The sequence below is a fragment of the Schistocerca serialis genome, chromosome 4 (genome assembly GCF_023864345.2).
Source record: "Schistocerca serialis cubense isolate TAMUIC-IGC-003099 chromosome 4, iqSchSeri2.2, whole genome shotgun sequence".
In the NCBI taxonomy this organism is placed as follows: domain Eukaryota; kingdom Metazoa; phylum Arthropoda; class Insecta; order Orthoptera; family Acrididae; genus Schistocerca; species Schistocerca serialis.
In genome coordinates this window covers 643,382,209-643,454,297 of record NC_064641.1, presented here as the reverse complement: position 1 = coordinate 643,454,297, position 72,089 = coordinate 643,382,209, and the positions used below count along the sequence as shown (strand labels likewise).

Here is a 72,089-nt window from a genome sequence, read left to right as displayed (position 1 = left end):
ACTGGGTCCTGTAACACATTCAATGCACTCACTGTGAAACTATACTGTGTTCTTAATAATTACTCTGATATGTACACCCTACATGCTATGTTCAATTTCAGGATAACCATTTCCCTTACACTATCTCACAGGAGATTAGTGTACCCTTTTAACAATATTCTCTTTTCCTCTTGTGGTCATACTTCCCCATCAGACTCATGATTGGCCTCAAACCCCTGACCTTTACATTCACCTCTACTGTTGCGTTTATGTCTTGCCCTCGTATAACATGTTAGCTCTATAGTTTAACTTAACTTTATGCTGAGTTGGAAAATCTCTACCAATCAACCCATCACATGGAATGTCTAACCCTGACCCATAAACATGAAACTTTTGCCCGACTTTTCCAGCACCTTTCACACTTAGGTGCATTTCCACTGCATCTATACTACTTAACACTCACCTTTTGGCTGAAAGCTTTCTGCTCCATTTATTCTAACATTACAACTAGCAAGAATACTTGCTTTCTTTATCAAGTATAACTGTCCCCTACATCTATCAATAATTTCAATTTTTTCCTCAATTTTGTACAATACATAACAATCACTTCATTCTCAGTGGTACAGTCTGGACTGTGGACTTCTTTAATGTGACAACACCTGGCTGTGCAGCTTTGTCCCCTTTTAGTTTCCTGGATTTTTCCTATTTCTGCTTGACACTGGACACCCTTATGTATTTCCTCTGTGTGTGCCATGCACTTTCATTTCAGTCCCTGGGGTAGCCCATGTTTGCTTACATTTAAAGCAAGTTACGTGTCTTACCCTCAGTACTGTGACCCGTTATATTATACTAGGAGCATCTTTATAAACGTCATCTCTCTCTCTCTCTCTCTCTCTCTCTCTCTCTCTCTCTCACTCACTCGCCCCCCCCCCCCCCCCTCCCGCCCATAGTTCCCTTGGAAAGTGCTAGGATCATATTAGTCACTTCTATTAATCACACTTTACATTCTGCACCTGTGTTAGCACAATGATACCAAAAATTAGTGAACTCTTGGCTGTCAGAACGTAGACTTGACCCTCTGGCTTACTCATTCAATATTTAGTGGCAACTTGCTCTCAGATTACACACACATAACACTTAACAGTCGTACCGTCTTGTTTCACACACCCAAGTTTCATTTGTGGGGCTATTCCCCTTTCGCTCACACAGAATACCACACTCTCTTCTTATGGTGAAATTTCTACTGCAACTGACCATTCGACTTCTCACAAATGCGTGTGCTCTATCTTTATAAAATCATTGTATGGAACACACACTATCTAGAAAGTCAATTAACTCAACTGCTCTTTTTAAACTGAGGTTTTGTACAAATTTATTTTGAAGAATTCAAAAGGGTATTGCAAACAATACTTTCATTCAAATAGGCTCAAGAGTTTCTGATATGCAGAAGTGCTCAATACATTATCGATCTTGCTTGAACAATCATGTGACATTTGAAGCAAGTAAATATGATTTAGCCATTACAACAACCTAATGCTCTCCTTAAAAATTGACAATACCATTAGATTCTATCAACTTACAAACTTTTGTTTTATTTGGACAGGTGTGCAATAAAAGCTCTCATACAATATATGTATACATTTATGCTGGTTTCTAAGTAAAGGTAACGTTCAAAGGCGAAAATCTTGTTCTTCAAAGAACATCACTTGATTCTTTACCCAATGATTTACCAAGAGGATTGCAAAATGATAAATTCCATCACTGTTATACATTAGAATACCGGCGAAAATGTCACCAGCTTTTAATCAGCTTTAGAACAAGATGGTGAAATTCAGATGAAATGAGAAAGAAAATTAATCCAAAACTGAATATCTAACAGACAAAATAAATTGCATTAAATTGATCACAATTGTTATTGCAAGAATAAATTACACTGGAAAGGATAAATTACAGTAGAAAGACATGTTGCAGAGGTAGTACCAACAGACATCACCCAAACGCGGGACTGCATTGTATCTGCAACCATTTATTTATGTACCACAAGCACAGCTCTATGGAAGCGTTCGAGGGGGAAGAATGTCACCTGGTTGGCTGATGTCTACGATAAGTAGTGGGGGAGGGGGTTGAGGGGACCATGAGAGGGCAGCAAATTTCGACGTGCTGCGAACCATGTGAATCTATACTGTGTACTTTGACTTTTTATGAACATCTACCATGTGTAAGCTTCAGTCTGCTTGAATTAATTTGAACTCAGAATCAAACTGACTTCAAAATTCGACAAATAGTTAAGAAGAGCATACATTTCTGCAGCATACGCTAAAAGTCTAGATTGGGTCCAGTGGCATAGTTACATATTTCGCAGTAATGTTGTCGACGCTCACCGTGAGGTATGACAGGAATAACAGGGGGTATGTCAGGTGGCAGGTTCTAAGCAGTCAATGAGAGAGTGGCAGGCAGAGTGTATGTTTGGAAGCTTGGGACACTGCAACAGTCTCTCGTCACTACATCACTACAGAAGGGAAATCTGCTGTGTGTACAGAAAAAAACAAACTCAAAAATACCAATATAAGGGGTGTATCAAAAGAATCATCTAATTTTTAAAAAACTGTAACTATTATGTTATTTGAGATATGTGCATGACCAAAGTACTGTTGGAAAGAGCAAATTCTTGTTTTACATGGTTCCCGCTAGGTAGCAGCAATGTGCTCCCCCTTTAGCATTAGTAAAAATGGTGTCGGGACAACACAAATAATTTTGTGTTCTACATTTTGCATAGTGAGGGTCAGTAATAACTGTAAAGTGTGACTTTCATGCTAGGTATGTGTGGATCTCCCTACAGCACAGAGCATTAGACGATGGAATGAACAATTTCGAGAAACCATTTGTTTGTGTAAAGGCAAATCGTCAGGCTGTCCCCCGAGTGTCTGACACAGACACTGAATGCATCCACCATGGTTTCACAAGGAGTCTGCAGAAATCAGTTCACAGTGCAGCCACTGTACCTCTTTGACTGCACCAACCCCACTGCTTGCTGCTAAGTTCAGGTCCCCTGGCCTCAATCCAGGGACATCCAGCTGCCTCTGGAAATGCTCACCAACTGCTGCTCCCACTACAGACATACCAGCACACTGCCTGCTCAGCCAGGAAATGTCTCAGCTGCCTCCTCAGAAAGCTATCTTCATGCACTGATTTCTGCTGTCCTACCGTCCATCAATTCAGAAATCTGCAAGTCGTCACAACTTACTGCAGTACTACACCCACTGTAGCAAAATCTATCAATTTCTATGCACAGTCACCCCACATGTGGCATTAATTCTATTTATGTTGTGTACCAAGCCTGTGTTTTGCAAAGGATTGAGTGACAGCGGTTTGTGGTTAACTTCTAGACTGGCAGAACCCTGCAGCTAACTAACTTCTTTCACATGACTCCAGCCTGTAACTCCAGCTATGTCCGTCTGCAAGTGCTTCTCATGTTTAATTCTGTTAGTGACTGCCTACCCACTACTGACTTGTTATCAACTGCATCTGAAGTTTTGTATCATTTTACCCTTTGAGCACACTTGCCCCTGACATGATGTAGTATCGAAGGGCTTCACATTGCTTCACTGGCTACTCTGGTTTGTTGTTCTTCAGAGACTGAGTGGGAGTATAGGAGGCCTTTCCCTATATGGTCTTGAACAATGTCCTCAACCCTTCATTGGCTTCTCTTGACGAGGTATATTCCCCAACATGACCCTTCTTTCTTGCTATCTATTTCAACTCCGACCCCCTTTATTGTCTAAGGACCTTGCTTCATCAATTCTGTCACATAACTTATGTTAAAGGCCCCCTTGCTTTGTCACTCTGGCCCTCCTGTGGCTGTGTCTGCCAAGCCAAAGTTTCATCTTTATTTACTTCCAATACGGTTTCCAGGACTCGGCTTTTTGTTGTGCAAATGAAACATGTTCTGAGATTCTTGTCATGTCCAGTTACAATCTGCAGCAACCTTTGAAGACCACTGCTTAACACCCCCCCCCTCCCCCCCCCCTCCTTCCCTCTCCCTCCCTCTATCTATCTATCTCCCATATTGTCACCACAAACAACGTGGAAAATATGATTCAAGTAGAGCTTCGGTTGCCTGATGAGGACTGGCTTAACCAAAGTACAACAGGTGCCCTAGAGGTCATTCATTTACAACTGTGTCTTAACAGCCATCCACTCTATCAAAATGAGACTTGAGTATTTTCTTTCTAGTTTGCACATTCCTCATGATGCAGGTTGTTAAGCGAAATTCTTGATGTGCTGTTTCACACAATGTTTCCTCAACACAACCAATGGTAGTTGCTGAAGTTTTTACTGCACAGAGCTTATGATTATAGAGAGTAGGTATTTGTGTTAATGATAGCTACAACAATTTTAAGACAAAATTATTCTTGCTTTCTGGCTGATATTATGGTGCTTCTAACACAATACTTAAAGTGGTGCTAAGGAAACAAGAACTGCATGATAATATGATGAAGTCAGTAGATAATGATTAAGTCAGTAGATACCCCATTTGTTGGAACCAAAGAAATGAGAAAATTACACTAAGATCCCAATATTATTTCTGCTGAAGAGCTTCTAGAAGTTGCAATTCCTTTGAATTAGAATTTCATCTTGCAACAGTTGGTGGCAGCGATGATGACATAAAATCAAAAAGACCTATCCTAAAGAACTTTAATATTCCACACTACCGACCACGAAAGTATAATTGTTATGTAATGATACTAATTTAATTTACTGAGTGCACTCATCTCTGGCCCCAGTGCTAACTTGTACAGTCAGAACATTACACTAATACCTTTCTTACATTAAAAATAACTTCAGCCCTAAAATATTTGAAAAACATAAAACAATATTCTTGCATTTTTTCCATGAATATTGACTCCATATTTGAGTAAAATTAAAATTTGTCATATTTGGTTCAAAAATAAAAGGAAGTCCAATAAACTGGACACTGGGTCTGGTAGATACTTGAGAATATGAAATAAGCAGTCAAAAGTTACCACAAACTCAATCTTTACAGATAACTCTTTCTCAACAAACACTTTCGAGCACAAGGAAGTGTGCCTATTGCAGTAATTAATATGTAAATGACTTCCCTGGAGCATTTTGCAATGGGTCCATCATCTTCACTGTTTTCTGATGTAGTACAGCAGTCCAGCAACAGAGGTCATCAAGAACTGCGAAACTAAAAGTGACAGATGTCCAATAAATAGGCTACTGAGTGTAAAAGGTGAATGAAATCATTTGCTATTACAACATGTGTAAAAGGCCATGTCCAATATATTGCACATCAAGACTGAAAGGGGGTTATCTACTGCATTCTTTATATGAAATTGCAGAATTTTGAAGCTGAAATATTATCAAAGGACTACAGTATTATAAAAGGAAACAAATATTTGGGAAATAGGGACATCTGAATCCATGTGCAAATTCATTATTTATTTTGAAGAACATCCTGTTAAAATTTCTATTTCTTGACATAGATGTCTAAAAACACAACATTATAATCTAGTTTTTATTTATTTAACTTCCATCTTGTTTGGGGATCTGTACATTGAGAAGTAGTTTGTGTTATATGTTATACTTTCTCAATTTTGAATTTCTTGTACAGTGACTTAGAAAGTTTTGTGAACATAATAAAAAATTCATTGCTACATGAATCTCAAGAAAATTAGAGATAAATCAAATAGTTCACATGGTAATTTTCTTATATTTCATTATGTCAAGAAATATATTAGACACAACTTGCCTCACATCATTTGTACCATCTATAATATGAACATCAGCAACAGTCTGAAAAACTTCATCCCTGTGTTTTTCATACTCAGGCCAAACACACACATCAAAATAACCAGGTACATCAGGGGGATCATAGATACGAACTTTCCTTCTTTCCCAGCATTGATCCCTGGTAAGTGTTAAATAATATTTTAAGTGACAAATTTCCACAATCGGCTGATAATTTAATACCAAAAATCCTTCAATTATTAAGATATGAAATGGTAATTCACCTGCTAAAGCTTCAAAATTCATCAGTGGTAGGTCATTACTACTTTTTTCTTCGTGTATTTTGCAATGGCTAAAATGCTGCAGGAAATTAAACTGGGTAATTCTTTTAATGTCTGCCCACATTTTGTTCATATCAACACTTGACATTATCTCCCAGTTTATGTGGTTCAGTGTTGGGATCCATGTATGCTTTCTGCTATCTGGAGGCAGAAAATAGTCATCCTGGCACAATAGATATGAACCTGAAAGGCTTTCATGCAAAGAACGTGCAACTGTTGTCTTCCCACCACACGTTACACCTGAGACACCAATTACAAGCCACTTTTTCATGGCTGGTGAATTGCATATACAGTAAAAACTATTAGTCCTCCAATAAAGCCAAGTCCCATGAAAGCAGGGATCAAAAGAGCATAATGAACAGATGGAAACAGAAGCCTAAGAGGATGTCCATCATCAACAAAGGGTAGAGCTATAACCCAAACGGTGTAAAGAAAGTAAAATAAACTACTGAACAAAATGAATATTTTTCCAAGTAAAGCGTCACGCATTGTTCGACAGTTAAGCACACATGCCTATAGACTTCCAAGATATCAAACAGTTAAAAGCCATACTTTTGCTTTCCGAAAACATCCCATTAGAAAACAGTCAGTACTGTAGCTACGATTATACGATGACAATCTTTCTTTAACGATTCTAAACTGTTATTATACACAATGATCTACGTATCAATGTATTCCTCTTCAAAGTTCTTAAAATCTTCCTCTGTAAAAACAGTTGTCTCTTCAGTTTTCAGATTCTTATCTCCTTTAGAGCATTTACTTGCTCGCTCAAGGATCTGTAAAAGACAAAGCATAAATTTAGTTATATTTTACTGATACCATGTTAGTATTCTTAAGCGCAAACATATTGTTGACAATTAATATGCTCCCATTTTAGTACCAATTATTTAAAATTGATTTGACCAGAATACACATTCCATCCACAGTTAAAATAAAATACTATAAAATATTAGAGAGGGGGGAGAGGGCGAGAGAAAACACACGGTGACAGACCAGACTCCTAGCCCCTAGCTCATGGTATACATCTGGAATAAAACCAAACTTTACTAACAACTATGGAATACAACTCAGATTCACCTTAAATAAGCATACGATGATGTGACCTGTTAGTAAGTCTTTCTGTTATGGTAGGGAGAAGAACATGTGCAAGCTATACTATAAGGGATGTGGTGCAGCTCGACCAGTGGTAGGGTATTGGGTCATCAGGGCGAGAAGGTAACCAGTAATCATGCAATAGTCAAGTTACTTTCACACAACTTTATTCATAACATGATACATACATACATACAATCTAGCAGTCAATGCCCTGTCAGCCTACCACCTGATGGGGCACGTATGAACTGCGACTGTTGACAACACCACCACAGCCGACAGGCGTGGCCAGCTGTATAAGCGACTGATGACCCCCACATGTGGAAACAGCGGATGCAGGAATGATTGTACAATGCGGGGGACGGAGTGCATGTTCTTGTACTCTAATTCTACATCTATACTCTGCAAACCATTGTAAAGTGCATGGCAGAGGGTACATCCCTTTGTACTAGTTATTACGTTTTTCTCCCGTTCCATTCGCATATTGAGCGTGGGAAGAATGACTGACTGAATGCCTCTGAACACGCTGTATTTATTCTCATCTTGTCCACATGATCCCTATGTTAGCGATTTGCAGGTGGTTGTAGTCTATTACTAGGGTCATCATTTAAAGCCGGTTCTTGGAACTGTTGCAGACTTTCTCGCAATAGTTTTAAATCTTCAAGAGTCAGCCAGTGCAGTTTCTTCAGTATCTTTCCCACAGATCAAACAATCCTGTAACCATATGTTCTGCCCTTCTCTGTATACATTCAGTATCCCCTGTTAGTCTTATTTGGTAAGGATCCCACACACTTGAGCAATATTCAGAATGGGTCACACAAGTGCTTTGTACACAATTTCTTTTGTAGACTGACTGCACTTGTATTTCACCAATTAACTGACGTCTCCCACTTGTTTTACCCACAACAGAACCTATGTGATCATTCCATTTCATATCACTACTAAGTGTCACAGCCAGCTATTTGAATGAGCTGGCCAATTCCTAAGGTGACTTAATGGTGTTATAGTTATAGAACACTACGTTTTTTCATTTTATGAAGTGCACAATTTTACATTTTTGAACATTTAAAGCAAGTCTTCACACCATTTTGAAATCTTATCATGATCTGACTGAATATTTATGCAGGACAGCACTTCATTATAGACAACTGCAGCATCTGTAAAAAGTCTGAGGTTAATGTTAATACAGGGTTATTACAAATGATTGAAGCAATTTCACAGCTCTACAATAACTTTATTATTTGAGATATTTCCACAATGCTTTGCACACACACATAAAAACTCAAAGTTTTTTTAGGCATTCACAAATGTTCGATATGTGCCCCTTTAGTGATTCGGCAGACATCAAGCCGATAATCAAGTTCCTCCCACACTCGATGCAGCATGTCCCCATCAATGAGTTCGAAAGCATCGTTGATGCGAGCTCGCAGTTCTGGCACGTTTCTTGGTAGAGGAGGTTTAAACACTGAATCTTTCACATAACCCCACAGAAAGAAATCGCATGGGATTAAGTCGGGAGAGTGTGGCCATGACATGAATTGCCGATCATGATCTCCACCATGACCGATCCATCGGTTTTCCAATCTCCTGTTTAAGAAATGCCGAACATCATGATGGAAGTGCGGTGGAGCACCATCCTGTTGAAAGATGAAGTCGGCGCTGTCGGTCTCCAGTTGTGGCATGAGCCAATTTTCCAGCATGTCCAGATAAACATGTCCTGTAACGTTTTTTTCGCAGAAGAAAAAGGGGCCATAAACTTTAAACTGGGAGATTGCACAGAACACGTTAACTTTTGGTGAATTGCAAATTTGCTGCATGAATGCGTGATGATTCTCTACCGCTTGCACATTGTGTCTGTTCACTTCACCATTAAGAAAAAATGTTGCTTCATCACTGAAAACAAGTTTTGCACTGAACGCATCCTCTTCCATGAGCTGTTGCAACCGCGCCGAAAATTCAAAGCGTTTGACTTTGTCATCGGGTGTAGGGGTTGTAGCAAATGTAAACGGTAAGGCTTCTGCTTTAGCCTTTTCCGTAAGATTTTCCAAACCGTCGGCTGTGGTACGTTTAGCTCCCTGCTTGCTTTATTCGTCGACTTCCGCGGGCTATGCGTGAAACTTGCCCACACGCGTTCAACCGTTTCTTCGCTCGCTGCAGGCCGGCCCGTTGATTTCCCCTTACAGAGGCATCCAGAAGCTTTAAACTGGGCATACCATCACCGAATGGAGTTAGCAGTTGGTGGATCTTTGTTGAACTTCGTCCTGAAGTGTTGTTGCACTGTTATGACTGACTGATGTGAGTGCATTTCAAGCACGACATATGCTTTCTCAGCTCCTGTCACCATTTTGTCTCACTGCGCTCTCGAGCGCTCTGGCGGCTGAAACCTGAAGTGCGGCTTCAGCCGAACAAAACTTTATGAGTTTTTCTACGTATCTGTAGTGTGTCGTGACCATATGTCAATGAATGGAGCTACAGTGAATTTATGAAATCGCTTCAATCCCTGTACCATCTGCAAGGTCATTAATATACAACATGAACAGCAAGGGTCCCAACACACTTCCCTGGGGCACACTCGAAATTACTTCTACATCTGACGATGGCTTTCCATCCAAGATAACATGCTGTGTCCTTCCTACTGAAAGGTTCTCAATCCAACTTCACTTGATACCCCATACGATCATACTTTTGACCATAAGTGTAGATGTGGTACTGACTCAAATGCTTCTTGGAAATCAAGAAATACTGCATCTATCTGCCTGCCTTAATCCATAGCTTTCAATATGTCATGTGAGAAAAATGTGAGTTGGACTTCAGATGATTGATGTTTTCAGAATTAATGCTGGTTGCACGGAGAAGATCATTCTGTTTCAGGTATCTCATTATGTTTGAACTCAAAGAGTACATCCTAAGATTCTGCAACAAATTGATGTCAAGGATATTACATGGTAGTTTTGTTGATCACCTCTACTACCCTTACTGTAGGAAAGAGTGACCTGTGTTTTTTTTTTCTCTCCAAGAATTGGGCACGAGTTTTTGTTCAAGAGATCTACGACAGATTACAGTAAGAAGAGGGGGCTAACCCAGCTGCAAATACAGTATAGATTTTGAACAATGTCAGCTGTTTCTAAACACCACTGACACTATTATTATTTCATTCATTGTTTCAGTGGTATGAGGATTAAATTGGGGCAGTTCTCCTGCGTTTTCCTCTGTGAAGGGATATTTGAAAATGGAGTTAAGCATTTCAGCTTTGCTTTGCTACCCTCAATTTCAGTTCCTGCCTCATTCGCTAGGGATTGGACACCAACTTTAGAGCCACTAACAGCCTTTACATATGACCAGAATTTCTTTGGGTTTTGAGAAATATTACTTGACAGTACTGAGTCATAGAAGGCATCACACATTACTCTATTAGCAGCCAAATCCGTTTCTTTCATTCAGCATCTTTCTATTCACAGCCCTATGCTTTGTTTTATGCCTCTTATGCAGTAATCTCTGTTTCTTTAGAAGTTTCTTTACAGAGACTGTTATCCAATGCATGGTCAATTATTCTTTTAAACTTGAGCCACAGCTACTCTACGTGGTCCTGCCCTGTCCTGAAAGTATCAAGTTCTTCATTGAGACATAACACTACTGATTTTTTTTACCTCATTTACTGAACGTATATATCTTTCTGCTTGTTTTAGTTATGCTCTGTACTTTGGTAATCATTGTTGTCACAACTGCATGATTGTCACTAATAGCAGTTTTGACTGGACATTCTCAAAGAGATCAGGTCTATTTGGTGCCATTAGATCCAATCTACTGCCATCATGAGTGGGGTTTCGAACTACTTGTTCTGGGTAGTTTTCAGAGAAGGCATTTAGCAGTCATTTACAGGATATCTTGTTACACCGACCACTGACAAAACTGTAATTTTCCCAATTAACTGTTGGATGATTAAAGTCTCCACCAACGATTACAGTATGATTGGGGAACATACATACAAGTGAACTGAGGGTTTCTATGAAGCTTTCGGTTACATCAGGAGGTGAGTCTGGTGGGTGATAGAAGGATCCAGTTACATTTTATGCCCACACCAGATACTGAGTCTTGCCCAATGAATCTCACATGCTGCTTCAATTTCTGTTTCTGTGGATTTGAGTTTCTGGTTTACTGTGACAAATACAACACAAAAATTTCTCATTACCTATCACTTTGATATACACTTAAATTTTCCATAAAAATCTCACAGGTTTCACTTCCAGGTTTCAACCAGTTTTCTATACCTAGTATTATGTGAGCTTCAGTTTTTCAGCAGAGCTTCAAACTCTGGCACTTCACAGAGAATGCTTCGGTAGCTAACTATTAGGCCTTTAATACTCTCCCCTGTGGGAGGCATTTCTTTTGATATTCCACTTATACTTCTGGGTTTCCTACAGCTGTCGTTTTATGGATTGGATGGAGAGTCACCTAACCTAAGAGAACCCCTACCTGAGTAGCATTCACTGACGTGTAGTGCAAACCTGACCCATTTTGGAAGATCCTACAGTCCTCAACTTCCACGTCCACTTGACTAAGAACCAAAGGGCCACAATCAGTTCTGGGAACAATGCTGCAAATTGTGAGCTTCATTGAAACTCCATGCACAAGGCTGGTCTTCACAACATTCTCTGCCAGTCACTGGAATGACCCAAGTATCACCTCTGAGCCCAGATGACGGGCATCATTTGTTCCAATGTGTGCCACAATCTGCAGTTGCCTGCACCATGTTCCCTCAATGACTTCCTGAATAACCTCTTCGACTTTTTGAATGAGGACCCCAGGCATGCAACATGAGTGCATCTGGTGTCCTTTGTTGCTACTTCCCTAAGGGATACCATCATTCACTGTATATCTGAACTGCCTATGATTAATAGACCCCTACCCTTTTGTGTTTGCCTTGTCTTGACACCAGACAAAACAGGTTTTCTTAAAACAGGTGAAGTGAGTCCCATTGGTTCAATTTCAGTTTCAGTGAAACAGAGCAACAAACTCATTGGTTAGGGGGATTTTTACAACATTCTATGTCCTGCCCGATCCCCATCCACCCCGTACACGATACCTACTTCTACCACTGAAATGCCACTCTCAGTCAAGTGGACCGATAATGTAAGATTCTTTACTTCCTGCACAGGAGACAGGATCCACAGGAGCATATAGAACACGAGGTACCACCAATATTGGTACCACAGGTACATAACACTCAGGAGCTCTTCCAACACACCGATTCACTTTGGTGTTCACATACCTTACAACTGTAACGGAGTACTAGCTTGCTAAGGGGCTCAAGTTGACCAGCAACACCATTCACACCACCTTGCACAACCTCCAGTTCACCGCCCACATTGACGATCCAAACAAACTACCGCTGGTTGTAGTCACTGCAAATTGTGATGTCTTACTCGACTTCCAACCCACTTTGCAGCCAAAGATGACAGAAGATCTAAACTGACACACACACCCTGACCATCATCTACTCTCTGATGGTTTATGCACAACACGTTTGCAAATGTTATAGTAAAACAAAATAATATTAAATTCAATGGCATATTCCAACAGGAACCATCTTTCATAGTTTTAATCTGTCTGGTGAAAGTTGTTTCTTTTGTTAAGTCCCACATAAACAAAGTGCATCTGATAGTATCAAAGATTGGACATGTGGGTAATGCTGCAATGCAACAATCAGCAATACTCTCAATAATGATCACAATTTGGATTAATAAATATTACAACTCCAACAGATTTTTTGAATTGTTAACTATACAGTTTGTGTGCACTGAGTTCCCTTCATTATTTACCCACCATAATCTGTTGAAAAGGTTTCTCCATTTATAAAGACTGAAATATTGTTTACCTAAACACAGTTGAGTTCAGATGTATTACTTGTGTGAAATGTTTGTGCTATTGCTGGACACTTGGTGAATTGGGCCTCGCAACAGGTAAACACGCTGCCGTCTATACAGCCAAACGGATACCATTCTTACATTTTATATAGACCTCAACCCCTATAGATAAAGTAATAACATAATTTGATGTTAAGCATTCCCAGAAAGAAAGGTGAATCTATTTACAAAATGTTATGAGGTCAGACGATTACTCACTAACAGAAATAATGAGAAGTGGATAGCCATATGATGATGTTGCATAGACATGAAACTTTCATTCTTTACCAAGGTATGCAAAATGTGTCTTTCTTTGAGTGTGTAACTAAAGGTGAGACTGCTGAACAGGGTTATCAGATCAGTAGAATTCGGACTTCTGTAGATGTATTTATTGTATGGCAAACGTTTATTTTAGAAAAAAGTTTCCGAAACAAAAGAATAGCTATACATACATTACTAAGCTACTAAATATCAACACTTCGAACACAGGTCTCCTGCATAATACAATACAAATGATAATAGCTACACATGAATATCAACGTTTTTTTTTTATAAAGTTTGTCACCCCCACTTGTCACTGTTAGGAAATCTTCAAAAAGATCCTTGCAAGTACCTGTGTGACATGCTGATGCAACATTAGCAACTGCCTGTCATCCAACCCTAGTCACAAGATTTGCTTCACTTGTGGAAAGTGACTCGACTTCTTCCATGGCCCATTCTGATGTTTTGTTTCATTTTGTTTTGTTTTAGGGCATAAAAACAGCTATGGTAATATGCACCCATATCTCAACCATTCAACACTAAGACGAAAAAGGAGTTAAAAGTGACCACACGTTAAGGCCAATCAACAGAAGGAAAGATAGCTGAAAACAGGGACATGCGACCTATCTAAAACGGTCTATTCACAGCGAGATGACAGAGGTGGACAGCCAATCCGCTGGGAGAGGTTTAATTCCCCGGAGCTTGTTCCCATGAAGAAAAGACCAATGGTGATGTCAAAGTGATGCCATCTGCTGACAGACGGCAGCACAGAGATGATCAGAAGGAAAGGAAGAACTAGTGGATCAAGGTAGGACGACTGCAACCTTGGCAGCAACATCAGCAGCCTCATTTCCTTCAGACCAATGTGACCGGGACTCACATAAACATCACAGTGGTTCCATCAAAATAAGAAAGTGCAAGCTTTCTTTGATCCATTGCATTAAGTGATGGACTGTGTACAGCACACAGGGGCTCTGAAGAGCAATGAGAGAGTTGGAGCAAATGAAACACCTATCTTGCTGGACTTATTGCAAGGCCTCATACAGGGGAAAGAGGTCTGCTGTAAATACGGAGCAGTATTCCGGAAACTAATCCCGAAAATCGTCAGTGCTAAAGATGAAGGTACACCGGACACCATGGTCAGTCTGAGAGCGACTGGTGTACACAAAGGTACAATTGCGAAGTTCCATGCAAAGTTTGAAAAACTTACAGCGATAGATCGAGTCTGGAATAGTGTCCTTAGTGAGGGAATGAAGCCCAAGTTGGACACCGGCCACTGCACAGAGCCAAGGTGGTGAAGGGTTCACATCCACTGGGAAGCTGGCAGGTACAGTGAAGTTAAGCTGCCAAGAGTAATAGCCAAAAGAGAACCACAGGAGGTAACAGAGATGAGGAACGTGCCCCTTGCTGGCAGTCCAAGGAGTCGAAGTAGGAGGCACAGGATGGGTGGCCAGGCATGGCAAACAAACTACATATGTATCCACTGAGGAGACTATCGAGTAGGTATGACAGCAGTAGTCCTGCAGCTTCTGCATACAGACTCTCACTGGGCTAGTGTAAAAGGCACCACTGGCTAAACGGACACAATGATGGTGGATTGTATTTAGACAGTGTAATATGGGTGGAGATGCAGATGCATAAACAAAACACCCGTATTCTAGTTTCGAACAGACAAGGGATCAATGCACAAGAAGGAGGGTGGTCATATCCGCTCCCCACAAAATACAAATGAGGACACGTAGGACATTAAGGGATCAGGTACAGTGGGTGGCCAGTAAGACACGTGGGCGGACCAAGCAAGTTTCCTATCACGCATAAGTGTCAGGAATTTTGTAATTTCAGTGAACAGAAGATGAACACGCCCAAGATGTTAAGACTGTGGAAGAAACCTACTGCGCCGCCAGAAATTCATACAAAATGTTTTGTCACTGGAAAAGTGAAAGTCACTGTCGGTGCTCCAAGAGTTAAGACATTCAAGACATCACTGAAGACACTGCTCAAGGAGACAAGTCAATGGAGAGCTGCAACAGACCACAAAATTATCAACAAAAAGGGCGTCAGAGATGCCTGGCGGGAGGCAAACCATAAGAGGGTTAATGGTGATAGCAAAGAAGACAACACTCACGATGGAATCCTGAGGCACACCGTTTTCCTGGGTAAAGGCTTCTGGCAAGGCAAAAGACATGACCACAGTCTGGTACTTCCGCAGAAAACCATTTGTGACATGGTCTGACAAAGGGACAAGACAGTCAACTGCAGAATGGCACACCCAAAATCCACACTGTGCAGTGATTAGTAAATTGCAAGATTTGAGCCACCATACTAGCCGGGCACGAATCTTACATTCCATCACAGCAAACACAGCTGATGAGAGAAATGGAGCGGTAGCTACAAGAAAGGTGTTTGTCCTTAGCAGGCTTAGGTATGGTTATGGCACTGGCCTCACGCCAGTGACTGGGAAACATCCTCTTCCCAGATGCGACTGTATGTGTGAAGGAGAAGTGCCTGCCCACAAGAGAAAGATGCTGCAACATCTGGATGAACATCGTCCGGCCCTGGGGTAGAGGATCGGGATGAAGTGAGCATGATTTAGCTCCCTCATAGTAAAAGCGGCATTTTAGCACTCACGAATCTGAGAGGAGAAGGGTATTGCCCGAGCCGCCTCCACTCGTTTCCTATGGTGGAAGGCAGGGTGATAATGGGTGGAGCTCGAAATCTCTGCAAAATAACAGCCCAAGGTGTTGGAGATAGCAATAGGGTCCACTATGACACCATATGCTATGGTCAGGCCAGAAATTGGTAAATGAACCCTGGTCCCAGAGAGCCATCAGAGACTACATCATGCAACAGAAGCAGCAGCAGAACAGTTAAAAGAACTAGTATATGAAATCCAGCTAGCTTTTTTGCTATCTCAAAGAAGGCAAAGATACAGCCCACACAACTGTGTCCCAGTCTCTTGGTGGACCAAGGCGTGCCGCAATGCAATTCACATGCGAAGGTGTGCTCTCTGCATTTTTAACCGTCATCCTACGATGGCGAACTGCACTCATTATACACTGAAGCATCAAAGAAACTGGTATAAGCATGTGTATTCAAATACAGAGATATGTAAACAGGCAAAATATGGCGCAGCTGTTGGCAACAACTACATAAGACAAAGTGTCTGGCGCAGTTGTCAGATCGGTCACTGTTGCTACAATGGCAGGTTATCAAGAGTTAAGTGAATTTAAATGTGGTGTTATAGTCGGTGCACGAGCGATGGGATGTAGCATCTCTGAGGTAGAGATGAAGGAAGGTTTTCCTGTACGCCCACTTTTCGAGTGTACCATGAATATCAGGAATCCTGTAAAACACCAGATCTCCAACATCACTGCAGCTGGAAAAAGATCCTGCAAGAATGTGACTGATGACGACTGAAGAAAATCGTTCAGCATGACAGAAGTGCAATCCTCCTGCAAATTGGTGCAGATTGCAATGCTGGGCCATCAACAAGTGTCAGCGTGTGAACCAGTCAACATAACATCATTGATACGGGCTTCCGGAACTGAAGGCCCACTCATGTACCCTTTATGACTGCACAACAAAAAGTCTTACATCTCGCCTGGGCCCGTCAACATTGACATTGGACTGTTGACGACTGGAAACATATTGCCTGGTCAGACAAGTCTTGTTTCAAATTGTATTGAGTAGATGGACGTGCTCGGGTATGGAGGCAACCTAAGGCTGGAGGATCCTGCTCCATGAGATCTACTGAGGCGTTGGCATTCTCCCTCGGCCAGTCTGCAGATTACAGGGCCAAGAAACAGTTGGCGGTGCATACTAGTGACATGGAGTTCAGCCGGGTGAGGGTGTCGCTGTGTGATACCCTCACCTGGCTGAACTCCATATGGCCAGTACTGTAAGTGTCAGATGGTAAAACCCAGGACTTCCGACTACTGACACTGTTGAAGAGGATCTCCAAGTCGGTAAAGGAGAGAACTGTTTGCCTTTGTTTGGTTTTTGGAGTCTTTGTGGCTGGCAGATTAAGATTCAGATATTTGTTGGCAGGAAGGACGTGAAAAGTCTTCGCAGGGGTCTTCTTTCCATACTCTCTGACCTGCTGGTTTTGTAGCAGGTGATTTCACCATGTGAGCTGAAAATTTCTGTCTTGTTGCACAGCTGGATGAGGAGACAGGGATGCACGGTGATTTTAGAACCACAGTGCCGAATTTGAGGTTGCGAGTCTGTGTGGCAAGGTCCTTCCTTGAGTGAGATGTAGCAAGAACGTTACTGTAAGTGTCAGATGGTAAAACCCAGGACTTCCGACTTGCCAAGAACTTGTGAGTGACAGGGTAAGGTGCCTTTCCCTTCACTCAGATCTCCTGAACAGCCCACTCATCGAGATACATGGGGCATTCTCAGGAGAAGGGCACATGGTCGTCATTGCAGATGATACAGCAAGGAGGAGGAGTCAGGCAATCGTCCTCATGAGTATCCCTACCACAAGTAACACATTTGGCCAGGTTTCGACAGGATATTTGAGTGTGGTTGTAACAATGACACTGGCAGCAGCGCATCGGGTTAGGAAAGTATGGTTGGACTGTGATGATTTCATAGCCTGGTTTGCTCTTTGATGGAAGAACTACTCTATCAAATATGAAAAAAAGACATTAAGTGGGCACTAATGATACATCAACATTTTTCATCACCTGATGGACTGCAGTGACGTTCTGATCAGAGAGGTAACTTTGGATTTCTACCTCAGTTAGACCAAAGAACAGCCTAGTGCAGATGACACCACACAACTGCAAGCAATTGTTGTGCTTGCAATCATAGTCTCCAAAAGCAAAGAACCATCGCATAAATGAGAGCAGCATTTCACAAGGCCGGCAACTGCATAGACACCTTTCTGTATAATAAACATGTTAACTGTAGCAAAGGACTGACTGTTTTCAGTACGTGAAACCACAAAGAACCTAGGTGCAGCTGGGAGGGTCTTTGAATAGGGTGCCTCATACCGTTTACATTCAGCAGATGTTGATGGAGAAAAAAATGACTCGCTCATTGTGAGAAGATCCCCCTTGACCACCAGCATCTCCAATGACGCACTCCTTCCAACTGAGGGTCCCCCTCAGATGATGATGATGATGATGATGATGATGATGATTGGTTTGTGGGGCACTTAACTGTACTGTCGTCAGCACCCGTACAAAGTCCCAATTTTACACAGTTCAATCTTGCCACTGTCACAAATAATGATGATGATGATGATGAAATGATGATTGCAGTACAAACACCCAGCCCCCAACCCGGTCAGGAATCAAACCCGTGACCCCATGATCTAGAAGCAGCAACGCCAGCCACTAGAGCATGAGCTGCGAACTTGCCCATCAGAGGGAGGCTCAGCCACCTTAGGTGATTGTTCACACCTCAGGTCACACCTCCCTAACTCCTGACAGGGGGACCAATCAGCAATTTGGGAAGGTAACAGTTCTCCCTGGGCTGGCTTGTACCAGGGGGTATGTGCGAAGCCTACCTATCGACCCGGGGCTGGGACTTACATGTTACCCAGTTACTTGTTATGCATCCGACGTGTGGGCTGGCCTTCAGGAGCGTTCAGGGAGGAAAAAGAAGAAGAGGAACCTCAAACCCTCAAGCAGAGGAAGGATAGGAAAAAAAAAGAAACAAAACAATGGACTGACTGTTCTGATGTTGTTGTCTTCAGTCCTGAGACTGGTTTGATGCAGCTCTCCATGCTACTCTGTCCTGTGCAAGCTTCTTTATCTCCCAGTACTTACTGCAACCTACATCCTTCTGAATCTGCTTACTGTATTCATCTCTTGGTCTCCCTCGACGATTTTTACCCTCCACACTGCCCTCCAATGCTAAATTTGTGATCCCTTGATGCCTCAGAACATGTCCTACCAACCGGTCCCTTCTTCTTGTCAAGTTGTGCCACAAACTCCTCTTCTCCCCAATTCTATTCAATACCTCCTCATTAGTTATGTGATCTACCCATCTAATCTTCAGCATCCTTCTGTAGCACCTCATTTCAAAAGCTCCTATTCCCTTCTTGTCCAAACTATTTATCGTCCATGTTTCACTTCCATACATGGCTACACTCCATACAAATACTTTCACAAACGACTTCCTGACACTTAAATCTATACTCTATGTTAATAAATTTCTCTTCTTCAGAAACACTTTCCTTGCAATTGCCAGTCTACATTTTATATCCTCTCTACTTCGACCATCATCATCAGTTATTTTGCTCCCCAAATAGCAAAAATCCTTTACTAATTTAAGTGTCTCGTTTCCTAATCTAATTCCCTCAGCATCACCCGACTTAATTCGACTACATTCCATTATCCTCATTTTGCTTTTGTTGATGTTCATCTTATATCCTCCTTTCAAGACACTGTCCATTCCGTTCAACTGCTCTTCCAAGTCCTTTGCTGTCTCTGAACGAATTACAATGTCATCGGCGAACCTCAACGTTTTTATTTCTTCTCCATGGACTTTAATACCTACTCCGAATTTTTCTTTTGTTTCCTTTACTGCTTGCTCAACATACAAATTGAATAACATCGGGGACAGGCTACAACCATGTCTCACTCCCTTCCCAACCGCTGCTTTCCTTTGATGCCCCTCGACTCTTATAACTGCCATCTGATTTATGTACAAATTGTAAATAGCCTTTCGCTCCCTGTATTTTACCCCTGCCACCTTCAGAATTTGAAAAAGAGTATTCCAGTCAACATTGTCAAAAGCTTTCTCTAAGTCTACAAATGCTAGAAATGTCGGTTTGCTTTTCTTAATCTAGCTTCTAAGATAAGTCATAGGATCAGTATTGCCTCACGTGTTCCAACATTTCTGCGGAATCCAAACTCATCTTTGCCGAGGTCGGCTTCTACCAGTTTTGCCATTCGTCTGTAAAGAATTCACGTTAGTATTTTGCAGCTGTGACTTATTAAACTGATAGTTCGGTAATTTTCACATCTGTCAACACCTGCTTTCTGATGTTAGGGTATTGAAAAATCAGGACATATTCCCAAAAATACCACATACACGTTTCCTAAGAAAGGGAAAAAAGAATAGCAAGAGGACACACATGCAGCATGGAAGGGAAAAGCGCTGCAAAGGCTGTGGGCCCTTGGTAGCCAAGTACAAACTCACCAAAGAGTGACAGTTTCAGGCATTGTTGAGGACAGTTTTGTCACCAGCAGTGTGTCATTTACAGCAAGATTCCTGGCTATGATAAAAGTGAGAAGTCTTGATCTTTCATTTTTTTCACTCCACAGGGAATACGTTATTCAATATTGAGAGGTCGGTGTTATCAACGATTTTCTGATATTCACACAGTAGTACATATTTACATCTGATATCAGGAAGTGGGATGCGACTGAAGATAGGTAGCCAGTATGTGAGAGCAGATCATACCGACCCACTTATAATGCACATGGCATCATTAATAGTACATCTATCTTTTCCACATATGGACTATTAAGCCAGACAGAGACACAGTCCTCTACTGTTGAAAATGCCAATCCAATGAGCGTCTGCTGACAATTCCCCAACTAAGGCCACAGAGCTTATGAAGGATGTTATTTCTGTTTGAGAACTACACAGATGTTAGCATGAATAGTTCTTTGAAAGAAAATGCCTTGCTAACATGATCACAAGGTATTGTTGATGCCTGTTACGACAAAGTTTGTCTTCCTAAGGGAAGAGATCACAGACTGTGTGTGGCAGTTTACTGGACAGATGGAATCAGAATTTATGTTTTATTTGAGTTAGGCTGCAACCTCAATTTAAAGTACTGGCTTAAGAGCTCTAGATCAGGAGTTAGGATTTCTTCAATTGTTTCAAAGTTTTTGTGCTATTCCCCACAATTAGAGACATGAAAATTTTACGAAGATGATAACCCAAAAAATTATGAGAAATTTGGGGCTTTTAGTAAAATAACATGAAATTGGTGGTTTTTATGAAATATCTCACTTTTTGGCAGAAATAAACTCTGAATTATGCAAAAAATAACACAGACAAATGAGATAGTTCAACATTTAAAATGTTCCATTCCTAACAATGAAATGTACTCTTATCATGCAAAATAAAGTAAATACATTTACATCACTTAAGATAACATGAGAATAACATAAATTTAAGAAGCTTTGAAACTGTAGAAAGATGTTCAGTGTCCCTTGAAGATAATTCCTCAGAGTACTTAATGTTTATTCTACAAAAATGAGTTCCACATTGTGGTTCAACTCTTTCTGCCATCTGAGTAGAGCCTACATTCAAATATTGATACAACAAAATTCAGCTGTAAGAGGAATATGATGTAAAATTGAAACACTTGTAGTTTACTGATCCTTTCATTATGCAAATCAGTTTGCCTTGAGGTGCAGGCGAATGGTAACAGTAGGGAATGGAATAAATGTAGTGCAGTAAGGCTTAGAACATACAGAATTCATAAAGGAAATATCATTTTTGTACTGGGTAGTAGAGCTGAGTGGTTGGCCTCACACTGGATGGTGGCCTTGATTTGTCCATTAGAGTGAATTTTAGCTGTTGTGACATCATGGAACACAGAGCATTGTATGTTTGCTCTCCAATGCTTTTTCATAAACGCTGAGTCTGTAATGAACACATAACTTTTGCATCCATTTTAATATTTTTGTCCACTGAACTGTTCCAGACTGCACTGCCATTTATACCAAGATGAGAACAACAAACTGATCGACAGCTAGTTGTTTACAAAAGAGCAACCACAGCGACAACCAACCAAAGAATGCGGTTTACTTGCCTTCTGTTTCATTCGTCATTGCCATATCGCACTCGTTTTAATCAAATGTTGTCTTTCTTGTATTGATTCTTCTTCATAATATGCAAAAGAATGTTCATAGCTAATAGTGAAAGTGAGCAGCAAAGTGATAAGGCTACAATGATCCTGCAAGGTGAACTCAGTACTGCACATTAAAGGAAAACATGTGAAAGAATTCAGTAACGAAATGAACAGCTGTTGCTGCCATACTGCATGTGCATCTAACAGCTAACCGACAACATTAATCCTTCAGTGCCTGTCAATCATTTTGTTATTCTGATCCAGGCACAGAGAAGGGTCAAAAACTTCAACACACCTAGCCCCTAATGACAAAGGACCACTTACTTGTCAACACAGCCCATAAACTTGAGAACACTGAGCAAGTTAGGTTGTCTGCAATATAAGGCCCTAACCTGCTAGTTGACGTATGCTACGAGTCCAGGGATTAACAAATCAACAGTGCCACCAATTCGACACTGAGTTTAATTGTCGCCCAAACAAAATTCAACTATGTCAGCAACATACTGAAGGTAATTATGAAGCGCGTCATGTCATTTGCAAAATCATAAATAATAATAATGAAAACATGATTTTTCTTCACGTGATGAAGCCTATTTTCATTTAAATGGAATTAATAACAAACAAAACTTTAGATACTGGTATAACGGGAATTCTCAAGTGTTACAAGGAGTCCCCTCTATAGAGCCAGAAACTAAAAGTACCATGTGCAGTTGGGGAGTAGAGCATCAGTGGACTGTAGTTTTTTGATGGGCAATGAGGTGAGTATGGTTTCATGATGGTACAACTCCATACACAGCTCGTAACTCAATGGCTGTCTTATGAGATCAGTTTCCAGTTAACCTTACCTCCAGATATGGCCATCTTCACTGGCCTCCCCCCCCCCCCCCCCCCCCCATCTCTGATGTAAGTTGTAAGCCTTGTTTTGAGGCGGGAGGTACAGTCAAGTCCTAAGTATATGTTAAGAAGCCAAACTTTCTTAAAGACGACAATCAAGAGGAAATCATTCGTATTCCATGTTACATGTTAACTGACACTACTTGGAGTTTTCAAAACTGGCTACAATAATGCATACGTATAAATGGCTAACATCTGAGCGACATGCACTTCAAACATAAATTTTCAATGTATACAACTTACTGTTATAAATAAAAATATTTTAAAGGAAAACTAAGTAAATCTTATTTAAAACCATCCAATTCCTGTGATGGACCCTGTATATTAAAATGTTCTTTTCTATAAAAACTGTGACCTGTATTTCAATCATTTTAACACGACAAACTTTACAATCAGGTTTCTGTAACACTTTTTTTAGCTATACCTTATTTGCGATGGCTTGGTCTATTTGTCCGTAACGTAAAATTTGCAAACGTTTCAAGTTTTCTTCTGTGAAGTTCTTTTTCAGCTGTAGTTCTTTACGGATTTCTTCCAGATTCGCAACACCTGAAAATATAATGACAAAATGAATTATTATAATGGTTTAAGTCAGTGCCGTATAACAATCATGACTAAATAAAAAATCTGACTTTGTACTATGTTCAATGTGATCTTAGTATTTCATATTAGATGTTTATTCCTTATACTACTACAGGTAACTAATACTATTTTATCTTCTAAAATATGAAAGCAGAAACCAAAACAATTTCAGCTGTCAATTATATACACATGAGGGCAAGCCTGGTGCAGGTGTGACAAAGAAATTTTCAAATTTTATGTTTTTTCTTATAATGGCATACATGTGCAATCGTATAGGGCAAGTGGATTTTATCCCCAAAATAGTTTTTGCAATAGTTTGTGTGTGTGTGTGTGTGTGTGTGTGTGTGTGTGTGTGTGTGTGTGTGTGTGTGTCTTGAAAATCTCTGTCCTGGTCAATAGTGTCAGTGGAAATTGATTAAAAGTTTGATGAAGGATGTGCTCATATTCATGACAGAATATAGCACATCCTGGTTGCCAGCACTTCCTTTCTTCAGTGCCACAGTTCAATGTACAGTTTGCAGCAAGTACGCTGTGTATATAACATATGTAGTATTTATATTAAAGAGAATACAGTTAAGTTGTATTAGTCATGATATGAAAAATACACATATTTGTAATGTGTATGGTTTATGTTAAAAACAGTGTGTACTGTGCATTGTTGTTCATTCTGTTACATGGGTTCCAGGATCCTGGAGCAACAGTGACAGAATTGCTACACCGAAGCTGTAATGTCAATGGCAGCTTGTTACCAGTATGCACCAAGCTGGTGGCCATGCCAAGCTAGCAGACATTGTCACTGGGACAGCAGCCTTTGATCATTATTAAAACGATGTTGATATGTATTCTAAACGAAAAATGAAAATTTTGTATGATTTCAGATCTGTGTCAGCTACCTGCGTAATGATTGCCTTCACTGCATTAAGCTGAAACTAACACATTCAAGCAGTCTGTGTTACTGTTACAATGTTAATGATGTGAAAATGTATTGTGAAGACAAATAAAACTGCACAGAAGATGCTATTTACGAAAATTTAATATCTGTTTCGAGAAATTATTTGCTTCATAAGTATTTGTGCTTAGTGTCTAACATAATGTAATTAAGATCATTTTACTGAGAAGAAGAAGAATTGTTAGTTGAGGGACTGAGTAAAAGGAAGTGGAATATTTTTGTATTCAAAAATCTCCAGGAAAGTGACTAATTAATTGGCATGAATATGACTGGGGTTTTGGAAGCAGTACTGGTATTTAAGATCAATTTTAAAAGGCAGTTACATTCTCTCTAAGTGATCTCTGTTTTCTGAAGTGGAAAGATGGTACATTTTTGACATTCATGTGAAGCTAGTTCTGAGATATGATGTACACAATTGCATTCATGACTGGTTAGTTGTATGCACTAATATCACTGCTTGTCTTAGCAATGGACAGCAATAACTGCATTTTGAGCTATGAAAAATCTATTAATGTTTGAGATTATGATGAAATTTGTCCATGATAGTTCTGTAATTAGTGGCTGCTAGTCCTATTAAAAAAGAATCTATTAGAATAAATAACTTCTTCGGAGCGGCGATGGTAATACTGACCCATTCAGTACTGATGGAATAGGTTACAACATATTTGCCAAGTTACAGCCTTAGCAGAGTTATCTGATGAGTGAATTTAAGGATTAACTATCTGCTAAGGGCAATGAAAGACCAAATCGGTCAACATACAGTATCGGAGGCATGAATATCATCGCTAAGCTACTTCTATTAACTAATTGCTCAGTTGATGGACACAGTGAATTGATTAGTATGTGCTCACCACCTGTTGCAGGTGATGATCATATTGATAACACCTGGCCAGAATTATTGTTGTTCATTACCCTTGGTAGGTGACAAAAGTATGGCCAGGACAAACTAGAAAAAATGGGCATGTGTAACAAAAATACACGAATTAACCTCAAGATTTAGTAAAATTAAGAAAAAAGACAGAGAAACAACTAGGGGCAAGAAAGAAGACAAAGATAGAAGATGAAGTACACGAGTGAAGCTGAAGCCACAAGAAAAGAAGACTAGGTCTTCAGGATACAAGACAAGCTTGGTCTGTTACAGACACTAGCAGTGGCGGTCAGAGGTGATTGTGGCAGCCAGCCCACCACCAATCAACAGCAATGCGGGGTTGTCTCCAGAGTAGTTGGGGGTACAAGACGTTGCTGATTTGCCTGGAGGTGCAGGATTCTGTCAGAGCATCACTACAACTTCCAACCGTCACAGGCCTGCATGCATCACCTCACACTGACATCAACAAATACTAATAGCAGAAATAGATCCAGTGAGTTTAATGGGACAGTCTCTGATTTTTATTGATGAGTACAGGCAGTACTTGATAGTCACAATTGTTGTGGGCATACTAAAATATAAAGGGTCACACAGTATAGTTATCTACATAATTTTGGACTCAAGATAGGCTATATTGGGCTAATGTAGAAATAAGTGATTATATATAATCAGAAAATATATACAATTATTGATGTTTAGTTATTAAACCATGAGTTTACAATCGATGTTTAGTCCATTGTACAGGGTGATACAGAATAACAGGAATGTTTGAAATCAGTAGTGGCAGCCATGTGCAGGTGGCCGCACTGAGGATTCGTGACAGTGAGTAAACAGTCGACCATTTCAGTAATCATGGATCAGTGGAACTGACAACAGCCTGTGTTAGCCATAAAAATATTTTATAAAAACAATGATAGATTGGTAGCAACACAGAGTGAGTTTTGACATTTTTATAGTTTAGGACATCATAATGCCATTCCATTGAAACACAAGATAAAATGCTGGATTAATAACTCTGAAGAGACTGGATCTGCCCTCAAGAAGAAACCAACAGAACGACCAAGAAGGGTGCATTTTCCAGCGAACATTGACGTTGTATTCGAGTCTGTCTTACGGAGCCCATGGTGTTCAATTCGTAAGTAAGCAGCAGTGGTTGGAATGTCCCGAGAGAGTGTTCACAGAATTCATCGTCTTGATTTAAAATTTCATCTGTACAAACTACAGATGGTGCAACAACTGAAGAACGATTACCAGTTACGATTATGATTCTGTCAACAAATGATAACAAAAATAAACAATGAAGATGAATTTCTAAACAAGTTGTGGATGTCAGATGAGGCAATTTTCATCTTACGATATGTGAATAAACAGAACTACCATTACTGGGCAAACATAAATCCTAATGACGTTAATGAGTGCCCTTTACGCGCTAGTAAAGTGACAGTATGGTGTTGTGTTACATCACATGGGAATATCGGACTGTTTTTTTCACAAATGAACAGAGAAACAATAACTGTCACTGTTAATAGTTACATGGAGATGTTATGAACTTTTGTTACACCTGCAGTGAACAACTTCCCAAATGTTCAAGAAGACTGGTTTCAACAGGACAGAGTGACATCATAGGCTGCCCACCAATCAATGGCATATGTGTGAGAACTCTTTGGTAACTGTGTGATTTCACATTCCCTGGCCCTCTAGACTGCCAATTTATCTTTCTGAATTTTTCTCATGAGGCTACCTCAAAAGCAAAGTCTACACGACTCAACCAAGAACCCTGGATGAGATAAAACAGAGAATTCAGGATGCAATTCACAGTATCCCAACTGAGATGTTGCAGCAGTCAATGAGGAATCTCAACAGCAGATTTCACGAATGTATTCGTACAGTATGATACCACCTACAGAATATAATTTTAAAAAAATGATAAATACCATCAGTGTTTTGTAAATGTAAAACTACTGAAAATGGTTGAAATGCATGGGTCTTTGAATGAACGAACACACATTCTTAAAAGGCTCTGGCCACTCACAGTAATGAAAGTAATGTTAAGATGAAAGAACTGTTAGATGCTAATAATGTCGAGCTCAAAAATAAGGTGAGCCAAAATTTGGCAAATAATATCACAGTATTGAAGGAGGAGTTACATTAACAGTTATCCAATAATATTTCAGAACTAAAGACAGGGATCAAAGATTTGGGAACAGAAAACCATGGTATGAGTAAAGTGTTAGAGCAACATGTTAAGGAATCAAGGAATTCAAGGGATGCTACGAAAGCCCAAATAGAGCAGGTAGTTGAATAACTTTGTAGTTTTAAAGTCATTTCTAAACAAGAACTATATCAGCCAAGAAGTTTTATGAACTAGATGATTGTTAAAGATTGTTACAAATGAAGCCCAAAATAGAATTGTCGAAATAGTACATCATGTAGATGAATCAGTAAATAGGTTAAGAAATGAGATTGAAATGTATCTTAACACATTCAAGGACCAATTAGACAACTTGAAACTACAACATGACAGTGATAGATTAATTTAGAAAAAGTAAAAGGTAAGTTTAACAAATTAGCTCTTTCTCCAGAGAGGGAGAGGGGGGGGAGGGGGGGGGGAGGGGGGGGGGGGGGGAAATTATATACTATTAAGTTATCCAAAGCTAATGTATGGGGATTGTTAGGTGTTTCTCATAATGGCGATACTGATGCTACGGCACTAAAGCTGTGTAAAGATTGCGAGATCAGTAGTGGCAGTGAGGTGCGCCACAGTAATTCGAAAGTAGATTCTGGGGTATCATCACATGAAAACATGGGAAGGACTCGCCTTGTCAGATAAGAATGGTGGGAGGGGTCTTAATATGAGAGTAACAGTGGGCTTTCTACGAAGTTGTCAAAGTTTGAACTAGGAAATTTAAAGACATAGTGCCAAATTCATGGAGCAGACAAAGAAAAATCCAAAGGGCATCAGCACACTTAGAAGGGGAGGCTGTAAAATGTGATACACAATATCACAATGAATTCAGCGAGCGGTAAGAATTTTGCACAAGATTTAAAGAAAAGTATTGGCCAGTAGCTGAGCAGAACAAGTTGTCATTAGAATTTATAGGTGATGGGGAGGTTTGAAGCAATATTTAGAGTGTCATTTAGACAAAGCACAATTATTGGACAAACTTTTAAACAAAGAGTAATTAATAATACTATTAATTAGTCAGCTATCCACCTACACCAGAGTGAAAATGATAGGTAATAACTCTGCTAGAACAGATGAGATTTTACATTACCTGGGTGAATTAGATGTTATTAGCAAAGTGAAAGACAATGCACGGGCTCTGTGCAATATAAGCGGATTTACTAACCAAAATGGGAACAGCAAGGTAAAAGAGGAGGAGGCAGAAAACATAGTCGGTAGTGAGACTCATTGAGTGAGGTATAATAATAGTGATAATAAAGGTTACTGGGCATATAATTGGGCAAAATATTAATTATCAAAGATCATAACTGACAGAGCAGAATGACCTGAGATACCCAGTGGGAACAGTTTTGATACAACCGGTGGAAAACTAAGGACGTCATTTGGTAGGGGCCGCATCGTAGGACCCGTGTATAGAAATAATGGGCCCAGAAAGCTTGATGTATAAACTGTGCACCAAGATAGGTTATTAACCCTTTAACTGCTCTGGACATGTTAACGCGCATGCCTTTGTACCTGTCCCTGTCTGCTCTGAATGTGTTAACGCACACCACCTCTACGCGTAGACATGTTCAGGGTACCAGGTAGAAGGACTGGTGGTGCATGTAAACATGTTCAGAGCACACAGGGACAGGTACAAACGTGTGCACGTTAACACGTCCAGAGCAGTCAAAGGGTTAAGAGAAGAGTTGTTGGAAGAAAGAGTTTAACCAACAGGAGGAAGTGACAGAACCAGTCATATTACGAAAAGTAGACTCACTACCATTTTGGTTGGTTCTAGACACAGGTAGCGATACAAGTGTTACAAATAAAAGTACTTATGACCAGTTGAAACAAAGCACACAGTACCCAATTTTGTCTGTAGACAGAACACAAGTAATCAGTATTTGTGGAAATTGAGAGAAACAAGTTAAGGAAGAAGTGTTGTTAACAGTTTTGTTGGGGAAAGTTAAGTTCACTCACTTCTTTAATAATAAAGTATTTAAATGTTTCTACACTTTAGGAGTAGACTTGATGGGCAGAAACCAAATTATAACTGATTTCAAACATAGAAAGATGAACTTTCCAAAGTTGCAGCCAATACAAGAAGTTAATTTTATCCAGATTGGTAATGTGAAAAGGGTGGTGAGTAATTGAGACGTAGTCTGTGCAAATTCCAATATTTGTGAGGTATCACACAATAAAGAGCATAATAATAAAACAGAAATAAACCAGAATGGGATCACACATTGTATTTGTGATAAAATAAATGAAAGTGAGATACTTAATCAACACAAAGAGCAGTATCTACAGACCATGCAAGGGAAGTACAAGGAAGTACATTCTGAAAAACCAGGGATAATTAAAGGAAATAGTTGTAGATTAAAAATTTTAATTCCTTGAACATTCTTTAAGAAACCCTGCATGACACCTCTGGCTTTTAAGGAGGCCACTACTCAAGAAATTAATAAAATGATTGATCAAGGCATAATGATGATCTGCTGGTGAGAGAATCCTGTGGAATTGTTAGGATGGTCTTGAATGCAAGAGCCTTAAATCAGTATACTGAAAAGGAACAGAATCAGCCAGTGCCAATAGAAGACACTAAGTTAGAGGGTGTTATATATACAAGATCAATGGACCTGACTTCCAGACACTGGCAAGTCCCTCTCCATTCTGGTTGATGCCCTGTGACAGCTTCTGTATTTGAAGGAAAGCCATATCATTTCAGAGTACTACTTTCTGGGTTAAATGTATCAATTATTATCTTTATGAGAGCATTGGATCAAGCCCTAGGGAGTAAAGTAGTCCAGAAAATAACAACATACATAGATAATGTGAGCACGGTGACAAATCTTGGTACAAACGTATCAAATTATTACAAGAAGTGTTACGAAGATTTCTGGACTCTGGAATTACTATCAAACTAAGTTTGTTTTAGGAGCCAAGGAGTTGAAGTACTCGGGACATATCATCGACAGTAGGGGAATAAGGCCAGGCCCAAGAAGCCAGAAGCTACAGAAAAAATTTTAGGAATGGTAGGACATTATCATAGGTATTTATCTGGAATGAATATAGTACACCCTGATATTGTTACCCTACTTAAACAGAAGACTGAGTGGGAATGGGTACAGCAAGATTTGACCAGATCAAATGATATTTACTTAATCATGTTTGTTGCACCATCCCCAGATGGATGAGGACTTTAATATAGCTGCTGGACGCATCATCTTATGAGATAATTTGTGAGATTTTCCAAACGGAGATCCACAATGCAAATGGTGGACACAGGATCAACAACTAACAACATATTGAACTATGAAAAATCTAATAATGCTTGAGATTATGATGCGTTTGATCTAAGGCAGTTTAGTAACTGGTCCCCACTAGTCATATTTAACAAGAACCTGCTAGGATAAGTGATTTCTTCAAGAGCAGGGAGAGTGATTTCGATCCATTCAGCATTGGCGGAATAGTTTGCAACATTTTTGTAAAGTTATGGCCTTAGCAAAGTGATCTTATGAGTCAGTTTAACAATAAACTAGTTGCTAATGGCACTGAATGCCATATCAGTCAGCATACAGTATCATATATCTAAAAAGAAAGATGATGAAACTTACCAAACAAAAGCGCTGGCAGGTCGATAGACACACAAACAAACACAAACATACACACAAAATTCTAGCTTTCGCAACCAATGGTTGCCTCGTCAGGAAAGAGGGAAGGAGAAGGAAAGACAAAAGGATATGGGTTTTAATGGAGAGGGTAAGGAGTCATTCCAATCCCGGGAGCGGAAAGACTTACCTTAGGGGGAAAAAAGGACAGGTATACACTCGCACACACACACATATCCATCCACACATACACAGACACAAGCAGACATTTGTAAAGGCAAAGAGTTTGGGCATTTTTTGGGCAGAGATGTCAGTCGGGGCGGATGTACAGAGGCAAAGATGAAGTTGAAAGACAGGTGAGGTATGAGCGGCGGCAAATTGAAATTAGAAATTAGCGGAGATTGAGGCCTGGCGGATAGCGAGAAGAAAGGATATGCTGAAGGGCAAGTTCCCATCTCCGGAGTTCTGACAGGTTGGTGTTAGTGGGAAGTATCCAGATAACCCGGACGGTGTAACACTGTGCCAAGATGTGCTGGCCGTGCACCAAGGCATGTTTAGCCACAGGGTGATCCTCATTACCAACAAACACTGTCTGCCTGTGTCCATTCATGCGAATGGACAGTTTGTTGCTGGTCATTCCCACATAGAACGCTTCACAGTGTAGGCAGGTCAGTTGGTAAATCACGTGGGTGCTTTCACACGTGGCTCTGCCTTTGATCGTGTACACCTTCCGGGTTACAGGACTGGAATAGGTGGTGGTGGGAGGGTGCATGGGACAGGTTTTACACCGGGGGCGGTTACAGGGGTAGGAGCCAGAGGGTAGGGAAGGTGGTTTGGGGATTTCATAGGGATGAACTAAGAGGTTGCGAAGGTTAGGTGGACGGCGGAAAGACACTCTTGGTGGAGTGGGGAGGATTTCATGAAGGATGGATCTCATTTCAGGGCAGGATTTGAGGAAGTCGTATCCCTGCTGGAGAGCCACATTCAGAATCTGATCCAGTCCCGGAAAGTATCCTGTCACAAGTGGGGCACTTTTGGGGTTCTTCTGTGGAAGGTTCCGGGTTTGAGGAGATGAGGATGTGGCTCTGGTTATTTGCTTCTGTACCAGGTCGGGAGGGTAGTTACGGGATGCAAAAGCTGTTTTCAGGTTGTTGGTGTAATGGTTCAAGGATTCCGGACTGGAGCAGATTCGTTTGCCACGAAGACCTAGGCTGTAGGGAAGGGACCGTTTGATGTGGAATGGGTGGCAGCTGTCATAATGGAGGTACAGTTGCTTGTTGGTGGGTTTAATGTGGACGGACGTGTGAAGCTGGCCATTGGACAGGTGGAGGTCAACGTCAAGGAAAGTGGCATGGGATTTGGAGTAGGACCAGGTGAATCTGATGGAACCAAAGGAGTTGAGGTTGGAGAGGAAATTCTGGAGTTCTTCTTCACTGTGAGTCCAGATCACGAAAATGTCATCAATAAATCTGTACCAAACTTCGGGTTGGCAGGCCTGGGTAACCAGGAAGGCTTCCTCTAAGCAACCCATGAATAGGTTGGCATACGAGGGGGCCATCCTGGTACCCATGGCTGTTCCCTTTAATTGTTGGTATGTCTGGCCTTCAAAAGTGAAGAAGTTGTGGGTCAGGATGAAGCTGGCTAAGGTAATGAGGAAAGAGGTTTTAGGTAGGGCGGCAGGTGATCGGCATGAAAGGAAGTGCTCCATCGCAGCGAGGCCCTGGACATGCGGAATATTTGTGTATAAGGAAGTGGCATCAATGGTTACAAGGATGGTTTCCGGGGGTAACAGACTGGGTAGGGATTCCAGGCGTTTGAGAAAGTGGTTGGTGTCTTTGATGAAGGATGGGAGACTGCATGTAATGGGTTGAAGGTGTTGATCTACGTAGGCAGAGATGCGTTCGGTGGGGGCTTGGTAACCAGCTACAATGGGACGGCCGGGATGATTGGGTTTGTGAATTTTGGGAAGAAGGTAGAAGGTAGGGGTGCGGGGTGTTGGTGGGGTCAGGAGGTTTGTTATTGTTATCGTTATTGTTATTGTCACTGTTACATTTCGAAGTCTTTTCTGTCGTCTTATTTCCTCCTTCTGTTTTTGCCATCACTTTCTATTCACCTTCTCCTTTTTTACCGTAATCCAGTATACAATTTTATCCCGTCGATATACACTCAATAATACGTAATAATACGTAAATCACTTCCAAACCATAACCAAAAAAAATTTTTTTTTTCCGCTTTGCTGCTATAAAATCCACCGTTTCCAGTCCACAAACAGTTCCTTTCAGCTATTAAACAACCCTTTCGGCAGTTTTAATAACTTTTGCTTTATTTCCATTTCCGTTTTTCTCACATCACCGATCATTTTTAGCCGCTTCCCACAGGTTTTAACGTCATTATTTCTTCATCAAACAATTGTTAGCTTCATTTCCATAATCTGCCACCACCAAACCACTCCTTTTAATACATCCTCACGTAGTTTTTTCGAAATTTTCCCGAATTTCTCCACCCTTTAACGTGTTTTGGCGGCAACACAACCACCTAACCTTTATGCACATCATTATCTACCTACACAAGTTCACCACAGGATCAATATAGCCCAGCCCTAACCAACCCTTTTTCGCCTTTTTTCACACCAGATCTCCATTTGCTTTCTAATTTTACCTTTATCTCTCCCCATATATTTTTTCATATTTATTCTCATTTTCATTTCAGCCTCGTGTTCCACTTTCCACCTTCTAGTACCATGTCACCCTCACAACACCTTCACAACGACCCCATTAAGTTTTATTTACATTCCCTCCGCAAACATGCCTTCGCCCTAGCCAGATTACACTCCCATATTTTATTTTCTCAGGCTTGTCTGACATTTGGCATCACCCCCAAAGGCCTCACACTTAAAGTTCCCATCTCTGGCTGCAACCCTTCTTTCCATCAGTCCCTATACCAGTTCCAAACCAAACAATCCATTGCCCTCACCCACCTAATCCTTCACCTACACATCCACTCAGCCAATCAACACGCCCATCAACTCCTATCCTTTATAAAAATCCTCAATCTTTCCTCTCCCACATCCACACCTGTTGTTCAGAGCATCCTCCTACAGGCCAACCACAAATTAGAGCAGCATGCCACCCTCCACCTTAAAAAACTATCCAATCTCCTGGTTTCCCACCTCCGGAAAGGCAACTCACTCACCCTTCACAACCTTTCCAGCAAACCTCAACCTCCTCTCATTGCACACAAACCCAGTCTCTCCCATCTACTCAATCTCCCACTTCCAGCTCCACTCCCTCCAAAACCTCAAAATTCCAATCAACGCAATCTGGAACCACAACACCCCAATTCAGTAGTTAACCTTTCCTCCAAACCTCTCTCCCAATCCGAAACCTCTGTCCTATCCAAAGGCCTCACCTTCAGCCCCACTCCCAGATTTAACCAAACAGCCCTCGTCAAAGATTTACTGTCCTACACCCGTACTCTCTGCTGGAAATATCACTTTGCCACGAAGAAAAATGATCCTAATCCTACTCCTAAGGATCCAACTCCCCAAGACACTATCCAAATTGAACCATGCCTGGAACAGTTCCGTCCTCCGTCACAGCGGGACCCACCTCCTCTTCCTCAAAATCACCCTCTCCTAACCTTCCAGGAATTTCTGACTTCCAGCCTTGCCTCTCAATCCTTTTTAAAAAACCTTAATCCTACTCCCAACATCACCACTGCTGAAGCCCAGGCTATCCGTGATCTGAAGGCTGACCGATCCATCGTCATTCTTCCGGCGGACAAGGGTTCCACAACTGTGGTACTTGATCGTCGGGAGTATGTGGCTGAGGGACTGCGTCAGCTTTCAGACAACACTACTTACAAAGTTTGCCAAGGCAATCCCATTCCTGATGTCCAGGCGGAGCTTCAAGGAATCCTCAGAACCTTAGGCCCCCTACAAAACCTTTCACCCGACTCCATCAACCTCCTGACCCCACCAACACCCCGCACCCCTACCTTCTACCTTCTTCCCAAAATTCACAAACCCAATCATCCCGGCCGTCCCATTGTAGCTGGTTACCAAGCCCCCACCGAACGCATCTCTGCCTACGTAGATCAACACCTTCAACCCATTACATGCAGTCTCCCATCCTTCATCAAAGACACCAACCACTTTCTCAAACGCCTGGAATCCCTACCCAGTCTGTTACCCCCGGAAACCATCCTTGTAACCATTGATGCCACTTCCTTATACACAAATATTCCGCATGTCCAGGGCCTCGCTGCGATGGAGCACTTCCTTTCATGCCGATCACCTGCCGCCCTACCTAAAACCTCTTTCCTCATTACCTTAGCCAGCTTCATCCTGACCCACAACTTCTTCACTTTTGAAGGCCAGACATACCAACAATTAAAGGGAACAGCCATGGGTACCAGGATGGCCCCCTCGTATGCCAACCTATTCATGGGTTGCTTAGAGGAAGCCTTCCTGGTTACCCAGGCCTGCCAACCCGAAGTTTGGTACAGATTTATTGATGACATTTTCGTGATCTGGACTCACAGTGAAGAAGAACTCCAGAATTTCCTCTCCAACCTCAACTCCTTTGGTTCCATCAGATTCACCTGGTCCTACTCCAAATCCCATGCCACTTTCCTTGACGTTGACCTTCACCTGTCCAATGGCCAGCTTCACACGTCCGTCCACATTAAACCCACCAACAAGCAACAGTACCTCCATTATGACAGCTGCCACCCATTCCACATCAAACGGTCCCTTCCCTACAGCCTAGGTCTTCGTGGCAAACGAATCTGCTCCAGTCCGGAATCCTTGAACCATTACACCAACAACCTGAAAACAGCTTTTGCATCCCGTAACTACCCTCCCGACCTGGTACAGAAGCAAATAACCAGAGCCACATCCTCATCTCCTCAAACCCGGAACCTTCCACAGAAGAACCCCAAAAGTGCCCCACTTGTGACAGGATACTTTCCGGGACTGGATCAGATTCTGAATGTGGCTCTCCAGCAGGGATACGACTTCCTCAAATCCTGCCCTGAAATGAGATCCATCCTTCATGAAATCCTCCCCACTCCACCAAGAGTGTCTTTCCGCCGTCCACCTAACCTTCGCAACCTCTTAGTTCATCCCTATGAAATCCCCAAACCACCTTCCCTACCCTCTGGCTCCTACCCCTGTAACCGCCCCCGGTGTAAAACCTGTCCCATGCACCCTCCCACCACCACCTATTCCAGTCCTGTAACCCGGAAGGTGTACACGATCAAAGGCAGAGCCACGTGTGAAAGCACCCACGTGATTTACCAACTGACCTGCCTACACTGTGAAGCGTTCTATGTGGGAATGACCAGCAACAAACTGTCCATTCGCATGAATGGACACAGGCAGACAGTGTTTGTTGGTAATGAGGATCACCCTGTGGCTAAACATGCCTTGGTGCACGGCCAGCACATCTTGGCACAGTGTTACACCGTCCGGGTTATCTGGATACTTCCCACTAACACCAACCTGTCAGAACTCCGGAGATGGGAACTTGCCCTTCAGCATATCCTTTCTTCTCGCTATCCGCCAGGCCTCAATCTCCGCTAATTTCTAATTTCAATTTGCCGCCGCTCATACCTCACCTGTCTTTCAACTTCATCTTTGCCTCTGTACATCCGCCCCGACTGACATCTCTGCCCAAAAAATGCCCAAACTCTTTGCCTTTACAAATGTCTGCTTGTGTCTGTGTATGTGTGGATGGATATGTGTGTGTGTGCGAGTGTATACCTGTCCTTTTTTCCCCCTAAGGTAAGTCTTTCCGCTCCCGGGATTGGAATGACTCCTTACCCTCTCCCTTAAAACCCATATCCTTTTGTCTTTCCTTCTCCTTCCCTCTTTCCTGACGAGGCAACCATTGGTTGCGAAAGCTAGAATTTTGTGTGTATGTTTGTGTTTGTTTGTGTGTCTATCGACCTGCCAGCGCTTTTGTTTGGTAAGTTTCATCATCTTTCTTTTTAGATATATTTTTCCCACGTGGAATGTTTCCCTCTATTATATTTATAGCATACAGTATCAGACGTATCAGAGCTGCAAACATCATTATGAACCCCCTGCTTTTAATTAATTACATGGTCGGGGTGATCAACGGACACAGTGAATTGACTAGCACATGCTCACCACCCGTTGCAAGGTTTGTAAGGTGCTTGCTCTTCCATTTTCAACAGTTAACCAGTGGGCAGGTGAATCTATATGCAATTTGCTTCAACTGAAGCCAATTCAAAGCTCCCAATATGGAAACACAAGGTGAAAATAAAGAATGTGCACAATATCCTACTAAATGATAGTGTTTAAAGTTGTCTGAAATAGATGAAGTGGTAGGCATCTCAAAAAGATAAAGTTTAGTACATTTTTAACACAGAATTAACTACGAGAAAGTTTAGCGGAAGGTGAAAAAACTTAGAACAAGAATGCTGTGAATCACATTACCAAACATATCATTGTAAGAGACTCAAGAAGTAGTCTCAAAAGGGGGACACAGAAAGAACATTAACAAAGAAGAAGGCTATAAACTGGAATATTAGCTGATATAAAATAGTGAAATTTCCCTGAAATTAAGATGCACCAGTTCCTCAAATATCTTAGTTCTCATCAGAGCAGGAATTCATACATCAAAGTTACATGTTGTATTCACAAACAGTTGATATTTTCAGTAATGCTAAACCTTCATACTCCGACGCCACTGTAGTGAAACTTCCCTAGTTGCTCGACACTTGTCCCTGAACACATGTATCACTCAAACATCTCTTACGAGTTCCTGAGGCTGCCATCGTTAGCCTACATAAGGAGAACACAAAATGAATGCTAGTAGTAAGTAGTTGTATCTCAACAGTGATACTGGTTATAGATGCCGAAAGCTCAAGGATTCTAGAAAACTGACAAGATGAAAAGTGAGAAAGTTTTATTCATGGATGCATTGTTCTTGATCAAATGTATTATTTCTATGTAAGTGCTTATGCAAATATACAAATCATAGAGTAAAACGTATAGTAAGCACACTGCAGAACAAAACTTTTTTGATATCTTAAGCTTATACACTTTTTTTACACATAGGAAAATGTAAACATTGTAAAAACTGATGCGCATCTTCATGTTTTTGTATCACAATAACTGATTCATTAAATTTTGGGAGTGTAGCCACATAACCTCTACTTATGTGGCTGAACTCTCAAAATTTAATTGATCAATATATACCTTGTCTGAAAAGAAAACTGATTATTAAATTTCAAAGGTGAAAGTTTTAACACGGAAAGTATTTAACATGTGCATCTATTGACAATACTGCCATGTGGGTCTGCACCCGTATTACTGAGATCATGAAACATCGTATGATATATATGGTAAATCTCATGCAGATGTAAGACTTTGATTACAAAGAATGAAAATAAATTAAGTAATACTGTATTCTCTGTCCCATGCACAACATGCAAATCACTTGTATCCATTTCTGCTCTGGACTCTACTACAAGACTGAGGAAATTGAATACTGAAGACCAAAGGTTTTCTTGAGAGAGAATGGCAGGGGCTCTGGGCAATACAGGCAATTGCTACCCACATCACGTTCATCATTACAGCTGCTTTCCTTGATCACTGCTAGCCATACCCTTAGTATTTCTTATTCAAAGTAAGCTGAATGGCAATAGTATTTCACTGTGTCCACTTTCAGACTTTGGGGTGCTCCAATGTTTATTTCACACAGAAAAAACTCTTGGTACTCTACTCGCTTCAGAATTAGTAGCCTTTCCAGTCATTTTCCACTCACACCAACCTCAGACCACTTTATCTTCTGCCAGCAAGATCAAATTCTGTCTTTTACAAAAGTCAACTAATTAATACCACTTCAAGAACCACATTGTTGAACTCAAGTCTTAGAAGAGAGAACTGGTTACATTAGAAAGATAACACAGAAAATCGAAACATTAACTCAGTGAGTAAAGAAGTTAGTATATATATTTAGCTAAACTGAGTTAATGTGAAAGGTCTGAAATGAAGCCAGCAGACAGACATCTGCTAATAGCCAATAATGACATGGAACAGGATCAACATCAGGTCAGAAATTCTTGAGATTTTTTCCAGAGGTATATTACAAAACTGCATACACAATGTTCAACATAAAAATGTAAATATTAAGGCATAAAGATATAAACTGAAACCTATATACCAACACACTAATAGTCACTTAAATGTACAGAAAAAAAATAACATTGCAAATATATTCACTTTTTCCACACTATTCAACACAAAATTCATTCATATGAATGAGTAAAAATAAAGTGGTGATGAGAGGGAATAAATACTACAAACAGAAAATGAACCAAAATCACTACCTTTTTGTTTTGGATTCTTTTTCTTATTAGTTTTCCATCTTGTTATTCCTTTCTGTTCTGTGTGTTCATTTTTTCTTTGGTCTGTTTTTTGTTTCTTCTTTCCTGAATGAAAACATACAAGTAACAAGTCCTATGGAATTATGTAAAAAAAAAGGTAATAACATAGACTGAACACAAACAACAATTAATTTTCAATGGTGAATAAAGATATATTTCTCTTCTGTCTCATACAATCAGTGTTTTCATTTCCTAAATTATATGCAAAATAATGTTTTATACATCAACATGGAAAAATATATCATTTCTACAGACAATTATGACAGCTTACATTATGGTCACAGAGTAATATGTGGGTTAGGTTAAGATGGTACATGAATTTTGCTTATATCTTCATACTGAACTCCCTCCACAATTCGACCTTTCAATGGACCAGATGCCACTTCAACACTAACACAAAAATTTTTCTCGTCAAGATGTTTCAAAACTGCCTCACAACCTCTATATGCACCATTCACAACTTTCACTTTACGACCAACAGCAGGAATAACAGTTTCTAAATGTGCTTGGTCTAATTTAAGCTTGTGCCCTGTTTCAAACACAGAAACAACAGCTACATACTTGTCAATAACTTCTACAATTACTCCCTTTTTCTTGTAATATTTGTCACCTAGAGATTTTGTAATAATTTTGACTACAATGTCTTTCGTCAACCAATAATCCTTCCGGTTGAGCTTTTCCTTTTTTGCCTCTTCTTCATTAATGATAGCATCCAATGCAGATGCTTTGGCTTTTTCTTTCATTACCTTTTTTTTCTCAGATTCACTAGCAGTATCATTAAGAGATCTCTTTTTACTTTGTTCAGACCCTGCGATGTTTCCTGGTAAAAGTGGCATTTTAAATTCAGTTTTAACATCATCTTTCTTCTTCAAGTTAATGAGATTCAGATTTAATTTCAATTTCTCTTCCTCATTTTGTCGGACAAATTCTGTATAGGTACTGGATACTGGCTTTGAACAGTCTCTTCCTCTTTCAATTTGCTTCTGCAAAAATTCCATCATTTTTTCTTGATCATCTTTATCCATTTTTTCCTTTTTCATCATTGCTTCTTGCAGGGCAATAGTTTCTGGGTCTCTATCAATATACTGCACATACCAACCTTTCTCAGTTTCATCCACAACACATTTGCCTTCACGCCCTAACCACTTCACAAAATCTGTAAGTGTTTCCCACTGAGTAGAGTTCATGTGAAGATGATGACGTTCGGAAATGTAGTCCTGGTACACACGATTTGCATGAACACGCTTTGTTCCAAACTGTCGTTTCAGCAACTCTAAGTAACCATCACAGAACTCTTTCGAAAATTCATCAATGTATTTGTCAGCATTGTCAGCAAAAAGCAGCAGCTGTCGCTGGTGAGACTCTGACATCATGTGACACTTGAAACCATTCTCGTCTCTGCACTGCTTCTGACACATCTGACAGTACCAGCGGAGCTTCTGTAAGCCTTTTGCCTTAATTTTATTGGCAATGTACTTAGGTGTCCCAACTTCATGTTTTCCCATTGTCTAATCCAATGTGTCACACGATGGATGACTGAAGATAAATGGTAACTGTAAAGGAAAGTTGGATTCACTTTTCTTCATGTATAATGTTATAAGAAAAGGAAATTTACAGAGTACATAAAAGTCTGAACAAACATTTCTCACTCACAACTAAAGAATCAATGGGTCATTCCATGTCAATTCAACCAATTTGAGAAAATGTTCCAGCTAATAGTCTCAGATTTGGCTGAAATTTAGCACACCAATGTTACCAAGTGTGGAACACTCATGGACAAAATTTTAAGTTCCCCTGCCAATTAGTTCAAGAATTATGGCTTGTGAAAGAAGGTGGCTTGACCCGGAAATTGCAACCTACATCTGGCAGTCTATCTTCAGACCCAACTTCAGGTCTTAATAACTTTGGAACTATTCCACACAGTCCAGTGAAATTTTTACAACCCAGTAACATCCACTTAGAGAACACACTCTATGAATCAAAACACCAACAACATATTTCTGAGGGAAAATAAAAAAATTCCAAAATGTGATTAAAAATGTAATATGTTAAAAGGTACATATTGTAGGTGCCCTCTATGCCAAATATAATTCACTCAAAAAGGGTATAATTTTTTTGTGGTAAGTTTGACATGGCCTAAACACACACAGAACTCATCTTTCACATATCAGCCACACAAACTGAGTTACATGCACACGAAAATACAAAAACTTGAAAAATTACCGGAAAAATGTGGATTTTCTAAGTGTGTTAGCACAAAAGGGGCAAGTGATATCCAAGCCCAATTTCAAACACTGCATAAGTAGACCATAATATAATATGTGGCAAAATTTCAACTTGTTATTGCAAGGAATTTGTGTACAATAAAAGCTGACAGATGTATTTGGTTACGTTTCTTTTAACATGATTTAGTAAGTAATAGTGATGATGCAGACAGCTTGTTTCAGATAAAGCTACAGCAATTGTTGGGAACCATCAGGCAACAGAAAGTTAAACAATGGTAGTTTTCAGGGACAGAATGAGTCATTGTTAGGCAGGAACAACAAAGGAAACAAGCAACCATTACAGGTTACTCATGTTTTTAAGATTCTAGTTCAGACTGGTCAGTACTGTTGTGGAAAGTCAGTATGGAGGCAGAAGAGTGTAGTAGTGGTGCTTTTGTTCAAACAAGTTGCGGTATCGGTAGAGCACAAGCATCTGAATGTCATAAAACAACATAATGAACAAAATGTGGCATTCGCTTTGTACTGTATCATCTGGATGAATCGGACCAAGATATGTTGCTATGGAGATCCGGGATACATCCTGTGGGCAGAAGTAGTACAGTTCCAGGAAACTTTAGTGTTTATAATCATATGAAAGTGTTTCTGGATAAGTATTCTTTCCTACAAAGAAGTTGTTTTGATCCATTTCGGATTCATAAGAATACGGTGAAGTGCAGCCTCAGAGAAATTGATATAAAATCAGTATTGAAAGCGAATCAGTGCATGGGACGTAACATGAAACCATTACAAAAGTTATGTTCCAGGTGTGTTACAGTGCTAAAAAATGGAGAATATTCTGATAATTTACATGACAGTGACAAAGAGTATCAGCCACCTACAACCACAGCGGATGAGCAATTAAATGCTTCAGCGACTGCTCTTGGTTTGTCTCCCATGAAGACACACAAAGTTGGGAAAGGAGAAAGGTCCAGCTATGGTAGAAGAAAACTACAAGAAGCTCAAATGGAACTAAAAGACAAAATAACTCACACACTCATGGTGGAAGAGGAAGAACTATGTGCTCCAAAGGAACAGAAATCATGCCAGAAATGCTCTGATTTTGACAAAATTGTGCACAATTTGAAAGAAAAATTTGCCATATCCACACGCCAGAAAATTCTTAGCCTTGCACCTTCCAGCTGGTCTATTGACTACACTGCAAAGGAATTCAATGTTTCTACATATATCGTAAAGAAAGCTTGGAAAATAAAAGCAACCCAAGGAGTGCTTCCACAACTTCAGCAGGCTCAGAGTTAGCAATTGAGTTCGGAAATACAGGTGCTAGTGTCAGAGTTTTATGAAAATAATGACTACAGTCGAATAATGCCTGAAAAAAAAAAAGACTATGGAATGGTGAAAATGGGAAATGTACGTGTACAGATGCAAAAAAGAATGTTGCTATGCAACATATCAGAACTATATGTAGAATTCAAGGAAAAGTATCCCAATACCAAAGTAGGTTTATCATCTTTTTTCAATCTTCGGCCAAAATCTGTTGTGCCTGTAAGTGCAAAGGGCACACACAATGTTTGTGTATGTGAGACCCGTCAAAATGCTAAGCTGATGTTTGCTGCTATAAAGGATTCTGGTCCGGATTACAAAGGTGCAATGAAGCTGCTAGTGTGTGACATCTCTTCCTACCAGTGTATGATACACAGGTGTGAAAAGTGTCCTGGTAAGGCAAATCTTGCAGAACACATGAATAACAAACTGTATGGTGAACTCCTTAGGGATGAAGATGAACTTGTTTATAAGAAACAATGGACACACATGAATCGCACAAGTCTTGGAACAAAGCAAAGTACAGTGGAAGATTTTGTTGAAAAGTGTTTTCAAAAAATGGACAAACAGCACACACAGCTTCACAGCAACAGCACAATCGGCTTATCTCCGGTTTTGTAAGAATAATTTGAAACAAGATGAAATTATAGTAAATACTAGACTTTTCTGAAAATTATGAATTTATAGTTCAAGATGCCATCCAAGGACATCATTGGGACAACAGTCAAGCAACTCTCCAGCCATTTGCGATTTACTATAGAGGTGAATCAGGTTATGTGTCTGTCATGAACCTGTGTATTTTTAGTGACTGTTTAATTCATGATGCCATTGCAGTTCATGCCCACATTCGCACTGTCATGGCATATGTGAAAAACAGGCTGCCTCACAAACATTTTGCGAAATACTTCAGTGATGGGGCAGCTAGTCAGTACAAAAACTGTAAAAATCTAAAAATTTATGCATGCATTACCATGATTTTCAGATTCACGCAGAATGGAATTTTTTCGCAACAAGTCATCGTAAAAATATATGTGATGGTATTGGTGCTACCATTAAGTGCATGGCATCACATGCTAGTCTGCAGCACCCTACAGAAGGTCACATTCTAACACCTCTTCAATTATTTACCTGGGTACAGAAAAATATCTCTCGCATACAATCATTCTATGTTTCGAAAGATGAGGTGAAATCTGTCAAAGAGTGGCTCAAAAGCAGACTAGAACAAGTTAAAACTGTTGCAGGCACAAGGAGCCATCATCACTTCTCTCCAGAGAACTCTGACACTGTGCAGGTGAGCAGACTGTCCGGTTATAACTATAGGTTCATGCACAACATGTGTCTTCACAGTGTGTCTGACACAGGATTCAGAATCAAAAGCAGCAACATACAACCAGGTTGCTATGTTATTGCTGTTTACGATGACAAATGGTTATGTGTTGCAGAGTGCTGTGAAGCAGAAGGTGATGTATTTGTGAACTTCATGGCACCAGCAAGATCATTTCATTGGCCAAGTTTGGCAGACAGGTGTTGGATTCATTTTTAACATATTCTTATGACAGTTCCAGTTCCTACCAGTGTCAGGAAGACAGTACAATTTGCCACTCAATGTACAGAGTACAGTAGATAAAGTGTGGGAAAACTTCTGTTCAAAGCACAATTGACTGGTTTTTAGCAGTTAAGGTGCAGTAAACATTAATGATAGGTTGTGTTAATCTGTCTGTATGTTGTTGCTTAGTGCTTAAACAGTTGTGGGAGAGGATAAGAAGAGACAGAATAGTTTACGATATGTTTTTACAAAATTGTGTTGTGGAACAATGGCCACATCACCAAATACCTCTGTTAACTTCCATTGTACACAAATGTCTTTGCAATAACATGCTGAAATTTTGAGATGTATATCATTATGGTCTACTTATGCGGTGTGTGAAATTTGGCTTGGATACCACTTGTCCCTTTTGTGCTACCACACTTAGAAAATCCATATTTTTCAGGTAATTTTTCAAATTTTTGTGTGCATGTAACTCAGTTTTTGTGACTGTGTGACTGATATGGGCATGATGAGTTCTATTTGTGTTTACGCCACATTAAGCTTACTGCAAAAAAATAATAATAATAATAATAATAATAAAAAATCAATAAATTTGAGTGAATTATATTTGGCATAGAGGGCACCTACAATACGTATCTTTTAACGTATTACATTTTTTAAATCACATGGTTGTATGCGAGAGATACCTTTCTGTACCCAGGTAAATAATTGAAGAGGTGTTAGAATGTGACCTTCTGTAGGGTGCTGCAGACTAGCTCGTGATGCCATGCACTTAATGGTAGCACCAATACCATCACATACATTTTTACCATGATTTGTTGGGAAAAAATTCCATTCTGCGTGAATCTGAAAATTTTTTATTTTCCCTCAGAAACATGTTGTAGGTGTTTTCATTCGTGGAGTGTGTTCTCTAAATGAATGTTACTGGGTTGTAAAAATTTCACAGGACTGTGTGGAATAGTTCCAAAGTTATTAAGACCTGAAGTTGGGTCTGAAGATAGATTGCTAGATGCGGGTTGCAATTTCCAGGTCACGCCACCTTCTTTCACAAGTCATAATTCTGGAACTAATTGGCAGGGGAAACTAATACTTTGTACATGAGTGTTCCACACATGGTAGAATTAGTGTACTGAATTTCAGTCAAATCTGAGTCTATGAGCTGGAGCCCCTGGTTGAGCTGACATGAAATGACCCAAATGTGAAGGGTAAAATAAAAACGTAAACACAATAGCATAGCAAAAGAGTGTATAAGCCATGAATAAATATATGATTAGTTAAATAAAATAAACTGTTTTGAACAACAGCTGCACATCAGCTTACTATAAGGAGAACTATTTATTTTGGTATGTAGGTGATTTCGAGTCATGTGGTCTGGTTTTGCAGATGTTCCCCACTTTACTATCTCAGATTTTATTCAAACTGTGGATGCAGCTTTGTTAACCAAGTGAAACAAGATACAAAAAAGTCTAGCTCACAAATTTTAATACTTTAAGTAGTAGTGTGTCTTACGTGAAGGATGACAAACTTTTTTGGTCAAGTTTGGGTAATTGTGGTAAAGCAGCAACTCTTGGCAAGGCAACTGTGCACATTCTATAAGTTTCATATCAACTATTTTTGTCCCAAGTGGCTCCTTGATCCATCAATAAATTTTGTCAAGACAAAATTTCTCACAATTTTAAATAACCTAATGTTTTCATGTAGAAGTTGTCAGCAACTCATTCTACATCTATACTCTTATTTCCTATTAACGACAGTGTTTATATCATTGGCATCTGCTAATGTTATTGATAAATGCTCATTAATATACACAATAAAAAGTATGGTTTCTGAGAAGGGACATAATGGCTACTATGCATCCCTTTGTTTCATCAAAAATGAGAAAGCTAATGTAGAAGTTTTTTGCATAATTAGTGACACCTTAAGGCATGATCCAGTTGGAGACCGAACAGGTCTTTTTGATAAATCTTGTGGATTGGCAAACAAAAAGTGACAAACATCCAGAAAATGGCATATTTTAGAGATGTGTCTGCCACCCAGCATAAAAATTTCACCAAACTATGCCATCACCTCTGAAATGATGGTGTTAATTTGAGTGGATTTTTTTTTCCCCAACCAGTCATCCAAAATCTGCACAGTAAGGAGGACAGGACCGGACAAGATTTTGGCTATGGTTTTCTGAAGGGGCCATAACCGCAGTTGCCTGAAGTAATTTGAAAAAGCCTCAATCAGGAGGCTGGACAGAGCATAAACCTCCATCCTCCCAGTTCTGTGGCCAGTGTATTAACAAATGCATACCTCATTTGGTTATACTTGGCATCCAGTTTTCTTATGTTTGTACATACTTGGAACACTTAAATTTAATAAAATAAAAAAAAATAATTCTACACGGCTCATTTGAATTAACTCAACTGTTCAATACTGTTTCCCAATTCACAACTAAACTGTCATTTACCAAACTAACCTACACCTCGATCTACACGTCATATCTCACCACAACATATGTTCAAAAAAATACACACATTCAAAAAGTATTGCCACTGTTCTGCTTGCTTTGTCCATAACCACACACATTTGATGATCAATCAGAACAAGGAGTTTCAACACTGCAATCAGAGTAGCATGTTGTATTCACATATAAGAACAGATGCAGTGCTGTCAATGTTTTTATAAGGGACAGTCACATGAAAACAAGGAGGACAGGAAAAAAGTAAACTGTTCATTATTTCAAAAGTAATCAGTATAAGTGTTAGTACACTTATCCCACTGTAAGACAAAACGGTTGATGTCTTCATGGAAAAATGTTTGTTGATGCCTACAAAACCAGCATTGCACCCAGACATTCACCTCTTCGTCTGATGCAAATCAACGGCCGTGAATGTCACTCTTTAGGGGTCCAAAAATATGGAAATTGCATTGGAAAAGATCAATACTGCATGGAGGATGTGAAAGGACTTCCCAACGAAACTTCTGCAGTGTAGTCAGCACAATCTCGGTAACATATGGGCAGGCCTTGAAGAAAGACACTTGTGGCTGACGATTTGCTTCAGACAGAGATGTACGCCTGCGTACAATTATGGTTCCATAGGCAACCACAAACATTTTTCCATAAAGGCACTGACCATCTTGTCTCAGTGGGATAAATGTATTAAGAGTTATAGTGAATCGAAATAATAGTTTTACTTATTTTTTCCTCATCCATTTCATTTTCATTTGCCTCTGCCTAACAGCTTCAGAATGATGCACCAATAAATAGCACCAATAGTTGAAAAAGATACTTGTTGCATCCCTAACCTGCATATTATCAAAAATATACCCATGCCTTTTACAATATAACTGAGTCAGCAGGATGATATTCCAGATGCAATAATTACAAAAATGGTCACAGTTTAAATCACTGCAGCATGTACTTTGTCACGGAAAGCATAAAGACACCCAAAAAAGGGTGTTGGAAACCTCTAAGTCCCCAAGGCTTGGGAATTTATCTAAGAAACCGATGGGTAGGCTAAGGAGCCTGGAAAAAGTTCCCTGCTCGTGGCTGGAACTACTTGGCTATAAGCATGGTTGCTTGGTGATGTGGATACCAGTTTTTTTTTTTCTGACTGATGGTGAAAATACCAATGCAAGCTTCTAATTTCACTGTGGGAAAACTACCTAACAATTCTTTGTTTTGCGATGCTACAGCATGATTTGAAAGTGAATCTTGACTGGATAATTGCAAGCCTCAAGAGGAAAAAAACTATTGTGGAAATTTGATAGTAAATTGGAGGGGGGGGGGGGGGGAGATACACCCTTAAATCAGCCTTCCTCAATGTGGGGTGCATAGAGTAAATGGGTGGGGAGGGGGGGGGGTGGGGTACTGAGTTGGTGTATGTACCGATTAGGTGACAGTAACTACTGGTACTAAAACAGGATTCATGACAAGAGTGTGTGCTGTTTCTCTTGCCGTAAAATTCACACACAGCATGATACACAGGGAAATATTTGCTTCTAAGTAGTACAACTGGAAGTCAATGAAGAGTTGAATGATGCAGTCAGTGTTGTAAATTTGGTGAAAGCATGAGCTTTAAACAGTAGGCTATTTTCCCATTCTGCTGAGGACATTCCACTCATGATTCACTTTTACTGCACTTGCAGGTACATTGGTTGTCTCGTGGCAAAGTTCTTCATGGTGTTGTGGCGCTGATGGATGCACTTCATCTTTTCCAATTGAAAAGCAGCTGATACACACACTTGCAGCTAAGTTTCTAGATATTGCCCGGCCTAAGTACAATTAATTAATTCTAAGGAGTCTTTCTCTGTGGGATATTGTAGTTACCTCATGGTCTAATGATAATAAAAGTTTCAAATATACTGTGATACTACATTATGTGCCATTAGGTATTAATAACACATCATGAATGGCTACTCTCCAGAAAAATCTACCCTGACACACAGTGCGTTAGTGGTGATACAAACTGTAACGACTTCAACATTCCTTTGCTTTCGAAACTTGGCACACAGTAGTTAATTCTAAATCACGTGGTTTGTTACTTTTTGGAAGATTGGCTGTTACAACAACAATCCTCTCAGAAATTTGCACAAGTCTTACGTGCACTTGTGGAAGTTCAACTAAGCTGTAAACAGCAAATGGTAGCATAGTGAGACATATGGCTAAATATAATACATATAGCCCAACTAAAATGCATAAAATTCAAGATTTTGGGAGGAAATATGTCAAAGAATGGGAAAAAACACGGTTCGGTGAATAAACTAGGCCTACAAATAGCTTTGCATTTACATATGCAGAACACATTAAAACTACAATCTATTGCACTGAGGCACACTGACAACTGTCTGTGTTGAGCAGACAAAAATGGTTTAGTGCAAATACTGATGAGTTAGTGACTTCCAAGTTTGTAAACAAGTCTTCGGTTAGTCCTGAACTGAATAATATGAGAAGACAACATACTGAATGTGCCGTTTCCGAATACATTAGCATTAATATACGAATAGACAGGGATACAGACCAGGGCATAACTGGCCCAAACTACACGATTTGCACGGTAAAAGGGTGGGAACGAAACAGACATTTTCGGATACATACTGAAAAGGGTGTATTCGCGACCCTGATTTTTTTTCTTCGAATCCCTAGGTGAAGGAGAAGCACACAAGGAAAGTTATGCTAAATGACGCTTCGTAGAAATTTCCCTGCAGAACATAAGACAGCTTGTTCTTTAAATTAATAAGGAAAACAACACTGATGCAGAGTAGAATTTTGCTATATCAATTGATTAGAACAGTAATTTAATCAATAATCACCTTTTTCTGTCAAATCGTCTTCAAACAAACGAATGCTTTTACGTAGCAATGCAGAGGACATCGCACATACTAGATAGGAGAGTAAATAAAAATGTCAAGTACGTACACGAACACACACACATCAAAACTACTTCCCGAACACCACAGGTTACATAAAATTGTGTATTCGTCAACATGCAAAGATCTTACAACTTCCCCAAAATGTCGGCAAATGGGCAATCACGGATTATCTTCATCAAAGAAAATCGATTCAGTTATGCTTCCTCAAGAATTTGAAAATTGCAGAAGCATTCAATGCATGCTTTCACCTCCGGTATTTCAGTTTTTGTAATATTTCGACCGCTGCCTAACGCCAAAAAAAACAAGCATTGCCACTTATTTGCTTCACGGCAAATACTGTATTCAATTGCAATATCAAGAGCATCCACATATAAATTAAAAAAAAATTCTTTTGGAGTAAAACTTTTACACAGTAAAGGTTTTTTTTGAAAAAGGTAATAAATGTTAACTAATTCTTAGTAATTGAATACTTAGGCCTGATTATGGTGCACGTTTCATTCGAGTATGAACAAGTGAAAGCAAAATGTAATATTGAACAAACTTTCATGAAACAATTAAAACTGTAACAAATAATTGTAAAAATTACTTGCAAAATGTATACAGACTTGTCCAATATCATATGTTGAAACTGTACAATATTATGATTACCTGGATTAATAAAATACAATACAATACAATCAAAATATTTAAATTCTATCCTTTCTATTGACAACAGAAGTGTGGAACCAGGAGAGTATATCACGAAATATTGGTAAATATGATATCTCTTTCAAGGCATGTGATTTGTCATTAAACTTTGACAAGATTCAGTCCACAAAGAAGACCAGCTATAATGTATTCAATAGTGGTATATATAAATACTAGTGTTCAGCTTTTACTAAGCTACTACACATACCCCACAACTTTATTTATAAAATCAGAGACCAACGGGGGAGGCAAATTAAAACATAAAATTATCAATGTATCCATCAGATAATCGCAAATTACGAACTGATCACGACGTGGTGAAAAGGGCAAATAAGTTCTCCCCATCTAAGTACAGTGATGGTTGATGACCTGCAAGTCCAAACTACATGCGAAAGCCATAAAGAAGATTGACTAAGGTAAGGGCTGGTTCACACTAGACGTCAATGGAATGGAATGGAAGGGGACATCTTCATGAAACTGGAGTGTGTTCACATTAGATGGAACGTCAGGACGACGTCACTTCACTAGCCACAGTACAGCATGATGAAAATGACATTATGAGATACCACCCATGATTAAAAAATTTGTAATCTAGTATCGACATTAAGGAACTAGCAATGATATCGTTTAGTAATGGCCAAATCAACCTTCATAATGGAAGATCTTGATAAAGTTTGTATGGTAAACTGCTGAAATGTGGAACAACAAGAGAAATGTAGTCCAAGTTCTTCGATATGTCGACATTTACTAGCTGTAGGAAATATACACATACAAACACAGAAGACAATACTTATATGGCAATAAATTTTCTATCTATTCGTTACAGCCGATTTTTTTTCAGATTTATGGTATATGTAGGGTTTGGCCATAAATGAAACTGTAGCCGTGTATATGTCCCCATCGGGAAATTATCAACTATTTTTGAAAAACTTGGATTCTTTGTTGTGTTACCTGTCAAACAAACGAAAGCAAATTATTGTTTGTGAGGACTTTAACGTAGATTTTCTGAAATAGTCAGATAGAAAGCTTGACCTTGAAGAATTACTTGGTTCTTTCAATTTGACATTAATTATTGATTTTCCTACTCGAGTGGTACAGGAAAGCAGCACACTGATAGATAACGTTTTCATAGACCAAGATAAATTTAATCAAATAAAAACTTTTCCTTTTAAGAATGGTCTGTCTGATCATGATGCACAGCTAGTTACAATATATGATATAGCTCCATACAGTAATGCAAAATAGACCTCCAAAACAGTGTGTTCCATTAACGATTTAACACTTCAAAATTTTAGGTGAAGCTTGCAACAGTTACACTGGGCTAAGGTGTTCAGGAAACATGATGCTAATTTAAAATTTAACCTATTCCATGATACCTTTGTGAGCATATTTGAAAACAGTTTCCCTAAGAAAACAGTGAAATATAATTGTAATAAACTGGTAAAAACCCATGGCTTACCAAAGGGATAAAAATATCTTGTAAACAGAAAAGGGAAATGTATCTTATAGCTGGGAGGAGTACTGATCCCAAAACAATGAAACATTATAAAAACTACTACACCGTATTAAGAAAAGTTATTAAAAAGTCCAGAAGTATGTGCATTATGTCTGAGATTAGCACATACGATAATAAAATTAAAACAATTTGGAATATTGTGAAAAGGGAAACAGGGCAACCGAGAGCACAGGAAGACTGTATTTCTATCAGACACAATGAAAAGATTTGTTAACAAGAAGTCAGAAACAGAAAACATTTTTAATAATCATTTTCTAAGTGTTGTAGAGAAAATAGGTGCCAGCTATTCATTAGAAAATGCAAGGCAGCATGGGGAAGAAGCAGTTCCTATGCAGTTTCATAAAACTTAAATTCAGCCTACCTCTCCAACTGAAATTAGGAAAATAATAAATTCACTTAAATTTAAAAACTCACATGGAATTGATGGCATTTCCAACAGATTACTAAAAGCTTGCTCCCAACAAATATGTAGGATTCTCAGCCACATATGTAGTATCTCACTGAAACAGGGAATTTTTCCAGATTGACTGAAATATGCTATTGTTAAACCATTGCATAAAAAGGGGATAGATCTGATGCTAACTACTACTGCCCAATCTCACTTCTGACATCCTTATACAAAATTCTTGAAAAAGTAATTTATTCAAGAATAGCATCACATATTTGTATAAATGAAGTACTAACAAAATGTCAATTTGGTTTTCAGAAAGGCTTTTCAACAGAAATGCTATATATGCTTTCACTGATCAAATATTCAATGCAATGAATAACCGAACATCACCCATTGTGATATTTTGATATCTCTCAAAGGCTTTTGATTGTGTGAATCATGAAATTCTTCTAGATTTGCTTAAGTATTGTGGTATGTGTGGGACAGTGCACAAATTGTTTAGTCCATACTTAACTGGAAGAATGCAGAAGGTTGAAATTAACAGTACAGATAGTCTACAAAAACGAGCTGAGTCCTCTATCTGGGGAGGTATCAAGAATGGTGTCATACAGCGTTCCGTCTTGGGTACCTTATTGTTCTTAATATATATTAACGACTTGTCACACTATATTCATGAAGATGCAAAGTTAATTCTTTTTGCTGATGATACAAGTATAGTTTTCACACCCAAGATGCAAGAATCAGGTCAGGAAATCGCAAATAATATCTTTCATAAAATTGTTAAGTGGTTCTCTGCAAATGGACTCTCACTAAATTTTGAGAAAACACAGTTTATACAATTCTGTGCAGTAAATGGCATAACACCATTGATAAATATATACTATGAACAGAAGTCTGTTGCTGAGGTAGAATACTCAAAAATTATGGATTTGTGCATTGATGAGAAATTGAATTGGAAGAAACACATCGATGACCTGCTGAAACGGTTAGGGTCAGCTACTTATGCTATTAGGGTTATTGCAAATTTTTGTGATAAACATATCAGTAAAGTAGCCTACAATACCTATTTTCATTCACTGCCTTCATATGGCATCATATTTTGGGGATTAGCCAGTAAGAGAGAAAGTATTCATTGCACAAAAGCATGTAATCAGAATAATAGCTGGAGCCCACCCAAGATCACTTTGCAGACATTTATTATAGAACTCGGGATATTCAAAGTACCTTCTCAAAACATATATTCACTTATGAAATTTGACGTTAATAACCCATCCCAATTCAAAAATTACAGCAAAGTGCATAGCTACAACACTAGAAGAAAGGATTATATTCACTATTCTGGATTAAATCTCACTTTGGCACAGAAAGGGGTGAATTGTGCAGCCACAAAAATCTTTGGTCATTTGACAAATGGTATTAAAAGTCTGACAGATAGCCAACCAACATTTAAAAGCAAATTAAAAGAATTTCAGAATGACAACTCGTTCTACTCAATAGATGAATTCTTAGATATGAAGTAGTAACTGTAAAAAAATTAATTAATTAATTATTTTATGTAAATAAAACTTATGTTAAAGTGACATGTTCCACATCATTATGAAATGTCGTATTCATGATCTATGGAACAAGGATTGATGTATGTATGTGTGAGAAGTGAGAGTTTCAGATGCCAAAACGCTTAGGAAAAAAAATAGCAATTTTGGTGACGATCAGGCAAGGTATTGGCCATTTATAGTACCACAGTTTCCAGGCAACGGTTGGAGCAAAAAGAAGACGTTTATTTGCAGTGTAAATGACGAAAAAATTGAAAATAAAGCAATTAAAAAGTTTCCATTTCGGGACTCGACACCAGGACCCTCGGATTACAGTTCTGTACTCTTTCTACTGCGCCAACCACTGCGTGGAAACCGCGCTAATGTAAATAGCTCATGGCTCATGTCTCTTCCACCTGCGCCAATAAACGCTGTTTTTTTTCTAAACAATTGGCCATCTGGAGCTCTCTCTTCTATCACTTTCATTTCTGGCCAAGCCCTGCATATTCCATAAATTTGGACGAAAAAGATGATGACGAATTGACCCATTTCCCCTTGTAAGTACTAAAGAAGTCAAAAGCAACAGTATTCATCTTCCTCAACAGAGCTGACTAAATGGCACCTGTGAGAGAAGTAATCGACTATAGTATGGAATTGGTGGCATGAGAGGCTAACTCATATCATCTGTACTATAGAATAGTGGCTATAAAAGGTGCCTGACTACATATTAGGGGCAGTCTGTTTGAAACAATGGAAGGCAACAGAAAGCCTCCATTGTTACTTACCCAAGGAAACCTCGTGCTTTTATTCAATCTTAAATTAAATATCTGAGTAAGTCCTCCAGTTGGATCTCTGTGTGGGGCAAGGTTGAGAGGAGCCTCAGAATGCGAATGTTTAAAAAGATAGCAACCTGGAATGTGTGAGGCCTCTTGCAGAATGGAAAGCTTCTTATTATGGAAAGAGAAATGAACCTTCAGGAGCCAGAACTACAAGGACACATCAAGAAACACTGGAAAGAATGTGGTCACTTTATGATTTATGTAAAGATTACAGTATATTTATCTAGAAGTGAGAATATGAGTAGAAATGGAGTTGCTAAAGTGACCTCTAAGAGCCTTGGTAATGCTTTCATTGGTTGTAAGCTCATTTGTGATAGAATAGCGTCCTTTAAAATGAATGTTTCTCCTTTCACTATCAGCATTATACAGATTTATGCTCCCACTCCAGTTTCATAGGACATGGTAACCGATAAATTTTCTGAGCTCAGAAAGGAAATATTGGTCAGTGAGGGCGATTTTAATGCAAAGATACTTGAGACTGTAGACAATAGACATATGAGACCTGCAGTTGCACTTTATGACTAGGGTTGAGAAATGAACTAGAGGAGGTGAGACTGGGATTTTGTTCAAGTGTCTTAATACCCTTTCCCAACATCATCTACGATGTCACTAGACATGGATCTCTCCTGGGATAGGATTGGAAACTGGGCTGTCTTTATTTTGGTGAGGCAACAGTGGTTATTTTGGTCCTGGGTTGCAAAACATATTATGGTACAAACTGTGACAGGGGTAGCAGTGAAAATATGGATAAAACTGAAATTGATCAAGAAGGCAAGAAACATACGTTCATATTACAGACAAAAATAGCCTCAAAGTCTTCAGAGAAGGAATAAAACTCATACTCCAACAAGTAATGGCGGAAGGAGTCACCGCTCAATCACAGGACAAAGTGAAGGAAATAATCAGTTAAACTCCTCCTGAACAGGTTAGTACAATCTCTCAAGCGAAGCACCCCTGGATTTCGAATACTAATCTATTATTAATGAAAAGAGCAGCACACTGAAGGAATGTGGCATACAAACTGCTCAAGATGAAGAGGCACATAAAGTACTTCGCAGTGAAATATAGTACTATTGCCGAACTGACAAGACATAGTATTTCACAATATTTTGGATGAAATAGGGCAGCATAAAAGCAAAATCGAATACATGAGCTCGTCAAGAAGGTAAACAGCGTTATCCCAGAGTTCAAATCATGCAGTGGGGTGATAGAAGGTGTAAAAGACAATCATATTGGTGACAAGAAAGAAGCAATAGAGAGCAGGAACCGACACTGAGAAACGCTGTATTACAAGGAAATAACACCAAGATAGAGAACATTTGCATGGAATAAGACATGAAATCTGATATTATATTCAGCAAAATCGAGCATGCCATCCAGCATTTGAAAAACAACAAAGCCTAGGTATAGTCGATATTTCCTCAGGATGTATGACTGATGAGAGAGAAAGTCATGCATACTTTTCGTTTAGTATATAACATGGTGTGTAAAACTAGCGAATGACCTAAGGACTGGACTATAGCTCTTACAATTCCTCTTCACATAAAATGATCTGATAGAATCTGTTTCAGTTATCAGATTATAGATTAATATCACATACTAGTAAGGCTCTCTTGAACATAACGAGTCAATGACTAAAGAAATTCCTGCAGTTTGACTAAAGAAATTCCTGCAATCTCAGATTTCGGGCTAACAAGCAGGTTTTCTGACAGGGGATGTTACTTGAGAGCCAGTTATAAATTTGTGACAAATTATAGAAACATATCGTGAATTCTATGTACCAGCCTTCATATGATTCCAGAGTTATAAGAAAAAGCCCATTGATTCTGTCATTTGGGACAACTTGTGGCATGTGCATAATGAATTTGGTGTTCAAAAACAGCTAGTGTCATTACTAACAAGGGAACCTCCCCATCGCACCCCCCTCAGTGTTAGTTGTAAGTTGGCACAGTGGATAGGCCCTGAAAAACTGAACACAGATCAATCGAGAAAACAGGAAGAAGTTGTGTTGAACTATGAAAAAATAAGCAAAATATACAAACTGAGTAGTCCATGCATAAAATAGGCAACATCAAGGAGACTGTGTGCTCAAGAGCGCCGTGGTCCCGTGGTTAGCGTGAGCATCTGCCGAACGAGAGGTCCTTGGTTCAAGTCTTCCCTCGAGTAAAAAGTTTAATTTTTTATTTTCCGACAATTATCAAAGATCAAGCAATCACACATAATTAACTTCGCTCTCCAAAATTCCAGGACATGTTCAGATTTGCTTGGACATATATAGGATTTGACGGTCTACACACGGAAAAATATGAAAACGTTAAAAACATATGTTTTGACAGAGCACAGGGAAAACTGTGCTACTGTGAAACTGTTGCATTCATTTGTTGCAGTTTATGTGACAAACTCTTATGTTTTCATCACTTTTTTGGGAGTGATTATCACATCCACAAGAAAACCTAAATCGGGCAAGGTAGAAGAATCTTTTTATTCATTTGCCAAGTGTACAAGTTTGGTGGGTCGACAACATATTCCTGTCATGTGACGCACATGCCGTCACCAGCGTCGTATAGAATATACAAGACGGATTTTCCTGTGGAGGAATCGGTTGGCCTATGACCTTGCGATCAAATGTTTTCGGTTCCCATTGGAGAGGCACGTCCTTTCGTCTACTAATCGCACGGTTTTGCGATGCGGTCGCAAAAAACAGACACTAAACATACTACATAGAACAGAGATGCCAATGAACGAACCGACAGATCATAACTTTACGAAAAGAAAAAAATTAAAGTTTCCACATGAGGGAAGACTTGAACCAAGGACCTCCCGTTCCGCAGCTGCTCACGCAAACCACGGGACCATGGCGCCCCTCAGCTCATGTTCTTCTTGATGTTGCCTATCTTGCGCATGGACTACTCAGCTTGTATATTTTGCTTATTTTTTTCATAGTTCCACACAACTTCTTCCTGTTTTCTCGATTGATCTGTGTTCAGATTTTCAGAGCCTATCCACTGTGCTAACTTATAACTGTATCTGAGGGGGGGGGCGATGGGGAGGTTCCCTTGAAAGTCCATAAAGGTGAATGGTGAATACTCGGAGTTTATCTGTGTGACAAATGGCGTTCAACATAGTTTTATATAGTCACTCACTTCTGTAACATCTATGTATACAGAGTATGTCTTCAAGGGCACTCTGGATAGCTGGGAGACTTGTATTTCAATTGACAGCAGGAAAATCAAGCTCCCATATTTTGCTGATGATACTATCTTCATTGTAGGAAGCGAGCAAGAACTTAATGATCTTTTCTCCAGAGTGAAGGCTATTAGTTTATATTTCTGTCTAGGGATAAAGATGAAAAAGAAAAATATTGGTTATTAATCAACAAGGTTTAGATCAAATCAAACTTACAGGCTGCATAAAGGATCTAGAGGTAGTGAATCATTCTGTATATCTAGGATTTCTAATCAATGACACAGGAAAGTGTGATAAAGAAATAAAACGATGAATGATAATTGGAATAAACTGCAAAGCTTTTACTCAGTAAGATCTCACAGAATTGGGTAATATCCAAACATACACAGATGTGCTTGATGGAATCATTGGTGTTCCCTAAGTTCTTGAATGGCTGGCAGAGCTGGACTATGAAAGCTGGTGACAAGAGCTGAATTGATGCCTTTGAGATATGTTGTTGGAAAATGTTATGCATACCATGTACAGAAAGAAGACTAATGCATACATTAACGTAGCATCACAAGAAGTTTATCTTTCCGTGTCAGTCAACGATACTTCCAGTTCCTTGGGCACATTCTGAAAGGTCAAAGGGATATATATTTATAGAATTTACATTTTATAAGTAAGTAAAATAAAAATATGATACTATAATTACTTCTTAACTATTTAATGCAGTGAGAGATGGTAGATAATTTATTTACTTACTTGTCTATTTATTTACTTACTGTTTTACATATAACTATGATTTCTGGATATTTAGAGACATATATTTCTCAAGTCTGAACACTATTAAAAGCTTTCAGATTATATTTTCTTACACTTTATTCTGAAAGCTGAGTCTTTTGTGCCTAACAAGTCCAATCAAAGCCAAAGTTCGAGTAATCTCAGCTTGTGGGATGCCGTTTAAAATAAATCGCTATTTTACCTGCAGAATAACTATTGAACTCATTTAATGTATTTTGGAAAAGATCCAGATTCCGTTTTACATATAAATTTGACTCAGTAATTGTCAGTGAAGCCAACCAAAAATTTCTCCCATGATAACTTCAGTTATCACCATGCCGAATACCACTTTTATTGATTACTTGAAAATGGAATATGACTCAGTATATCTACATAATGCACATGACTCTAAGTAATACTTCTCTATGAAATTATATTTCCATCTTGAATACACTTACATGAATCAATCAACAATGAACAACCAGAACAGTAATCTCAATAGGAATCAATGGAGGAGAAGTGAATGATTTTACATCATTTTGTGACATTTATGGTTTTGAAAAAGCAAAAACTTAAGCACATTATTACATATTCTGTGTCATGGCTCTGGTTAGCTTATAATTCTTTGCTCTGGTACTTTGTTATGCAGGGAATTTGCCACTTTATTAGTTACAATTTATTACTCTTAGGAAACGAAACATGACTAAAAATACGAAAAATAACTTATATCTAGAACAGAACCGCCACAAACCCCCCTTGAATGACGAAAGTACATGTGTAAAACACCTTTCATTCAACATTCAATACAAAATGAATTATGTTCTGAAGTTTTGAAAAGTAATAGTAATCATTACATAAAATTGTGTGACTACAGTTTCTGCAGTTTCCTCATTATTGTCCTTCCATAAATATTATGCATTCATTTGTAGTTCTATGTTACATAATGTTCAGTATTTTTTAATCACATGATATTTACTATTGTATACTTGCAAGAACAGTCCTTTTTGACGCGCATCAAGAGTACTATTTTACATTGTTGTGAATCAATTTCGTCTGTAGCATCCACTGCTGAAGCTTAGCTCAAATATTTCCTTCTCTAGTTGTTCACTTCGTTACATATTTCAATGTTTGTTTAGGGATTTACCCCTCTAGTTTTCAAAACGTTTGCAGTAGTATTTACTCTTTACAACACATATCTACATACCTATACTTCTATGTGTGGTTACATTACACTACTTGAAATGAAGAGCAGGACAAAAAAATAGTTTTCACGTTATATTTTTATCTCACATTACATTTTTATTTGTTTTTCTTTAAACTGCATAATATATGATTTCTTTCTTCAGAGTCAATGAGCATAATTTTATGTTCTTCTAGTTTCTGCTTATGTTATTCGGTTAAAAGCTTATATTACTCAATCTAGATGTACTTCTATTACCCAATCTAGACATACTCGAGGTCAGTGAAGTGAAATGGAAAGAAAACGAGGATTTCTGGTCACATGAATATAAGGTAATAACAACAGCAGCAGAAAATGGTATAACAGGAGTAGTATTAATTATGAATAGGAAGGTAGGGCAGAGAGTGTGTTACTAAGAACAGTTCAGAGAGAGGGTTGTTCATATCTGAATCGACAGCAAAACAACATCAACAATGGAAGTTGAGTTATACATACTATAAGGGGTTCATTAGGGGTTCACTACTATTCGCTAGCGCACTTGAGCAGATGTAATTTCGATAGATTGCTCATGCGCTGCCTGCAATATGAAATATCTATGCTACAATAGAATCGCAGGTCAGAGCAGTGTTGGCAGTAAGTCGAGTTTAGTAGTTCACAGAGAGCAGTCGTGTTTTGTAGTTCGCATGGAGCACTTGAGTTGTGGAGTTCGGACAGGTCAGTGCAGCGGTTGACTTGTGTTGGGTCAGTCATGCAGAACAACGGCAGTGCCTGAGCGATGTAGTATAGGGTAAAAGAATATTATTGCTCTTTGTTGTCATGCACATGTTAATCGCCACAACTGATTTAACCACAATTGTAATGTTAAAGTCCCATGTAATTCCTTGCAGAAATGTTTCAATAAAAACTTTTCTTCTGAAGAAAACATTTGCCAGTCATTTATCTGAGTTTAAAGATTTTACGAATTTTTCCTGTGCCTACTCACGTTGATTAAGCAGAAGAAAATCAGTTGTTTTCCTACAAATGAAAATCTAGTGGCCAGCATTGCACTGGGCTGTGCCAAAAATTTCTTATAGGATCAGATGTATAGATAGCGTTTTCTGGCGACATCATTGTGAGGTAAGAATTTTTCGGTTTATTTAGGATGATTTCACAGGGCCATGATGCAGCGCTGCTGAAGTCAAAACTTATTAATCTCGGTATGCAGTCAGTCTTTAATGGAAGGTCACATTAAAACTTGAAATTTTATTATTGGAAAGAAATTTTTCTATTGGGAACTTACAGGAGATTTTTCTGTTGGGGGGTAACAATACCAACATCGCAAACTGAAGATGAAGAGATAGAGAAAGTGTATGAGGATTTTGTAAGGGTAATACAGTACATAAAGAGAAATGAAAATCTAATAGTCATAGGGGACTGGAATGAAGGAGTAGAAGGAATGGCTACGAGAGAATATAGGCTCAGGACAAGGAATGAGAGAGGAGGAAGACTAATTGAGTTCTGTAACAAGTTTCAGCTAGTAATAGCGAATACTCTGTTCAAGAATAACAAGAGGAGGAGGTATACTTGGAAAAAGTTTGGTGATGTGGGAGGATTTCAGTTAGGTTACTTCATGGTCAGACAGAGATTCCATAATCAGATACTGGATTGTAAGGTGTACCCAGGAGCAGATATAGATTCAGATCACAAAGTAGTAGTGATGAAGAGTAGGCTGAAGTTTAAGAGATTAGTAAGGAAGAATCAATAAGCAAAGAAGTGGGATAGGAAGTACTAAGTAACGACGAGATATGCTTGAAATTCTCTAAGGCTATAGAAACAGCAATAAGCTCAGTAGGCATTGCAGTTGTATAGGGATGGACATCTCTAAAAAGGGGGTTCAAAGAAGTTGGAAGGAACAATGTAGGTACAAAGAAGGTAACTGTTAAGAAATAATGGGCAACAGAAGAAATACTTCAGTTGATAGAAGAAAGAAGGAAGTAAAAAAATGTTCAGGTAAACTCAGCAATACAAAATTACAGGCTGCTGAGGAATGAAATAAACAGGAAGTCCAAGGAAGCTAAGACAGAATTGTTGCATGAGAAATGTAAAGAAAACGGAAGAGAAATGATTGACAGAAGGACTAACTCAGTACATAGGAAAGTCAAAACAACCTTCAGCGACATACCAGCCGACTTTTAGGAAAATATCATCCACGCAATTCCAAAACTGCAAGAGCTGACTAGTGTGAGAATAATTGCACAATCACCTTAACAGCTTATGTATCCCAGTTGTTGGCAAGAATAATACACAAAAGAATGGAGAAAAAATTGAGGACATGTTAGATGACGATCAGACCAGAGAGGCTACTGTGACATTGGAGTTGATAATGGAAGCAAGACTAAAGAAAAATCAAGACTGTTCATAGGATTTGTCAATCCAGAAAAATTGTTCAACAACGTACACTGTTGGAAGATGTTCTAAATTCTGGGAAAAACAGGGGAACGTTATAGGGAGAGATGGGATATACAATGTGTAAAATACTCAAGAGGCACTAAAAACTGGATGACCAAGAATGAAGTGCTCAGATTGAAAAGGCGGTATGAACAGAATGTAGTCTTCACCTCTAATGGTGAAAATAAAAGAAAGGTTCATGAGTGGAATTAAAATTCGAAGTGAAACTATATCAATGATACAATCTGTTGGGAGTGAAAGTAACTAATAATTATGTGATCTGAATGCAATGACTATAGAATATGGATTGGAAGTAAATCGAAGAAAGACAGAAGTAATGAGTAGTAGCAGAAATGAGAATAGCGAGAAAATTAACATCAGGATTGACGGTCATGAAGTAGATGAAGTTAAGGAATTCTGATACCTAGGCAGCAAAACAATCAATGATGGATGGAGCAAGGATGACATCAAAAGTAGACTAGCAGTGGCAAAGAGGGCATTCCTGGCCAAGAGAAGTCTACTAGTATCAAACATAGGCCTTAATTTGAGGAAGAACTTTCTGAAAATGTATGTTTGGAGAACAGCATTGTGCGGTAGTGACATAGTGGACTGTGGGAAATTCGGAACAGAAGAGAATCGAAGGTTCCGAGATGTTCTGCTACAGATGAATGTTGAAAATTAGGTGGACTGAAAAGGTAAGGAATGAAGATGTTCTGAGCAGAATCAGAGAGGAGCGAAATTAGTGGAAAACAAAGACCAGCTGAAGGGAGGATGATAGGACGTCTGTTAAGACATCAGCGAATGACTTCTATGGTACCAGGAGGAGCTGTAGAGGGCAAAAACTGTAGAGGCAAACAAAGATTAGAATACATCCAGCGAGTGATTAAGGATGTAGGTTGCAAGTGCTACTCTGAGATGAAGAGGATGAACATGAGAGGATCATGGTGGGCAGAATCAAACAAATCAGAAGACTGATGACTCAAAAAAACAAAAATACTCTTTTTACATTTATGTCAGATATGCTTGGATAACACTTTGACGTTGTTATATGAAGGATTACAGTTTCCTTTGATTTTCTGCTGACAGTCATTGTGGTAAGCGCTGATTGGCTCATGCATTCGTGACGTAGGAATGATGCTGGCAGCATCAGTGTTGACAGGCAGCTTGCCACAGTATGTAAACATCAAAATCGTATAGCATCTTTATCTTCAAATATTTCTATTTGGAAATATGTAGCTTCAGATGTATATTTTTTCTTACATAGGTGCAGCTACCACCATGTTTGTGATTCTTTCAACAAAAATATCCACTAAATGAAGTTCTTCCTCATCAAACCGGTGTTCTGTTACAGATAATAATGATGAATTTTTTAATTCACTTTCCAATAGTACTTCAATATCATATACTTTCCTTGGTAATGACTGCATATTCTGATGAATTACAGACAAATTAGATCTTAATTTTGAACATTGACACTTATTTGTAATTGTTTAGGCCCATGCATTGGCTTGCTCTTATATCTGTGGATTTTTAACATGTGTCGCCACTGAAAATCTTTGCTGCGTGTACATGTCTAGTCTTGTACATGACTGGGGTTATACTCTGAAATGTGATGTCGTCTTCTGTTGCTGGAATAAATAGGATAGCGCCCAGTTATGATCTTGAAGGTTTTGTTGCTCAGTTTCTTATTTGCTCTGAATTAATAGATCTTCCCTCACAGCAAGAGCTAAAAGGTATCTTAACGATGAATATTTCACCATTGGTGAGAAAGTCTCATGATAATCTATTATTTCTTTCTGACAGTATCCTTTAACTACCAACATGGCCTGAATTTTCGTACTGAACTTTCAGTATGTTTAATATTGAATACTTATCTTGTTCTTAGTGGCTTTTTATTTTCAGGCACATCAACCCATTCACACGTGTCATTATCCAAAATGACTGTAATTCTTGTTCCATTACCTCTTCCTAACTTCGAGCATTAATACTTGCCAAAGCTTCATGGACTGTGGTGGGTTCACTGTTGAAGGTTTCGGCAACACTCTGTGTATGTTTTTGGTTTTATTATATGTGTAGAAAATCTTAAAGTGTCTTTGTTTATTGAAAGTTCTTCCTCAGTTTCACTCTCAAGTAGCATATCAGTTTGCACTTCATTCCTATCTCCCTCTATTTCAGTTTTCTTCTGGTCTTCAGCTTTACCGTACCTTATATTTGGTTGAATTACTGTATTGTTCTGGCAGTTTTCCTTTGTTTTAGGTTCTTATTCACAGGATTACAAAAGCTGAATTTTAACAGCATCCAACAAAAATATACTTCTGTCATTTTGCATCGCATTTAACTCTTGATGATTTTGGAAAACGAACCATGGCTTCACACTTTTAAGATACTTAGGCCTGGTTTCTTCCCAGTCCATGTTTCACAGTTTTGGTAGATGCCTCTGCCTAAAAACACTTTTGTAGCTCAGCATCACTTATCATGCTTGTTGCCTTCTCTGCAGTGATTCTATTGGCATGTTCTGTAACTCCATTTTGACTCAGAGAATGGTAGTCTGATACCAATACCTATTTCATTCAACTGTTTCTTAAACTGCCTGTTTACATATTCTGAACAATTTTCTATCTAATTTGATTTTCCTCCAAATTTGTCTTTTGACCAATCTGCAATAAATAGCAAATACATGACTCTCTTGATCTTAGGAACTTACAAAGTAAACATGAGTGTATATAGAAAATTCATTTATGAATGTCAGCAAATAGTAGCTCCCCCCTAAGGATTTATTCTCCACATGTCCACAGAGATTTGTATGAATGAGTTGCAAGACTTTCGTAGATCTACTTTGACTTGACTTAAATGGCAGTCTGCCCATACTTCGTCTATAGAGGTGTCCAAGTCTCCTATGCCACAAGAAACCTTTTGCAGCATGAACAGGGTGATTTCTAGTGTCAGCAATATCTTGAACTGTATTTAATTTGTAAATAACTTTTACATTAGTTGCAATAGCTACAATATCATCCAAGTGGCCAATTACTTTGGCTCCCTCTATATCAAAGATAAATTTGTTCTCCTTCTTTATTATTTCACTTACCAACAGCAAATTAGTTCCAATATTCTTCACATGATGTACATCATGAGCAGTAACAATTTGTTTTTCCCATTCACTAGCAAATTAAGATCAGCTTTTCCTGCGAGTTCACACTTTAACATAGATCCATCGACTGTGAAAATTCCAATGTGAGTCGTTGAATGTACATCATACAGATCTGATGGAGTTTTAATAATAGGCACAGATCCTCATGAATCTAGAAACCATTCTCCATGATCGTCACTCACTTCACTAAAAGAATAAAAAGCACAAAGTGCCTTACCCTTATGGGTAGTTTTTCTCTCAGGACTATTAGAATTAACATGATTCTTTTCATTAATACTCGCCCTTTCGTTACACTGTGAAGAAAAATGTCCAATTTTCTGGCATCTGAAACACTTTATTGTATTTAGAATATGAAGCAGATGCTGTTTCTATCTTTGGATCAAAAGAAACTTGTTCATTTTTCACATCCTGTAGATTCTTTATCTTTGCACTATCCACTGTAATGGGTATTCCCGAACTCTCCAAATCCATAATCATAGCTGATAGTCCACCTAACATTAAGTGACAATCCATTCTACTGTAATGTCAAAACCAATACTTCTCAGTCGATTTGAGATTGAAATTATTTTATTACGTATTCATCCACGTATTTGTACTTGTTCAATCTTGTAGTTATCAGCTCACAAAGTAATCCTACTTTTCTAGTTAAACCATCATCTTAAAATCCGTTGCTGACTTTGGCCCATACATCCTTCGCTGACATAGCCTTTTCTATGTGAAAATAATTTACTTGAGCAATCAAAAGGATTAGTTTTCTTTCGCCTTCCCATCCTTGGTAGAAAAAGTTGATTTCGTAGGTTTCAAGATACCATTTAAAAACGTCCCACAGGTCATCCAGCTGCAAACACGCATCAGCAGCAAATATCCAAGTTGTATAACTCTTGCGTCCTACAAGCTGCTCTATTTGCGATATCTGTGTTGTACTTGTATTAACAGTCACTTTTATTACTGTACACACAATGGAAATTTATATGAATTTCTTCACACTCTTGAGCAGAAACATCTCACCATGAAATTTATTATTTCACTTTAATTCAGTGCTGCGCCCATAACCTATTGAATTCTTTGCTTAGCGCAGCGAAATGACTTGGAAAAATTGTTTAGGGATAAGATAAAACTTAAATTTTATTAACACATGAACATATTTTACATGCACGCGACGCACATGGTCTCGTTGTCAATCAATAGAGGCCAGATTATATGCATCATAAGAACCTTGAAATATGCATGAAAACTGCTTGAAAATTGTCGAAATATGCAAGATCAAATAATAAAAAACATGGTAGTTACTACGTGCATTATATCTCATACTCTAACCTGCGCATATCAGTTAAGAGGAAGAACCTGGCCACGCGAAAAAACGGTATATTTAGAACGCTGATACCATTTTCTGAATACTTTCTGTGTGAAGTTAGGAAGGGGGCCTTTCTGGGATTATTTTCTAATGATTTGCAAAATGGGGACGCATACCATTTTTAAGAATTGTTCCTTCTATTGTTGTGGTAACAAGCGGATGGGATGCGAGTGAGTCGCAGCGAAACAATCGATATGTACAGGACCAACTTTGAGATATATCGCATCCAGTTGGGCACGCTCAAAAACTCCGTAGTATTTTATTTGAAAAACAACATAAAATAATGCATCTTGTTGCACAGCGTTCGTTTTTCTACCATTGTAAACACAATTGACCAAGTACTGTTTCAAATGTTCGGTAGTATGAGCGTGTCTTCGATCACTCAAAACATTTTTATAAGCAGAAGAGAATCGTTCTACATCATCTGAGGTAACTGGGCAGTATTTGAATTTGGGTGCTATGTTGGCATTTATTGTTTCTGGTAAAAGTTCACCCAGCCCATTAATAAAACTATGGATTTGGCACAAGGATTGAAAGCATGGGCTATTGTATAAAATGTTATCAAACTTTAAGTTTTCTTGGGAATACCTTCGGCAAGGAGGAGTCCACTTGAATAATTTTATTCATTAACTGAATAGATTCATTCAGTGCAAAACATTGAGTTTCAAGCTCTTTAATACTTGCAGGTATATGGGAAAAATGAGTGCTAATCACAGCAATGTCTCTTTTAATACCGGAATCATTAAAACTTTCGGTGCCTCTGCAATATCGAAGTCGTTTACTAACCCTCTAATGGCCTCAAAATGTTCATTGTAAGACAACACAACGTCGACCCACGTACCCCAACGAGTTACCACTGGTTCAGGAGTTCAGGGCACATTTGATAGTTTTTCTTTGTAGGTCTTGATGCTAGCAGTAGCCTTAAGAAACACTTTCTTTGTGGATGTTATTCACTTTCACAAACGTATGACGTACTTATTCAGCTAGGTGATGCACTACACGAACAAAGCACATCACATGACATGGGATAAAATACTCGGAGGGCTTTTCCTGCTTTGATCATACAGGGAACAGCATCTGAAATAAACGCAAACACCCTTTTATCTGCAGAATATTCCGGAAATATCTTTCCAGTGCCCTCATTCACAAATCCATTTACTTTTTCAACTTCTTTGAATGCCGCTAAATAGGAAGAAGAAGGCTCTTCTTTTAAAGCACCAACAATTAAATTTACAATGTAACATCCATAATTGTCTGTAGTTCCATCTACTGAAATCCATATAACGCTGTCCTTGAGTTCACTGTGTATTTCTTCCAGAACATTTACGTAAATTGTCGGTATGTAAGTTTTACGCATTGTTGATTCATCTGATAACTTTTGAGTTAAGCAATATTTGCTCAGAAAGCCTTTGAGGAGAAGAGTCTGTAAGTTTGTGAAGAGGTATAAGCTTGCAGTGAATGTTAAACCAACTTTTTTGGTTACCTTTGGACAAGTCCCCACTATTGAAACTTGCTGTTGTCAGAAGTTGTTGTCGTGGTCCTTTCTTCTGCATTCCTGTGATATGAAGACTTGTCTTGACATGTTGGTCTATTTGAAACTTTATTTGCACGAAACGTTTTTCTCGCAAACTCGACAATGTAAAAGAATTACGCCATATGTAAATGTTCCATGATGGTCAGCTATCCAGGAATCGACGTTTCTTTTTTTGGGCGTCCAGGTGCGCACCACGTTACACACTACACGGCGTAAACACGTTCAGCTGTGTACATGTTAATAGAAAGCTGATATGAAAAAATGGATGTGCGACTAAATGCTTGTGTAGTTTAATTTAAATGTTGCCGACTTTTATGGTATGACAACAGAGGGGATTAACTGGGGGGCGTGGGCACAGGAGAATTCACTCTGTCTGCCTGTTTCTTTTCCTCTTCTGTAATGATTTCGCTAGGCAGTGGCTCTCAGTTAGTGATTGGACACAATTCCAAGTCACAGTCAATCTGTGAGACATTGTATCTAGATCGAGCTGGAGACCGCCCATCTAAATTTTTAAAATATTCTAAACATAGAACTAAAATATGCATCATCACAAGTTTTTGGTTAAAACATGCAATAACCAGTGGAAAGGAGCCAAATATGTAAATGCATATGCAACATGCAAATACCGGGTGATCAAAAAATCAGTATAAATGTGAAAACTAAATAAATCGCGGAATCATGTAGATAGAGAGGTACAATTGACACACATGCTTGGAATGACATGGGGTTTTATGAGAACAAAAAAAAAATACAAAAGTTCAAAAAATGTCCGACAGATGGCGTTTCATCTGATCTGAATAGCAATAATTAGCAAAGCAAAGTAAGACAAAGCAAAGATGATGTTCTTTACAGGAAATGCTCAATATGTCCACTATAATTCCTCAACAATAGGTGCAATCGAGGAATAATGTTGTGAACAGCACTGTGAAGCATGTCCGGAGTTATGGTGAGGCATAGGCGTCGGATGTTGTCTTTCAGCATCCCTAGAGATGTCAGTCGATCGCGATACATGTGCGACTTCAGGTAACCCCAAAGCTAATAATCGCATGGACTGAGGTCTGGGGTCCTGGAAGGCCAAGCATGACGAAGGTGGCGGCTGAGCACACGATCATCACCAAACGACGCGTGCAAGAGAAATTTCATGCGTCTAGCAATGTGGGGTGGAGCGGCATCCTGCATAAACGTTGTACGTTCCAGAAGGTGTTTATCAGCCAGGCTGGGGATGATGCGATTCTGTAACATATCGGCGTACCTCTCACCCATCACGATAACAGTTACAAAACCAGAATCACACATTTCCTCGAAGAAAAAGACCCGATAACGGTAGATGTGGTAAATTCAACCCATACCATGACTTTCTCGTCGTGCAATGGAGTTTCCACGACAGTTCTAGGATTTTTGGTAGCCCAAATTCTGCAGTTGTGGGCGTTGACAGACCCTCGGAGAGTGAAATGAGCTTCGTCGGTCCACAACACGTTACTCAACTAATCGTCATCTTCCGCCATCTTTTGAAACGCCCACACCGCAGATGCCCTCCGCTTCACTAAATCACCAGGTAACAGTTCATGATGCCAACGGATTTTGTACGGATAGCATCAGAGGGCATGCCTCAGTGCCAACCAAACAGTAGTGTATGGAATGCCATTGCAACGTGCGACTGCACGAGCGCTGACTTCCCCGTGCATAGACGAACCCGCTACAGCCTCCATTTCGTCCTGAACTGTCTCAGCAGCATTACACCTTGCGCTCGGTCGGCCACTATGGGGTCTATCGTCTAAGCAACCTGTGGCTTCGAACTTCGAAATCATTCTCGGCACAGCTGCATTTGTCAACAGACCTTTACCCATTCAAATCCCCTTCCTATGGCGATAGGATCGCAACACTGAACCAGCACATCCCCCATTCTGATAATACAGCTTCAATAAAAGCGCTTTTTCAGGTAACGTCAACATGGTGCGACTGCTGGCGCATCTGATTCTCTCTCTCATTACAGCTCCTTTTATACACAGTCACTGACGTTTTGCTGTCCAGCGCCATCTGTCGGAAATTTTGTGAAATTCGTTTTTTTTTGTTCTAATAAAACCCCATGTCATTCCAAGCATGTGTGTCAATCTACATTACTCCGTGGTTTATTAAGTTTTCAAATTTATACTGATTTGTTGATCACCCGGTACATATAATCTGGTTTTTACCAATCAAGAAGCATAGAATATCATTTCACAGAGGTCTAATGCACTTAGCACAACATGTCCTATACACAACTATAAACACATTACTCCAACAGAATTTCACACACGATGCAAGGGCTCGAGCGAGAGAAATCTGCATTTTATTATTTAGAAAGTCGAAGCATCAGTTTTTTTTATGTGTTAGGTTAAATTGCATGCAGAATTACTATAAAGAACCAATGTTACGAGATGCAATCTGTTTGTTTAACGTCAAGTCAAGTAGCTCGTGTAGTGCAAATTTTTGTACTGTAGTCACTTTTCCCTCAATACCTTTTGCTTCAACATTTTCTTTACACCTTGCATTGGGCTTTTAATAGTTTATGTGGCGTATCTGTGCTGGGGTTAGCTGGCAACTAATGCTCGCAAAACTGTTTCACACACAATCCAGAGAACAAGCAGGGTAGCACAGTGGTTAGCACATTGCACTCACATTCGGAAGAACGGCAGTTCAAACCCCTGCCCGGTCATCCTAATTTAGGTTTCTCATGATTTGCCTAAATCGTTTAAGGCAAATGCTTGGATAGTTCCTTTGAAAGCGAATGGCTGCTTTCCTTGTCCATCGTTCCCTAATCCGAGCTTGTGCTCCATCTCAAATGATCCTGTTGTTGAGAGGGATGTTAAACACTTATCTACTCGTCCTCGATATTCCAGAGAGCTACTTAACAATAAATAAACCTGTCACAAAAACACATTTAAACAAACAACTTGGAATGTCTGAAGGTTTCAGTCCATTTCTTCACGGAATGCTACAACATTAAAACAAATTCCCCCTAGTAATCAATCTGGTTTTTACATGCAATACTTTTTTCACTTCAAGTTGCAGCCATATCTGTTCCATCGTAAAATATTAAATACAGAACTGATATGTACAAAAGTCCATTTTATAAATGTAGTAGAGGGAAAATAATTTAGTACACTCATGTGGTGCAATTCAGACTGCTACCTCACTGGTTCAATTGATCTTTCATAATTTCTTATAAATTTTAAGGAAACAAATAATGAAACGAAACAATTTATAAAAATATAGTGAACAACTGATATTAACAACGAAATTCATAACGAAATGAAACATGGAGATCTGTGCATGGTGATGTATCGTGAAGAAACGAGTCAGAGGTCACATGACCAGCAACCCAGCGCTGTGACATGACGTGATGGGATGGACTTATGGCCATTGTTGACACCACCATTTGAGGTAGATTGCAGAATGTTTTGA

The 72,089-nt window shown here is 39.2% G+C and overlaps 2 protein-coding genes across 2 annotated transcripts; both read right to left on the bottom strand.

Annotated features, from left to right (window-relative positions):
- Positions 1-4,995: 4,995 nt before the first annotated feature.
- On the bottom strand, positions 4,996-6,479 carry LOC126475498 (nicotinamide riboside kinase 1). The gene has a single exon (XM_050103405.1). It carries the CDS (start codon positions 6,340-6,342, stop codon positions 5,695-5,697), a length of 648 nt encoding a protein of 215 aa, XP_049959362.1. The 5' UTR covers positions 6,343-6,479; the 3' UTR covers positions 4,996-5,694.
- Positions 6,480-39,764: 33,285 nt separating this feature from the next.
- LOC126475497 (DNA/RNA-binding protein KIN17) lies at positions 39,765-50,248 on the bottom strand. Its single transcript, XM_050103404.1, has 2 exons — positions 50,030-50,248; positions 39,765-41,190 (listed from the first exon to the last, which is right to left on the bottom strand). Exon 2 carries the CDS (start codon positions 41,140-41,142, stop codon positions 39,940-39,942), a length of 1,203 nt encoding a protein of 400 aa, XP_049959361.1. The 5' UTR covers positions 41,143-41,190; positions 50,030-50,248; the 3' UTR covers positions 39,765-39,939.
- Between the last annotated feature and the right edge of the window lie 21,841 nt (positions 50,249-72,089).

Bases quoted from the DNA above. Each gene is read 5' to 3' on its own strand.
- LOC126475497 (XM_050103404.1), bottom strand. From the start codon at position 41,142: ATGGGAAAACATGAAGTTGGGACACCTAAGTACATTGCCAATAAAATT.
- LOC126475498 (XM_050103405.1), bottom strand. From the start codon at position 6,342: ATGAAAAAGTGGCTTGTAATTGGTGTCTCAGGTGTAACGTGTGGTGGG.